General features: G+C 42.0%; 2 protein-coding genes and 1 long non-coding RNA gene across 3 annotated transcripts; 2 read left to right on the plus strand and 1 right to left on the minus strand.

The window, feature by feature from the left end:
* Positions 1–41,877: 41,877 nt before the first annotated feature.
* Positions 41,878–42,750, minus strand: LOC134288729 (uncharacterized). Its single transcript, XM_062854483.1, has one exon. The coding sequence runs from the start codon at positions 42,748–42,750 to the stop codon at positions 41,878–41,880; it is 873 nt and encodes a 290-aa protein (XP_062710467.1).
* A 4,705-nt stretch (positions 42,751–47,455) lies between these two features.
* LOC134288732 (uncharacterized protein K02A2.6-like) lies at positions 47,456–49,456 on the plus strand. The gene has a single exon (XM_062854490.1). It carries the CDS (start codon positions 47,456–47,458, stop codon positions 49,454–49,456), a length of 2,001 nt encoding a protein of 666 aa, XP_062710474.1.
* An 8,932-nt stretch (positions 49,457–58,388) lies between these two features.
* Positions 58,389–59,659, plus strand: LOC134285267 (uncharacterized). The gene is made up of 3 exons (XR_009996255.1): positions 58,389–58,666; positions 58,733–58,795; positions 58,848–59,659. It is a non-coding gene; the product is annotated as an uncharacterized LOC134285267 (long non-coding RNA).
* Positions 59,660–72,089: the final 12,430 nt, after the last annotated feature.

Consider the following 72,089-nt stretch of genomic DNA (forward strand, 5'->3'; position numbering starts at 1 on the left):
GGCACTTCTCGCTCGACGCGTTTTTTTCTGGATCATTCCGTGCGAGAGGTGAAAAATTAGATAACATCCAAAACGGACGTGCCAACAACACGGAATGTGCGAGCGAGCACCTTCTTCGGAAGGCTTCTGCTCCTGGACCAGACAACTTCATCGTTACGCGAGCTTGGCCGGGATGAAATGAGGCGCTCGCGTGGTTGAGAGCGTGTTTGCATGCTCGCACCTAAATGTGCCAGAAAATTATCAAATTTTTGCAGTTTAGGCAGGCAGCCGACTCCAGGCCGAACGGGTGAAGTTTAATGGGATCGAATTAGAGCCGAGCACGAAAGTGAGTTTTTTCACCCGGTCATTGCTAAATGGGATGACTGTCAAGATTAATGACCTTTGCATACTTAATCACGAGGTGATGGTTTCGATGAGCCGACAAAGCTCGCTGGTTAGCCGTAAATAGGTTTTCAAATTTTTAAATTAAATTGAATGGGAGGTTATTGATTAGGTACTAGGTGTTCTGATCTTATGGTTAAAACACAGACAAACAGACGTCTCACTCTTCTCACTTCCCATCGTTTCCCTTTTTAACGGATTATTCAAATATTCCGTTGTTCGCAAATCGCTCGCTCATGGCGCTCGCATCGTTTTTGTTCCTGTTTGACGTTTGCTCACTACCGCCATCTACTCAGTGGATTTGCGTACCACAGCAAAATTAACATTGGGCGATTATGTATGCGTAACGATGATTTTTATCGCATTTTGTTCCAAGTGATCTCTCTCTCTTCTTGGCGTAACGTCCTCATTGGGACAAAGCCTGCTTCTCAGCTTAGTGTTCTATGAGCACTTCCACAGTTATTAACTGAGAGCTTCCTCTGCCAATGACCATTTTGCATGCGTATATCGTGTGGCAGGCACGAAGATACTCTATGCCCAAGGAAGTCAAGGAAATTTCCTTTACGAAAAGATCCTGGACCGACCGGGAATCGAACCCGTCACCCTCAGCATGGTCATGCTGAATACCCGTGCGTTTACCGCCTCGACTATATGGGCCCTGTGTTCCAAGTGATACGTCTGTTTGTTTGTGGTAAAAATGTAAACGGGTTAGAAGAACAAACGCTTTACGATAGAAGTTAAGCAACTTTCACGTGATATTATTTAATAGAGAACTTGGTTCCACTTCTCAAATACATTCACCATAAAGCTTCTTAGGAGCTCCGTTTGTAATCTCTTTGTATTTTTTTACAATTTATTGAAATTTATTTGGAAGTTCCTTTGTACATCTCTAAGGGGTCGTCCATAAATGACGTAGCTTTTTTAAAGCGAATTTTGATACCCCCCTCCCCCCTCGTAGCATTTCGTCACATATTCAGATACCCCCCTCTATAAATGACGTAGCTTCTTAAACACCCTCCCCCCCCCCCCCCCAAAAAATGTCATGTCAAAAAAAACAAAAAAAAAAATTAAATTAAGCTCTTTTTTTTTTACATAGAATATTATGAAAAAACAGTAGAAAAAAAAACATTGCCGACTGCCAGGATCAGATCGCCGACATCAGGACCAGTGGAGATTATCACCAAAGCTAATGACTAAATAAACCACCCATCGTTCTGGTTGATGCCGGAGAACAGGACATTGATGCTCCCAATATAGTTAAATACCATATTAGCCTGATCTCTTCCGAAGATATTAGTTTGCTCACTAATAAATCTCTTCAGAATATCAAATTGGTTTCATTTGAATAAAATTCACCACGACATTTGAAGGACCCTGCAGGAGATTCTTCTAAAATTCTTACAACAGTTCATTTTGGAATTCCTCAAGAATTTTCTTTTGCGATTCCCGTTTTTGAGAATTTCTCCCTTTTAATTTCCTCCAGGACTTCCTTCTGGGATATCTCCAAGAACTTCCTTTGGGATTCCATTTGAAAATTCCTCCTTATTGTATTCCTTCAGGGGTTTCTTCAGAGATCCCTCCAATTTTTCCTTCCGGAGTTCCTTCTTAGATTTCTCCAAAAGATCCTTCTGAGATTTCTCCAGAAGTTTGTTTTCTGATGTTTTTCTAAAAATTTATCCATGGTTTCCTACAAGAGCTCTTCCAAGGTTTTCTTCTCCTCTCTTCTACCAGCAGTTTCTTCAGGTGTCTCTTCAGGGATTTTAACCGGAATTTCTTTTGAGATTCCATCAGAACTTCTTTCTGTGTTTCGCAAAGAAGTTTCTTGCGGGATTCCTTCAGGAGTTCCTTCTTGATTTCCTTCTGGAATTCACTCAGATCTTCATTCAGAGATCTTGTCAGGAAACCCCACCGGCATTCTTTAAAAGCCCTCCCAGAAATTGCTTCTGGGATTCCTCCAGGAGTTCTTTTTCGGATTCCTTTCTGGATTCTTCTGGTATTCCTCGAGGACTTCATTCTATGATTTATCCAGGATTTTTTTCACGGGACTGTTCCAGCAACTTTTTCCGGCATTCCTCTATTCTCTTAGAATTCCGCGAGAAATCCCTTTATGGGTTCTTTCCATTGTTCCTTCTTCTTAGATTTCACCTGGAGTTATATCCCGATAATCTTCCGGGATTCCCCAAAAGTTACATTCGGGATTCCTTCAGAGATTCCTTCCGGGACTCTTTCAAAAATTTCTTCCGTGTTTTCTTCAGAAGTTGAACCAGGAGTTCCATCTGAGAATCTACAAATATCTGCTTCTGAGACTCTTCAAGGAGTTTATTCGAAATTTCTCCAAATGCTCCATCTAAAATTGATCAAGGAACTCTTCACGGAGTTTCTTTTGAAATTTCTCTATGATATCCTATCCCAATTCCTCCAGGAGTTCCTTCTGAAATTCTTCTGAAAGTACCTTCTAAGATTTCTTCAGATCCTTATGTAATGTTTTCAGAAGTTTTTATTTCTGGGCTTCCCAGTAGGATTTTCTGGGGAAATGTTATCCTTCTCCTGTTGGGGAAACCTATAAAGAACACCTTGAGAAATTCCTTACAAAGCTGCTAGAAGAGCTTCTTATGAAATTATTGGAGGAATTCTTCGAGGAAGTCCTGTAGAAAGGAGCTGGAATAATGCCAAAGCTTAGAAAAAAATCCTTTGCAACCTTAGCTTCGTGCGGTGCTCTATAGCAAGCAACAAGCATCGTCGTGGGAAGCATTTGAGTGAAATTGATTTTTGTCTGCAAACATAATACATTATTCTTTACGCAGGATTTCAAAACCATTTTCTCAGATACAGTTGTTGCGTCCGATAGCTGCATGTCTTATGAAATGAGGCTGCCTTTAATCTCCATTATTGGTTATTTACATTGATGTGAAAGAAAAAATAAATAATTATTGCAATATTTTTTTTTTATTTTGATTTACTGGATAATGATACCTATTGCCAGTATAAATTTTATCATAATAATTGGGTTGCACGGTGATTACTCAAGTTTATTATAAATTTTATCAATTACGAAATACTTTTTTCAATAGGCTTAGTAGAAAGCTACGTAGCATATCATAAACCCCTACCCCCCTATCGTCACACTTCGTCACAAAATCACAAACACCCCCCTCCCCCCTAAAAAGCTACGTCATTTATGGACGCCCCCTAAGCAGAGAGTAAAAAAATCGAAGATTGAAAGTGGAAATTGACATTTTCATTTTTTCATTCGTGTTTGGCCACATTCATTGTCAACTGAATACCTCTCTTTTTTCATTCAATTCTCTATTACGAATATTTTTTCGCGCGTCGTATAATGTCCAATTTCTGTTAACAGACGCATAATCCGACTTTATGGATAAATACAGCACGGTGTGTCTGGTAGAAGAAATTTATTACAAAAAAATAAGCATCGCTAATTTTTACGTTAAGTGAAAGTTGACGCTTCTAGCTTTTATTCAAGCCCAACATCGAAATATTCCATCGGGGGAACTTTTTCATACAAAAATTGGGTATGTTTGTTAAGTAGAAATAGGGATTAATTTGGAACCGTTCATTTTGTATGTGGAACAACATTATTCTGAAAAAGTTGTTCGAGATCCCTCGGTGGATTTTTTTGAAGGACCGTGCAAATGAAAGCTGAAAGCCTCTATTTTTGAATAGCGAAAAATTTGACGATGCCTATTTTTTTGTTATAAATCTTTCCCATACACACGCCGTGACAGCAGATAATTAGCATTCTATTTAACTACTATTAACAAGTTTTGACGTGATTGGAAGTATAATCGGGAGTAACGGTCTAGTTATATTCCTCAGTGAAAATTCTCAGTGACAGAAACATGAATGAATAAGTGAGAAAATTCATTCACCAAAATGAATTTTATTTTGATCCCTCAGTTAAGAATTTTCAAAATTCACGTTGAATTTCACTCATTGAAAATGAAAATTTTAAACTCTGTCTCTAAGGCATTTTTCCATTAATTTCAGCGGTAATTCCTTTGAGAGTTTTTCGGCCTTTTCTTCGGGGATTCACAATTTTCCGAAGGGAATTACTGAAAGTGTCGACAATGAGGTTGCAGAAGAATTCTCCAAGTGGTTTACATAAACGGCATAAACGGCGGCTCAACCCCATTTGACATAATACCATTTGGCATAACGTCGTTTGGCATAAAGGTATTTGGCATAATGGTCATTTGGCATAATGCCGTTTGGCATAATACAAAGAACAGCCTTCTTGGTAAGAATGTGCATAATCCTTGTTATGCCAAATGGCCATTATGCCAAATGGCCGTTATACCAAATGGCTTTTATGCCAAATGGCATTATGCCAAACGGCATTATGGAAAATTGCATTATGCCAAATGGCGTAGAGCCCTTGGAATTTGCAAAGGAATTCCTCATGGGATTCCTTTTTGAATTCCTCCAGGTTTTCCTTCAGAAATTCCTCCAGGGATTCACCCGAGAAATTCTTCTGTGTTTCTTTCAGGAACAACTCCAGGGATTTTTTTAAAAGAATTCCTTCAAGATTTCCTCCAGGAACACTTTTTAGAATTCCTTCAGGAGTTCCTCTTGGAATTCTATCAGGATCTCCTCCAAAAATTAATCCAGTACTTCCTCCAGGGACTGCTTAGGGATCTCCTTAGGAATACCTCTAGGAACTGCTTCAGGGATTCCTCAAAGAGTTGCTTCACGAACTCTTCCTAGAATTCTTTCAGAATTTCTCCAAGCATTCCATCTGCAATTTCTTTAGAAATTATTCCCGGGATTCTTCCAGAAATTTCTCAAGGGATTTCTTCAGAAATTGCTCCAGGAATTAGTCCAGGGATTCCTTCAGAAATTTCTCTAGAGAATCTTTCAGATATTCCTCCAGGGATTCCTCCATAGATTTCTTCAAGAATTTCTGCAGAGCATAACTCGGGAATTCTTTCTGTGTTTCTAACTGGAACAACTTATTTTAAAAATTCCTCCAAAGAGCCTCACAGGAACTCTTCTTTGGAGTTCTTTAAGAATTTCTCCATGTATTCTTTGAGGAATTTCTTCTGGAATTAACTCAGTACTTCCTTCAGGGACTGTTTAGGGATTAGTTTAGGAATTCTTCTTGAAATTGTTTCCGGGATTCCTTCTGGAGTTTCTTCAGGAATTCTTCTAAGGAGTCCTCTAGAATTTCTCAAAGAATTCCATCTGCGATTTCTTCAGGAATTATTCCTTGGTATTCTCAAATTTTTACTGTAAGTTCATCAACTAGTTGTGTATCAGTGGGCAAAATTTGGAAAAGATCGAACAATTGTTCACGAAGTTATAAAGATTTTTGAAAAAGGTAAAATTATCCGACAGTCAACTTTGAGCTGTTATATCTCCGGATTCAATGAACCGAATGCAATGAAATTTTGACCATTTATGACTTATATAATGAGCTATGTAAAACCATTACCTTAACTTAATATTCCTAACACGGAAGAAAATTATAACGATAAGATTATTTTTCTAATAAAACACCATATTACCCAAAACATCAACATCGTTTCAAAATTCAATATGCAAATTATAGTTCATTTAGTTTCCCTCTAATTGACTTATATATAAATGCGTTTTGAAGGAAAGTAACAACATAGCCGCCAATATGTTGAAAAAGTAATGGGATGCATATTAAAAATAGACCAATTTACTAAAAAATCGTGATAAAAATAAAATCGCTATAACTTTTTCGCTTGTTAATAATTTCAAGTAAAGTCAAATGTTTTCCAGAGTTCATTATATAAGTCTTGAATTGTCAAAATTTCATTGCAATCGGTTCATTGAATCCGGAGATATAACAGCTCAAATTTGGCTATCGGATAATTTTATCTTTTTCAAAAATCTTTATAACTTCGTGAAGAATTGTCCGATCTTCTCCAAATTTTGTCCACTAATACACGACTAGTCGAAGAACTTACAGTAAAAAATTTAGAATATTTGATGCACTTTTCGAAAAGTTACAGCTAGTTGAACATTTTTTGGAAAGTGAAAATTTTGCCTGTCCCGATCATTTTGTCTATCCCCTGTATATTTACCCTGTAACTGTGAGCAGTTTAATAGCATCTGTGTGCAACTGGAAAGCAACTATGTGCCAAAATAATAGTCTTGCACGTTGTACTTGAAATTCTGTGCAACTGGAAGACAAAAGAGTGCCGATTGAATGTAATTTGAACTTGCAACTGTGCAACTGATTAAATGAAAATATATACCATATGGATGATCGTGTATTTTAAATTTGCAAGTGTGTGCAATTGTGAAAAAAAATAAAAAATAAATAGATAAATATGTATTTTGGATTAGTAACTGCTAATAATATGAAAAACAAATCTTTGCTTAATGATTTATCAGATATTATGGATTAACAACTGTGTACAAATGAAAAAAAATGTGTGTCAAATGAAATGAAATTTAAAATGTTAAACGAAAACATGATCAAAGAGTCTAGGTTCGATTCACAGGTACTTTTTGTGGAGGAGGTTGGTTTGATTTACTTGCGAGAAGGGTGCCTTTTGCGGCTGTTACAGTCAGTGTGTACGAAAGGCAAAGTGGATTCTTGGGCAAGGAGAGCCCTTGATTTTCTCCGTATCTATTATGGAAATGTTCATGCAGCAGTGGGATGAAAGGCAGGCTCAATCTCGGTAGGGACGTTGCGCCGATATTAGAGAAAGTAGGTTTAGCAACGGGGTTTTATAAAAAAAGCTACAATTGAAGTAGAATTATAATTATTTGTATATGCAAATACAATTAATCTACATCGATTACAATGGTGATTCAAGTGTATGTAACTATGACAGCAGGTTTTGTGTCATATACTGTATAGAGATATAAAAATAAATTTACCACATCATGGAGCGAATTAAAAAAAAAGAAATAGTGTTGTTCATGCATGTTTCCCAACCATATATTAGATGTAATAATATATTAGTATATCTTAATTTGAAGGATTGAATATAAAACATGATGCATAAAAAACTGTTTGAAAAGAAGGTGAAAATACAAATAAATAATACATGTGGAAAAGTTAAGTTTAAAACCAATCTTTATTTTATTGTTAATACATATGCAGAAAATTTGGTTCACCTGGAGAAAATGTTAACTTGAACTAAAAAAAAATGAGTTAATCAATATTCATGAATATTAAAATATATAAAAACAAAAAAAGAATTATTAAATAATATATAATAAAGGGTTACTTTAAATATAGAATTAGTTTAAAAGAAACACCACATTGTAATAGGGTACACTACACGTGTAGATTATTTGGTTCACGTTAGAATATCAGCTACAATTGAATACAGAATATCTAAAACATGTATGAACAATTATGTTACTGATAATAAGAAGAACAAATTTGAAATAAAGCGCCAAAAGCTTTATATTGAGCAAAGAATCATTCATGAAATCACACTCTCAAGAAATAGTTAAAGGTTTTAAAGAAAAAAAACAGGCGGTGGTTCATTGGTTAGAGTACTTTGTGACGGAAAAGTTGAATTTAATTTATTTTAATGCAGGCTTCACATTGTCATGTCATGAGAGTAAAAAAAACACACACACATCAGGAATAATACAGGACAATTAAACAACACTCCAATTGTTTATATCCTTCTTCTATGTGTGAATCGATGGCGAGCAAGAGTAAATGTGTAATTCTATACAGATGTTAGAATACCACGTTTAAATGTCCTGCGAACTTACAAGCGAACGATTAAGCGTGTGTAGTGAATCAGCGTTGATTCACATAATGTTGAGTATTGATTATGTCAGGTGATAAAATTGAAGTGGGTTCTAATCAATTTGAACAGCGGAAGCTGTTAAAGCACATAGTCTATAAACCATTATCACATTCGTCAATAGGTCTGAATGTGTTTATGAAGCTGAGGTTCATGAAGTTCCAGTCCGATTGAAACAAAACGAAGGAAGAAGGAAGAAGAGATGACTGTATATGAGAGTGCTGAAATAATAAGTCTGACTCAATTACACAATAGATATTCTAGTATACACACATAACTTTCTGTACTTTATTTCAGATGAAAGGAGCTTTATGAACAGAGACTGAAGCGGTATGAACGTCAAATAACGAACAATAGAACGAATAAAAACGATGAAATGAGCAGAATGAAGCCTAGAAACAAAATTAAATTATATAAACAAATCTGTGAGAAAAGGAGGAATGTAGGAGGAAGGGAGGTAATCCAAAGTGCCAGATTAAGCAATCCGCCATATTGAAATACAAGACGACAGCTGGCAAGTTTGTTTTGGTTCAGGGTGTACCATAAATAGCAGTAAGCCATGCGTCAGTGTTGCACAATTTGTTTTCCCAACGCCAATTTTTCGCAATGGATTTGTGATGTTCATGTTTTTTCCATGCTACATAAAATATGTTTTTTTTTTTTGCATTTAAATTTAATTTACGGTAGACATTGCTACTTTAACGCTCAGAATGATCGTCGAGCCACCAGTATTTCGGCCTTTTCGTTCAGCCCTTGCCGACGTCTGCATCAAGGACAACGCCGCTCATTTTAGAACACTTGAGTATGCATTCCCTCGCTTTTCCTGGACATGCCATTTTCACATCGATAGCTTTTATAAACAGCTTTTCTAACTTTTAATCTACGAAACAATTTGCACTGTCCTTATAAGCACTTAAAATTGAAAAGTTCATTTCATTTCATTTCATTTCATTTCATTTCATTTCATTTATTTATTTGTCAACAGGTAAAAATACAGACCCAAATGACACAGCTATTCTAACATAACTTAATTAACTAACATAAAATTTGCTTAAATCTATGCTTAATCACTACACGAGAAACATTGAAATCAAAAACAGCAAAACAACTATTAAAAACACGGCACATACTTTGAATCGGCTCATTTATAATGTAATTGGCTCTGGCATGGCGAATGGATAGAAAAGAATAGGAACGAAGAGACCGACTTGGAATGTGGATTCCAATCTGACCAAGCAACGAAGAGCAGTCGATCTGATTTTGAAAAAGGTCGGATATGAAGCAGGCTTTAGCAACGTTCCTTCTATCATGCAGAAGCTCCAAGTTTATGAGTTTGCAACGACTTGGATAACTTGGCAGATTCAAGGGGTTTTCCCAAGCGAGAAAACGCAAAGCAAAGCGAATAAACTTTCGTTGCACCGCCTCGATACGCTGTATTTCGTTTTGATAAAACGGAGCCCAAACTACAGAGCAATACTCGAGCAACGGTCTAACAAGTGCGTCTAACAAGTCTAAGTCTAACAAAGCAAACTTCTAAGATTTTCTGTTGCCACTGGCAAGGGGAAAATTTTTCACCTATGAAAACAAACAACCCGTGGTAACCCCATAGAAACCATTGAAGCAGACAAACCAGCCTGCAAAACAAACTCGCCAGCTGTCACCGCTACCTCCCCGCAGTGTACCTCACCCCGCTCCCATTGACTGCTCATATCGTTACACCTTCTATTAAAAACATCTTGGTAGAGTCGGTGTCCATTATATGCATGTATCTGAATCCTATTTGAATATTTGTAATCATAGTAGTCATGGAATATATCGGCATCTTGTTTCGGTTACGTGTCAAATGAAAAGACTTGTTTTATTACAAGATCCGACATTACAATTCCTACAGGCATTCCTCTAGTATATCTTCCAGGGATCCCTCCAAGAATTCCTACAATAATTTTTTTAGAGATTCCTCCAATCTTCCTCACTGTTTTTCTTCAGGACTTCCTCCAGGCATTCCTCCAGAGATTCCTCCAGATATTCCTCCAGTAATTTATCCAGGAAATCTTCAAGGGATTTTTTCCAAAGACTCCTACAGGAATTCCTCCAAAGAGTTCTCCAGAAATTACTTCAGGGAATCCTGCAAAAATTCCCCCAGGAATTCTCACAGGCATTCTTCCAGGAAAATTTCCATGCATTCTTCCAGGGATTCTTCCTTGGATTCTTGCAGAGATTCCTCCAGGAATTGCTCCAGGGACTCCTCCAGGAGTTTTTCCTGGGATTGATTCAGCAATTCTTCCTGGGATACCTCCGGAAATTCATGCAGGCATTCCTCCAGGATTTCTTACAGTAATTTCTCCATTGTCTCCTCGAGGTATTTCTCCAGGAATTTCTTTAGAGATTTCTCCAGAAAATTCGCCAGAAATTTATCAAGGAATTTCATCATAAATTATGTCAGCAATTCATCCAGGAAATTCTTCAAAAGTTTTTCCAGGATTATCTCTAGGAATACCTTCTAGAATTTTTTCAGGAATTCCTCCAAGAATTTTTCCAGATATTCGTCCAGGAATTGCTGAAGGAGTTCCTCTAGAAATTCCGCTGAAAATTCCTCCTGGAATTTCTCATGAGATTTTTTTTCAGAAATTTCTCCAGCAATTCCTTCAGGAATTTTTCCAGGGATTGCTCCAAAAATTCATCCAAGAAACTTCTCCAGGAATTCACCCAGCATCCAAGAATTCTTCCAGGAATAACGTCAGAAATATTTTCAAAAGTTTCTCTAGGTATTCCTCCAGGATTCTCTCTAAATATTTTCCCAGGATTTTAAGGATTTCTCCAAGAATTCCTCCAAGGATTCCTTCTGAAATTTCTTTAAAATTTCCTCTAGAAATTCCTCAAGAGATTTCTTTAGACTCTTTTCTAGGGATTCTTCTCAGAATCCTGCAGAAATTTATCTAGGATTTCTTCAGGTATTTCTCTAGGTATTCCTCAGATAACTTATACAAGAGTTCCTCCAGGTAGACTTTCAGAAATTCTTCCTAGGATGCCTCCATGCATTCCGGTAGGAATTGCTCCCGGGATTGATCCAGGTGTTACTTTAGGGATTTATCCAGAAAATCATCCAGGGTTTGCTCCGGGAACTCTTCCAGGAATTCCTCAAATGATTTCTTCAAAAATCCCTCTCAGGTTCTCTTCAGAAATTCATTCAGCCGTTCTTTCGAAAATTTCATTAATCTTTCAATCTTCTTTTTGGGGATGTACCTAAGAACTTCTTCAGGATTACCTGATGATTTTTAAATTATTTCAAGAATTTCTGGAGGAATACCTCCAGCGACTAGTATAATCCCCAAAGAAATTTGAAAAAGTTCTGGATAATTTCCCAAAAAAATGACGACTTTTTTTATTCAAAATAACTGCTGAATTGATTCCTAAAGATGCTACCACACGATTGTGAAAGGAGTTTTCGAAATAAATTTCCATAGAAATTATCTGAGAACCCAAGTAATACACTTGTCACCGAAGAGTCACGGTGACGCAGGTTTTTGTTACACAGAAGTTACTATGACTTACTTCTAACAAAAAATACTACACTGTTGAAAATGCTTTGACATCCATGTGCACAACAGAACATGTGCTCGATGAACAAATTGAGATTTGAAATTATGAAAAGAAATCCACGTACTCCGGTGAGACTCGAACTCACGACTCCCAATTCGCTAGACGGGCGCTTCTATTCCTTCAAGCTACGGAGTCACTCGACTATCTCCGTCGCCAGCAGGCCTAACTAACTTGCTAAAAGTAAGTCGCAGTGACTTCAGCGCAACAAAAACCTGCGCCGCCGTGACTCTTCGGTGACAAGTGTGTTACTTGGGAAGTTCCCAAAGAAATTTCATAAGGGACTACCCAAGAGATTAAAAAAATGCAGTAAGAATTCCCAAAGGATTTGGCGGGAGCTTCATGTATCCTACATCCTCAATTTCCAAAGTGTTTCATGGATCTCTTTAAAAATGGCTTACTTTTTGGCACTCAATATCTCACAACGGCACAAGTCGATTTTCAGTCTCTTGGTCCAATTCAAAAGATCGTTTTCTCAACTCATCACCAGGAACGAATAACCCTCATAGAAATGTTTAACACCACTGCTTGCCTAGAAAACGTGGACACATTGTCTGAAAAAGGTAAGGCATTTCTGTTTAATTGAGATTACTTGTAAAGTAGTAAAAGGACTTCAAAAAAAAATCTGCGAAAAGATTGCTAAAAATGTGCCTAAGAAAAGTTGTATAGAAATCAGTTGGTACCTTTTAAAAATTAGAATAATAAAGGATCCTTTGATAATGAATTTAACTAAACATTCCCCCCCAACTGTGAAGCTGAAAACCTCTTTAATAAAGATAATAATAATAATAATAATAATAAACATTCCCCCAAGAATTCCTCCAGTCGGATGGTTCCGCAATTCTTCTTAAGGACTTAGAAACAAGTCTAAATTTGCTCCTCGTCTCCCTCTGTGAATATTAGTCTGAAATTTCCCTTTTATCTGTCGACGATTCTGTCTGATTCATCAGATCCTAATCAGATTTTGCATCGTGCATTCTACACGCAACCCAGGCCCTTAATTACATGGATGCAGTTGTGCAAACAAATCCAGCCCCATTCATTGGGAGCTCAGCCCCCGTGTGGTAGTTAGCCACATTCAACACGTCTGATGATACTTTTGGTACATTTTCTAAAACAAACATATAATTTGACCGCAATCCGACCAAACCCTATCATTGAGGACGCTGAATATTTGGTTAGAGACTATCACGCTCGCATCTCGCCTCCGAGTGGCACACATTCAAATTACATACATTTGATCTCCCGAGTAGGATGATCTACACCAGAAGCCCCGGAGGCCTTTATAAGCGCGGCTCCCAAGAGATTGCAATCAAATCCCCAAATCGAGTTTCTGCATTTCGACTTCGCGCGCCGGCCGGCCGCCTGCCGCCTTGCAGATAAGCTCTGTGCACTTGGCGCGCTGTGCGTGATCCTTGCTACGAGCTTGATCGCACGCTTTGATCCTTGCCCCGGCTAGGTCGACCGACAGACACAACAACATTCAGCACACACAGGAGAGAAGCGGCTAATCGGCATCCTATGATGTATGGTGTTTGCCGTGTTCCTCCAGGTTGCCTTTTGTTAACCGCCAAAATCTAATATTTGCCTGGCGGCAGACGCGTCTCCTGCGGTGCAAGTTTTACGACCGGCTCTCCTTCCGAACCAACACGCCGCGACAACAACGGGACGGATGGGCTGGTCGCGAGGATGGCGAGCAGAGGTTCTCGACTGGCTATTGGGTTCTATTAGCGAGGGATAAATAGTCATAGTTATGCAGATTGCTAACATAAAAAGTCAGTAAAAAGAGATTGGAACCAAGAGTCAAGATTAAGTGATAGTAAGACAGAGCAGAAGCAGAAGCAGAAGCAGAAGCAGAAGCAGAAGCAGAAGCAAAAGCAGAAGCAAAAGCAGAAGCAAAAGCAGAAGCAGAAGCAGAAGCAGAAGCAGAGCAGAAGCAGAAGCAGAACAGAAGCAGAGCAGAAGCAGAGCAGAAGCAGAGCAGAAGCAGAGCAGAAGCAGAGCAGAAGCAGAGCAGAAGCAGAGCAGAAGCAGAGCAGAAGCAGAGCAGAAGCAGAGCAGAAACAGAGCAGAAGCAGAGCAGAAACAGAGCAGAACAGAGCAGTAGCAGAGCAGAAGCAGAGCACTGTAAAGCAGAACAGAGCAGTAGCAGAGCACAAGCAGAGCAGAGGTAGAGTAGAAGCAGAGCAGAAGCAGAATCAGAAGCAGAGCAGAAGCAGAGCAGAAGCAGAGATGAAGCAGAGCAGAAGCAGAGCAGAAGCAGAGCAGAAGTCGAGCAGAATTCGAGCAGAAGCAGAAGCAAAAGCAGAAGCAAAAGCAGAAGCAGAAGCAGAAGCAGAAGCAGAGCAGAAGCAGAAGCAGAGCAGAAGCAGAGCAGAAGCAAAGCAGAAGCAGAGCAGAAGCAGAGCAGAAACAGAGCAGAAGCAGAGCAGAAGCAGAGCAGAAACAGAGCAGAAACAGAGCAGAACAGAGCAGTAGCAGAGCAGAAGCAGAGCACTGTAAAGCAGAACAGAGCAGTAGCAGAGCACAACCAGAGCAGAGGTAGAGTAGAAGCAGAGCAGAAGCAGAATCAGAAGCAGAGCAGAAGCAGAGCAGAAGCAGAGATGAAGCAGAGCAGTAGCAGAGCAGAAGCAGAGCAGAAGTCGAGCAGAATTCGAGCAGAAGCAGAGCAGAAGCAGAAGCAGAGCAGAAGCAGAAGCAGATCAGAAGCAGATCAGAAGCAGAGCAGCAGCAGAGCAGAAGCAGAGCAGAAGCAGAAGCAGAAGCAGAGCAGAAGCAGAGCAGAAGCAGAGCAGAAGCAGAGCAGAAGCAGAGCAGAAGCAGAGCAGAAGCAGAGCAGAAGCAGAGCAGAAGCAGAAGCAGAAACAGAGCAAGGTTGGGAATCCCTGGCGCAGAGTGTGCCCGGGAAACCGCGCCGCCACACCAATCTCATTTGTTTTGCCCAGATCCTGCCGTTTAATCAAACACCTTATCGCTGGACGCCGCCGCCATCCTAAGAAGTCCGCCTTTCAGAAGAAACCCCAGGGCTGTCGATAGGTACTCTCCGAGTAGGTATCAGAAATTAGATTTCACGACCAGATTACAATAACGTGCTGCTGATCGCTTCGCGGCTACAGCGATGCCTCATTCGTCGTCCACAAGGTAGGTATCATTTCGTGTAGGTATGAATCAGAAACAGGATAAGTGAGATCGGAAATGGGATTTTGGTTGCTGCCGGGCACACGACCGATGACGATGGCTGCAACGGCGGCGGCGGCAGCAACGTGATCCTTATCGGTGTATAAATATCTTATTGGCGAGCAGGCGAACGAGCGTTCGTGGAATTTGCATCCGAAATGGGTTCTTTTCGACAGGTTGTTTGCATAAAATTTAATATCGGACACTGCAGCGAGCTGGACTGGTCGCACTTGGCAGTTGGAATGCATGGGAAGATGGTTTGCCAATGGCTGTTCTGGCAGGTTTGTAAGAGGCTCGTAAAATTGAATGTTGATTCAGTGAGAACATTTTGAAACCCATACAAATTTACTTTTTGTATTTCCAGAGGATCTCAAGGGCATTTCAGGTGCCATAGTCAGATCTCAGAGGCGGTTCAAAGGAATTCCCAAGGGGTTCCAGGGGTACTATGGTATTTCGGTGGTCTCATGGTCGTTTTAGACGGTTTCAGGAGGTTCCAAAGGCTCTAGGGTGTTCGAGGGGTCTTCAGGAGGTCCCAGAGTCGTATGAATGAGTCTCAGTGTACCCTCAGAGGGTCTCAGGGGGCTTCAGGGGCGCTTGAGGAGGTCTCAGAGGCATTTAAGGGGATCTCAGAGGGTCTCGAGGGGGTCCAACTAATTTCCAAAGGGTCTCAGGAACGTTTTAGGGAGTACCAAGTGATCTCAGGGGTGTTTCAAGGAGTACCATGTAATTCCAATGGCGTTCAAGGGAGTTCCAGCGTAATCTTAGGGGCGTTTCAGGGAATTTTACATGGTACCAAGAGATCTCAGGGGCGTTTCACATGCCTTTCACGTCTCTGAAACCTTCGGAACCCACTGTAATTTACCTAGAACCCCGTAAGACCTTTAGAAACGTCCATTAGGACCCGTGAAATCCTCCTAAGACTCCCTGAAACACCTCTAAACTCCCCTCAGAGAATCCTAAGACCCCCTGAAACACTCCTGAAACCTCATGGTACCTCCTGCAACCCCCTTGAAACGCTCCTGAGATCTTCTGGTAGCCCCAGAATCCCCCTAAACAATCCCCACAACAAAAAGAACAGCAAATCTTGTTCTTATAAAATAAGTGTAACAGACTTAAAGGACAAGTCAAGTAGCATGCCATTTCTAAACGTTTGCTCACCAATTTTCATTCTGGTAACATTTTCAAATGGCAATAAGACCTTACAATGGTCCCAAAAAAACTCAAATAAACTCCCTTCATGAGCTCCACCAGGCCATTCATTCACAGCGCCTTCATTGTCCTAACGCCGTTGGCCCTCCGGTGCAATCTGTCATTTTCATCCGGCCATCCACCGGACAACCGATGACACTTCTATGACGTCGGCTTTGTTTGGAGCCCCTTTCGGCGCGGCGGCGCGTCCAACTGGCAGTTGACGCGCTCTCGAAGGGACGGGACTTCTTTCTAACAAAACCGCCGCGCCGCGTCGTCTAAGCCTGGTTGGGAGCAAGACAGACATCCGCGACGGACGCAAGCCTTGCTGTCGCTCTAGGGTCATAACTCATTTTTTATAGCTTTTTATCACCGAAAGGGCATCATCTACCTGCCTGCCTACTGTTCGAAGACTGACCACCGCTTCAGTCCAAGCCAGCTCTCCTTCAAACGAGAGAAAGAACTTCTTTGCTGCTAAGCGACATCGCTTCGCAAGGTTATGAAAAGAAATCTCCCGAGCGTGTATTGTTCCCGCTTCCAGCCGAAAATCAAAACATACATTTGAAGGTACACACATCGAGTGACATCCATTGACTGGACTGGACACGGGAAGCGAGAAGGTGAACGAAGATGATGACCGTTTTTCCAAAAATCTGTCCCCCGAAGAACCAAAGAGCGAACTTTCGAAGGATAATTTATTTTATTGAGCAAGTTGTCATTAATAATGGAAGTGGCGAAGCGCTGCTGGCATTGTGGGCTAGAAGTTGATGCTGTGGGACTTAAATGAGAAGATTCGAGAAACTAATTGGGAAATTGGTTCAATAAACCCTTCACGAATTCTTCCAGAAATTTCTCCACAAATTCCTCCAGAAATTCATCCTTGAATTCCTCCTGGAATTCATCCTAGATTTCATCCTGGAATTCTTCCTCAAATTTCTCCTGCAATTCCTTCTGGAATTTCTTCTGGAATTCATTTTGAAATTCCTTCTGGAATTCCTCCAGGAATTCCTCTTGGAATCCCTCCTGGGATGCCTGTTGAAATCTTTCCTGGAATTCTCCCTGGAATTTCTCCTCGAATTTCTCCACAAATTCCTTCAGAAATTTCTTCACAAATTCCTTCATAAATTTATCCACCAATTCTCCAGGAATTCTTCCTGAAATTCATCCTGGAATTCCTCCTGGAATTCCTCCTGGAATTCCTCCAGGAATTCCTCCTGGAATTCCTCCAGGAATTCCTCCTGGAATTCCTCCAGGAATTCCTCCTGAGATGCCTGTTGAAATCTTTCCTGGAATTCTCCCTGCAATTTCTCCTCGAATTTCTCCACAAATTCCTTCAGAAATCTCTCCACAAATTCCTTCATAAATTTACCACCAATTCTTCCAGGAATTCTTCCTGAAATTCATCCTGGCATTCCTCCTGGAATTCCTTCTGGAATTCCTCCTGGAATTCCTTCTGGAATTCCTCCTGGAATTCCTTCTGGAATTCCTCCTGGAATTCCTTCTGGAATTCCTCCTGGAATTCCTTCTGGAATTCCTCCTGGAATTCCTTCTGGAATTCCTCCTGGAATTCCTTCTGGAATTCCTCCTGGAATTCCTTCTGGAATTCCTCCTGGAATTCCTTCTGGAATTCCTCCTGGAATTCCTTCTGGAATTCCTCCTGGAATTCCTTCTGGAATTCCTCCTGGAATTCCTTCTGGAATTCCTCCTGGAATTCCTTCTGGAATTCCTCCTGGAATTCCTTCTGGAATTCCTCCTGGAATTCTTACTGGAATTCCTCCTGGAATTCCTACTGGAATTCCTCCTGGAATTCCTACTGGAATTCCTCCTGGAATTCCTACTGGAATTCCTCCTGGAATTCCTACTGGAATTCCTCCTGGAATTCCTACTGGAATTCCTCCTGGAATTCCTACTGGAATTCCTCCTGGAATTCCTACTGGAATTCCTCCTGGAATTCCTACTGGAATTCCTCCTGGAATTCCTACTGGAATTCCTCCTGGAATTCCTACTGGAATTCCTCCTGGAATTCCTACTGGAATTCCTCCTGGAATTCCTACTGGAATTCCTCCTGGAATTCCTACTGGAATTCCTCCTGGAATTCCTCCTGGAATTCCTCCTGGAATTCCTACTGGAATTCCTCCTGGAATTCCTACTGGAATTCCTACTGGAATTCCTACTGGAATTCCTCCTGGAATTCCTCCTGGAATTCCTCCTGGAATTCCTCCTGGAATTCCTCCTGGAATTCCTCCTGGAATTCCTCCTAGAATTCCTCCTGGAATTCCTCCTAGAATTCCTCCTAGAATTCCTCCTGGAATTCCTCCTAGAATTCCTCCTAGAATTCCTCCTAGAATTCCTCCTGGAATTCCTCCTGGAATCCCTCCTGGAATTCCTACTGGTATTCTTCCTGGATTTTCTCCTGGAATTAAGTTCTCAGAGAGCTCAAAAAGGGGGGTTCTAAGGAGCTTCAGGAGCGTTTCAGGGGGTTGTTTCAGGGGATTTGAGGAGCCTTCTTAGGGCATTCTGCCAGGATTTGTTGGCGTTTTAATGGGATAACAGGGAATCCAGGGGTATTTCAATAGTATTTGAAGGGTTTCAGGGATGTTTCAAGGGGCTTTGAGGGAAATTCCGGGTATCTCAGAAGCCTTTAAAGGGCGTAACAAGAGGTTTGAGGGGCGTTTCAAGGCTTTTCCGAGTAATTTCAAAGAGTTTCAGGGGGTTTCAGGAAAATGTTGAGTCCGTTCCCAGAGGTTTGGAGAGGGCTGGTGCATGCATTTCAGGGGCGTTTCAAGGGGTTTTCAGGAGCGTTTTGTAACCTGTCGATTACATCCTTAGATTTTTATTATTTGTATGAGCCGAATGTTGGCGGAAATTTCATGTTTTTTTTTTTTGTCTTGTTAATGTCAGAAGGCCCCACACGACTAAAAGGATTACTCTGCTACCAAATTATTATAACTTGGCGTTACTGAAGGGGTAGAGCATGGCCATCGTTATTTTCATGTTTATGGGTGTCATGGCCGTGGATTTTGTCCCATGGACGCTGCCTTCTTCAAATTGAAGATTTTTTGGCAGTAGTGTTCAGGCGTCCGTGTGAGCCATATCGATCTTCGTGATCGTTGAAAAGTAGTGTCCGCGGTGGTTTTTCTACCAGACCCCCCCCCCCCTGACGGAAGGATATCGGGATTGCGGCCTACTCCCGTTCAGGTAATTTGGTCCCTATCAAAAATCTCCGACCATCCTGACGGAACAATGTATTTCCTCTAGGACCTCTTCCCGTATTATAAAATACGGCCTCACACGGGTCGACTCGGAAGTCAAAATGGCTTCCGAGTCTAACAGCCAAAGACGACCTTACGTCCGATTCCGGACGAATCCCTCGGGCCCCAGGCCCTAATCATCAAGGAGGGTCCTCTCTCGGCACGGTCACTCCGGTATCTTCCTGGGCTGTACCGATATCGACAATGAGAGAAGATGCCTATTAGCACCAACGACCCCAGCAAAGCCACTGGACAGATTCTAAGATTTAAAGGTGTTCTAAGAACACCTTTAAATCAAAGGACATTTCAGAGGCGTTTCAAAAGATATTGTGGTGGGATCTCTGAAAATCCTCTAAAATTTCTTGAAGTGCCTGCGAAATTCCCTTAAATCCAATATAAACCCCATCTACGTACCTGAGACACTCCGTAACGCCTCTGAATCTGACACTTCCTGAAATGCCTCCAAAATTCACTTCAAACCCCCTCGCATCCCATGTATTGCACATAAGAACCTCCGAAATCCCCGAAAACGCCTGCGTTACGCTTCTGAATCCCGCCAGAAACACTGTGGAACTTCCTGAAATACATCAAAGATCTTCTAAAACCCCCTTGGACCCCATGTAATGCCCATGACACGCTCCGAAACCCCCGAAAACTTATCCATAACGCTTCCGTAACACCTCTGAATCTCACCAAAAAAGTTCTGAAACTTCCTGAATGACTCCAAATCCTCCTTAAATCCCCTCGGACTCCATGTAACACATCTGAGACCCTCCGAAACTCTAAAAAAAGCCTGTGTAACGCATCTGCCGGAAATGCTTTGAAACTTCCTGAAATGTTTTTAAAACCCCCGTTAAACCTCCTCCGACTCCATGTAACGCACCTTTAAACGCACCCTCTGAAACCCTCGAAAACGCCTGCGTAACGTCTCTGAATCCCGCCAAAAATACTCTGGAACACTCGAACCCCATGTAACGCATCTGAGACGCTCCGAAACTCCCGGCAAATTTTCCTCATATAACCCCCTCCGACCCTATGTAACTCACCTAAGACCCTCCGAAACCCCCAAAAATGCTTCCGCCACGCCTCTTAAACCAGCCTGAAATGCGCTGATACTTCCTGAAATGCCTCTGAAACCCACTTAAGACCCACTCGGACCCCATGTAACGCACATGAGACTCTCGGAAACCCCCGAAAACTGTAACGCCCCCAAAACCTATCGAAAATCCTCTGAAACTCTCTGCAATGCCTTCGAAAACTCCCTCAGACCCCCGAAAATCCCCTGAGATCTCCTGGTACCTTGCTGAAACCCCTTGGGACCCCCTGAAATGCCTCTGTAGCCTCCCTTTACTCTCCCCTTTAAACGTAATATTGGTTCTGAGTAGCTTTCCCTCATTTTATGCAGAGCATAAAAAATGTACACAAATAGAAAGTGCATAAAAATAACATTCATAAAACGAAGTTTAGTGTATATCGAGTATAATACCTGAAGGAACCCCTGGAGAAGTTCCAGAGAAATTTTCGAATTTCTAAAGGAAAACGCTAGAAGAGTTTCTAAAAAAAAATCTCTGAAAGAATCTTCGAATCTCTGTTCAATAATTTCCTCAAAAAATGCATATTTTGGATAAATGCTGGAGAAATTCCTTGACAAATTTTCTTGAGAAACTTCCAAAATAAACTTTAAAAGAAATCCCAGAGAAAAACTCCCGGAAGAATTTCTTTAGAAGTTTTAGAAGAAATACATTATGGAACACATAGACGTTTGGGAGTACAACAAGAAATATGCATTCCAAAAAGAAGGTTTCATCTCCAAATTTCAACATCTAGCCCACAGTGCAGTGGTCAGGGGTCGAAGGACGACGTCCCAGGCGCAGTACAATTGCTCAGCAGTTTCTTACGTTTTCGGCCAGTAATAAATAATCTTCAACTTTTCTTCGATTGAGCGCTGCTAGCCAGAACGGCTGTCTTTCTAACTGGCGGACTGGACACCGAGAGGTGGGGAACAAGAAATTCAATTGATCTCTCGTGCAAGTTCTCATCGACGACAACCAACGGACTGTGTTGGCTGCCGAGCGCTCGAGGTTGACTGAAAAGAAAAGGACGTGTCATCGGGGACAAAGCGAAAACAAATTTTATATAAAAATTTTCTGAAAGACATCATAAAAGCGAATGTTAGAGATAAGTTATGACTCTTGTTGGTTTAGGTTCGTTCATGATTATGGCTGGTTGGCAGTTGACGAAAAAAAAACTGCCTCGATTTGGCAAATATTGATTTTTTAGCTTGGGAATTTCTGCGACAACAATAGCATTGCCAGTAGCTTACGGTGGGCTTGAGCAGGTCCGATTCTGCCTCGGGCCATGATTAATGACGTCAGACATAATAAAAAATCATTTGGCTCTGACCAACCGACTTGAATGGTTTCGTGCGAAAAACAAACATTAGAACGCCTAAAGAACGCTTGCATCCGAACCCGGAGGCTATATTTCGAGCCCCAGAGTGAGAATGTTGCAGCGCCTTGTCTAACAACCCAAGAACATCCACACTTAGGAGCAGCAACACCAGCACTGACTGAAACCTGCCACTTAATTCATAAACAAATGCACACGGGACCTAACCCGGCTATCAACACGCAGCGGACTCGCAAGTCTAAGCCCAGAAGACACGGAAGCATGAAGCGCAAAAAATTGGGCCACCACCATGTCCGTGTCCTCGCCAGTTGAGCCGCGGCAACAGCAAGTCGTTAGCATGTTGCCATGGCCTGGCTTCACAGATGACCCAAGATTAGAGGGTTCATTCCGGACTGGCGCGCGCAACCCGTCATCAAGGGCCAGACGGCGTTGCTAATGTTTACTACTGTTTTTGTTTTCGTTAGGTTTGTTCTCAAATTTCCGAAATTGAATGAACTTTAGTGGCGTTGTGAAAATTAGAGCAGTTCTGAAGGAAACAACTCTCTTCGGAAGAGTATCCGATAGAAAAAACTCGATTCTGTCTGGCAAAGTCAAGTTGAAAACTGCATTTAGAAAAAAAAAAAAAAAATGAAAAAATGTATAACTTATAATTAGTGTTCATAAAATGGCTTATTTTTTCAGGATTAGTGCTCTAAATATGAATGATACCAGTCATAAAAAATACCAAACAAAAACTTGCCATTTGAGAACCTTGTGCAAACAAAATGGATCACTAAAATAACTAAAACGGCCGCTGTGGTTGAGAAAGCTCTTAGGTAAATACTGTGGAAGTGCACATAGATCCTTGTAGAGAACATTAAGCTGAGAAGCTGGCATCGTCCAGGTGGGGACGTTACGCTAAGAAGAAGAAATAGGGAAGCTTTGAAAGGTCTCTGGAGACCTCGAGGGTACTTCAAGGGGTCTCAAGGAGTTTCAGGGATGTGCCAGGGCAACTTGGAAGCGTTTCAGGGGGTCTCAGGGGCGATTTAGATAGTTTGAGGGGCTACCAGACGATCTCAGGGGCATTTCAAGGGAGTTTCAGCATTGTCTCAGTGGGTTTCAGGGGTCTTTTAGGGAATCTCACGGGAATTTCAGGAAGTTCCAGAGGCTGAAAGGCACACGAAACCACTATGGGGAAAGTGGTGGCCAAAAATCGAAAAATTTACTTGCTTTGAATGACATGCCTATACACCATTTGAGAGCCAGATAGTTCAAACCTAGATTCCCAAAATTTCGGCCCTCTGTGATGAAAACTCATTGGGCCACAGATATCAGACTTAGAAAAATAGTGAAAATTGTAGAAAAAATGCATTTTAAACAAATGCAATTTTCTCAGTGAAAAAACGATTTAATTTTAGAATTTAATCCACCGTTGGAAATGTTATGGACTGAACTTTATAATGGGTGTGTTGTTGGGGTTACACAGTTAATTGAAAATAGTAAAAAATGGGTAATTATTGACAAAATCAACATTTTTTGCCTAAGTTGGTCTATATCTAACAAGCAGGGTCGAGCAGTCTCAAGGGACCGCCTCCACAGTTTAGTTTGGGGTCTAAACTATCCGTGGAACGCGAATCCAGCTGCGGATAGCTGCGGATGAGCGTCATTTTGACACACGCCCGAAAATTTGATTTTTTTTAAATATTTTTTTTGTTAATTACGATTATTGATTATGCGACCACATACAAAAAAAATCGTACAATTTTAACAGTGTTTCAAAGATGGAACTGTTAATTGTCAAATTAAGTCTTAAAAATCTTACACACTTAATTATTTTTATGTTAAAAATGGATAGAAACTGACCGAAAATTATCGTTCCATTCATAAACTGTATCATCTCATCTGGACTGAGATGCTTCTTTTGTTCACGGAAATTTTGTTTATATTATCAATACATATTTACCATCAGGGAAAGAAACACTACATCTTGTATATTAATTTTACAAAAACTACCTACTTGTATTTAAAAGACGAGGACAATATTTTCAATTCATAAGTTTGTTTTCAACGTGAAATATCGCACAGTAGTTAATTTAACGAAAACAAATCTGAAAATAATTGTTTGTGGTAATATGGGACATAGGAGCATCAAGTTACCACAGACAAACAGACTTACCACTTGGAACAAAATGCGATAAAAATCATCGTTAAATATGGTGAATTTGATTGGCCATGTTCTTAAAAATCGTAAAAGTGAATCTAATATACTGACGATTCCCAAAAATTTATATGGAATACAGTCAGGTCTTTTTTTACGCGGTTTTCATTTACGCGGCCGCGTAAATGAAAACTCCATACAAAAAAAAAAATCATCGCCTTATTTTTGCATGATTCGTCGAGAAATGGTGAGACTTTTTTTACGCGGTTTTTCGAATTTTGAACTGAGTTTTTTTTACGCGGTACGTATCCCCCGCGTAAAAAAAACCTGACTGTAATGTTACCTGAACAGAAAAATGAGTAGGTATTGCTTGTGAAATTTAAGTTTCAAGAGACACTTAATTAATAAAATTTATGATGGAAATTTATCTATGAAAATTATGTTCTTTTTAGCAGTATATATTCATTCCAGCAGTATAAAAAATGGAGACTAACCATCAACTTGGGTAATGATGTTGATATGTGTTCAGTAAAATAATAGAAGCATAATTAAAAATTATCCTTTTGACGAGTTTGAACAAATATTATAGCAAGGGGGGGGGGGGGGTGTTGGCAGATAAGTTGGAGGGGGTGGGCTCTTGATAGATAAACAATGCTTTACCAAAATACTTGATTGATCAGGGATGTTTTCGATCACTTGCCAATCGTTTGACTCATTTGTCTATAACTCAGTTCAGAAACCTAATATTGCAATGTGGTGTTCGTCAAAGTTGTAGATTAGGGTTTTTTTCTACAATTATCACCAAAGACGCTATATTATAACTTTTTATATATGGCGCTAGAGCGCTAGTACCACCTACTCATACTAAACGATCGAAAAATCCGATCGTTTAGTATGATTAGGTGGTACTAACACTTTTACGACGCAAATATTAGAGTTAGAATATGGCGTCCTTGGTGAAAATTATAGGAAAAACACTAATCTACAACTTTGCCGAACACAACATTTCAATATTAGGTTTCTGAACTGAGTTATGGACAAATGAATCAAACGATTGCCAGGTGATCGAAAACATCCTTGCATAAAACAACACTCTTATATAACATAAAAAATGGGGGGAGGGGGGTCAGATTTGCCTAAAAGGGGGGGGGGGCTTCCACTTCCACCTCTCCTATTTTATCTTATGCATGGCAACCTTATTCTAGTTTTAATTTACATTTGAACTGCCTCAAAAATTAAAAACAAATTAAAAATCAACTTATTGTTCAGGAATAAGTAGTTTCTAACTGGGTTAAAGACTAGTTACACCTTACAGATGTGATGAAAATACATAAATTGGACTAATGTTATGCTAATCTTACTAGAATGCTTAAAAAAAAAGCGGAAAAACCAAACAAATATTTTTGGCCACCATTTTGTATGGAGCCGCCCCATAGTGGAAACGCCCCTGAAATCTTCTGGTACCCCGTGAAGCTCCCTGAAACTCTGAGATGAACCTTAGACCCCCTGTCCCTTAAACACCTCTGTAACCTCATGGTACTCACATGAGCCGCTCTTGGAACCCCCTTGAAGCCCACTGAAAGACCTCTGAGGCCCTCGGTAGTTCCCTGGGCAGAGAAGAAAAATGTCAGATAAAATAGGCACAAATCAAGCAACAAAGAAGACTCAGTGATTACTCTTTAGTCTTTATTCCAATTGTTAACAGATATTGACATGATCTCGAAAATTTTTGTTGGAGACAAAACGGAAGCTGAATTTGTTGCATACATTTCAACTTGTGAATAATCGATTATTACTACCATACTAGCCCAAAACCACAGACAAACAGACGTAACTCTTGAAAGATATTCATCATAAACGTTTGCCCAGTGTCTTTTTCATGAGCACACTGCCACCTGTTGGTAGAACCGCCCGAGACACTGTCGGCCATGATGGATTTGGATTTCACGTTTGTCTAACACGCACACTACTACACAAATCGCCTGTAACTTTTTATTTGGATCATTCAGAAACATGTACATTGGCAAACGTCAAAGCAATCAAATACCAGCGCCTCTGGTGGAAGGATCGCGGAAATCAAATAAAATTTAAATTGATCATTCAATGCATGTGACAAGCCGTTTTGAAGAGGGTTACGTATGTTTGTCTAGTCTAGTCTAGTCTAGTCTAGTCTAGTCTACACATACACAGCCATTCATTGAAAGAATCCTGGAAAATGATAGAATCGACCAATTCCATCATTTTTCTTGTCATTATTAATTCTTGCAGTACATTGCAGATGTAGTGCAAGAGTTAAAGCGGCCAGGCCTACTGTGCAGCGTTGTTATTGTTCATTAAATCAAAGAACGGGGACATCTCGTACCAACCGTTCCGTATACGTATCGTGAATATGAAATATTAACGGTGGGAGTGACGTTGCTAAGAAGGTTAATCTCACTCCTTGGTCCTTGGTTTCTTGGGATAGGACACAGGTATTTCCCCCTAGTGTCCTGGCCCTTATGCCTAGGCTTAAGCGCCTTTACTCGCTCTCTGGAACGAAAAGAAAAAAAAACTAACGCCTCCTACTATTACAGGAATCTAAATTGTCAATAATTACCACATTAACACCTACGTGCCTGAGGCTTTTTTGCCCTCAATTTCAAAACTAAAATGATATCTTCCCCGAATGAACAAATAACATCAACAAAGCATAACAAAATAGTTAATTGATACATTTATGTCACTCCATTATAGAAATTTGAAATTATAATTTTATAAAGTAATATAATGATGTCAGTCCTCCATAAAATATAAAGCAAAAAATACAATATAATGAAAATCAGATTGATCTCATCAAATTTCATCCGCAAATTGACTCCAATATCCTTGAATGCTTCCTTCAACCATCACCATCAACACCATACATGCACGAAACACTGTAATTTTCTTCAATGATTGATTATGTTTTTCAAAATTTATACTTAGCCGTGAACGAAATTCATCCAAGTAGCACTGTGGTTACTATGTCACCCAACAACTAATTTTTCTTGCCTTTCTGCCTTTGCGCACTGTATCACTGGTCATCTTTTGACAACACGTCAGATGCATATACACTGTATTTTCTAAATATAGAGCTTGCTGACGTTTATTCACCTCTCTCTTTCAAGCATGCAGGCGGGATAGGATTTGTTTTCATCGGGAAACCTTTCCTGATGACAACAAATCCTATTCCGCCTGCATGTTTGAAAGAGAAAGGTGAACAAACGTCAGCAATCTCTATATTAGCTAGGCTCGTAATCTAATCTTTTTTTTTTCACTCGCACATGTTTTTTCTTGCAATAAAACGTGGCCTTTATTCTTCGCATTTGCACGTGCCACTACCTCTCAGACGACTTAGTTTTAGCAGATTATCGAAATAGAAAGATGCATCGCACACAAATTGGTTCCGAAATTCGCGAAATTCAATAATATGTAGTCCTGGTGGCATAGCTACAGCAGTCCATCAATTCGCAATTGGAACTACGACGCTCTGACGATCCGGCAATGCCGCCAGCTGCAGTTGGCTGGAGGGGGTGGGGTTGTGAAACATTTTTTTTTTTATAATTCACCGTTTGGTCTCTTCCAATTTGTTCTTTTGTTGTCCCGATTTGCACTTTTATATGGGCACTTCATTTTAAAAGTATTTTGAATTAACAGTTCACTTTAACCACAAGCGAAAAAAGTCATCGGCCGAATCGAAACTCTGAGAATAGCAGCAAAACCACGACCGAAAAAATTCGAAGAGGGTTACGTATGTTTGTCTGTGCCTTAACTAAAACTGTTTAGATCTTTAACAGCACAGCAGTGCTCACCGACTCGAAGTTACCGCTCGAAAATCGCAATGCAAGGCCTGAAAATCTATAAACTCGTGGTGTAGTGTACGATATTTATTCTATTCAGTACAAGTTGCGACAAACTTATGTAGCATTGGGTGGATTGTCACAACAAATGCGACATTGTCATTACTGTTGAGCGATTGTTGAATTTTTATTGTGCCCAGTGTCCCTGAAACGTCCTGAGATCCTTTAAAGCGTTTCCGAGGCCTCCTGGAGCTCCATCAGATCCCTTGAAACGCCCCTGCGCCTGTTGAGAGGTCCTTAAAAAACCTCTGAGACGTCCTCGTAACCTCTCAAACAGTGAACCGTATAGTACATTTTTTTCATTATCGTCGCAACGCCTTTACCGTCATGACTAATGTTGCATACTATTGGGTTTCTCATTAATGTTTAGACTACTGTGATAATTTGAGAATCCACTGAATCATCATTTCCCAGCGAAATTTCACACTAATCAAACTTATTTTGTTTACCTGTTGTGCATCCGACGCCCCTGTCTTGAACTCAACCGAACTTGTGCATGCCAGCCGCTGCGAAGTCGTGTGCGAAATTCGACTGTGATGATAATGAATTTCGGCCGAGTCTAAATGGGTGCAAATGTCGCAATACCGTCACACACTACATTCATGCTGCCGTCGATGCATCAATGTCGTCTACCATGAATGTAGCATTTGGCACCATGATTGTAACACAAATCAAGATGAAGGGAGTACGAAATGACAGTTTTGAAATGTAGAGTTGGAGTTCCAGTGGTTCCGAAAACTGCGAAAGAAAAATGCGGATAACTCGTGCTAGAGGGTGTCAAGGGCGATACTTGGGGTCTGAGGGGGTTTAAGGGGGATTTCAGAGGCATTCCAAGAAGCTTCAGAGCATTCTCAGCGGATTTCAGAAACGTTACAGAGGCGTTACATGGCGTTTTCTGGGGTTTCGGAGGGTCTGAGATGCGTTACATGGGGTTTCTGGGGCTATTAGGGGGATTTTGAAGGCATTCAAAAGAGCTTCAGAGCATTTTCGGCGGATTTCAGAAACGTTACGGAGGCGTTACATGGCGTTTTCTGGGGTTTCGGAGGGTCTGAGGTGCGTTACATGGGGTTTCTGGGGGTTTAAGGGGGATTTTGGAGGCATTCCAAAGAGCTTCAGAGCATTTTCGGCGGATTTCAGAAACGTTACGGAGGCGTTACATGGCGTTTTCTGGGGTTTCGGAGGGTCTGAGGTGCGTTACATGGGGTTTCTGGGGGTATTAGGGGGATTTTGGAGGCATTCCAAAGAGCTTCAGAGCAATTTCGGTGGATTTCAGAAACGTTACGGAGGCGTTACATGGCGTTTTCTGGGGTTTCGGAGGGTCTGAGGTGCTTTACATGGGGTTTCTGGGGGTTTTAGGGGGATTTTGGAGGCATTCCAAAGAGCTTCAGAGCATTTTCGGCGGATTTCAGAAACGTTACGGAGGCGTTACATGGCGTTTTCTGGGGTTTCGGAGGGTCTGAGGTGCGTTACATGGGGTTTCTGGGGGTATTAGGGGGATTTTGGAGGCATTCCAAAGAGCTTCAGAGCACTTTCGGCGGATTTTAGAAACGTTACGGAGGCGTTACATGGCGTTTTCTGGGGCTTCGGAGGGTCTGAGGTGCGTTACATGGGGTTTCTGGGGGTTTAAGGGGGATTTTGGAGACATTCCAAAGAGCTTCAGAGCATTTCCGGCGGATTTCAGAAACGTTACCGAGGCGTTACATGGCGTTTTCTGGGGTTTTGGAGGGTCTGAGGTGCGTTACATGGGGTTTCTGGGGGTATTAGGGGGATCTTGGAGGCATTCCAAAGAGCTTCAGAGCACTTTCGGTGGATTTCAGAAACGTTACGGAGGCGTTACATGGCGTTTTCTGGGGTTTCGGAGGGTCTGAGGTGCGTTACATGGGGTTTCTGGGGGTTTAAGGGGGATTTTGGAGGCATTCCAAAGAGCTTCAGAGCATTTTCGGCGGATTTCAGAAACGTTACGGAGGCGTTACATGGCGTTTTCTGGGGTTTCGGAGGGTCTGAGGTGCGTTACATGGGGTTTCTGGGGGTATTAGGGGGATTTTGGAGGCATTCCAAAGAGCTTCAGAGCAATTTCGGTGGATTTCAGAAACGTTACGGAGGCGTTACATGGCGTTTTCTAGGGTTTCGGAGGGTCTGAGGTGCGTTACATGGGGTTTCTGGGGGTATTAGGGGGATTTTGGAGGCATTCCAAAGAGCTTCAGAGCATTTTCGGCGGATTTCAGAAACGTTACGGAGGCGTTACATGGCGTTTTCTGGGGTTTCGGAGGGTCTGAGGTGCGTTACATGGGGTTTCTGGGGGTATTAGGGGGATTTTGGAGGCATTCCAAAGAGCTTCAGAGCACTTTCGGCGGATTTCAGAAACGTTACGGAGGCGTTACATGGCGTTTTCTGGGGCTTCGGAGGGTCTGAGGTGCGTTACATGGGGTTTCTGGGGGTATTAGGGGGATTTTGGAGACATTCCAAAGAGCTTCAGAGCATTTTCGGCGGATTTCAGAAACGTTACGGAGGCGTTACATGGCGTTTTCTGGGGTCTCGGAGGGTCTGAGGTGCGTTACATGGGGTTTCTGGGGATTTTAGGGGGATTTTGGAGACATTCCAAGAAGCTTCAGAGCATTTTCAGCGGATTTGATTTCAAAGTCGTTACAAATGCGTTTTTGACGATGGCGGAAACCCTCAGTAGTGTCCCTGTATTGTCCCAGAAACCCCAAGCGCCATATTTAATTCCAAAATGGCCTAGGATATCGGGTTTCAACATCAGCTCAATTAGCCAGGTCTGAAAATATCCGTATGGCATGAGACTTTTTGATTTGTTAGACGTGGGCCGTAACTATTCAGTTGGGAGCCACTGACTTTTGTTCCCCTGCTCCATTGGTGGTTATGACCCTCGGAACGCACAATCCGAAAATCTTTGTCTCCGCTTCTTCACACTTCCGGTTCCTAAATTATACGCATGTCCCGTTCGCAGTTTTCGGAACCACTGGTATTTCATTAGTTCACTCAATTTGAAAACCCACTACATTTTTTGCCGTGATTAAAAAAATGTCACAGTCACCCATGAATATTTCATCTGGTCATACGTGAATGTTTTTGTTGCATGATAGTCAAGACCATACATCCACGATTATCATGCAAACTACAGTTTTTGATAGTACATTTTGGATCACTGCTCTCAAATACCCGGGGTGCCCCTTGAAACGCCACTGAGATCTTCTGGACCTTGTAGTTCCTAAACCTTCTCCTGAGATCTACTGATATCTTCCTGAAACCCTTTTAATCATTCTTGGAACGGTCTTGAGATCTCATGGTACTCCCTAAAACTACCTGCAACGTCCCTGAGATGCTCCTGAGACTCCCAGATGGCTTTGAGAACTCATGGTACCCCTTGAAACGTCTCTGCGATCCTCTGAAACTTCTCTGAAACCCTATGAGACCCTTTGAAGCATCTCTTAGGCCTCCTGCAGCCCCCTCTGGGACCCCTTTAGCAAACGTACAATGATGCATATAGCGCTTTACTGGCATATTACCAGATTTGCTGGAAACATACTGGAAAAACTTGTAATTGGAGCGTACGACCGTGCCGAGCCCTCGATGCATACTGATTAGACACCAGCAAAACAAACTGCTTGGTGGCTAGGTATGCGTAGTGCGAGAGTAAGTATCGGCTTCATAAAATCAATTCGCATTTACTTGTAGTTAGTGGGCACAAATACGAGTATGTTGTGAAATAGGAGTGTTCACGGTGTGGCTTCGGAGTCTGGTGGAACCTGTGTGGCACCCTCCTCATAGACCCCCCCACCCCCACCACAACCCTGGAGCCCATGGAACTCCCTGAAACCGTCTGATACGACCCGGAGACCACTTTAAATGTCCCTGAGATCTTATCGCACCCCTGGAACCACCTGCACACTAAGATCAGCTCGGTATTTTTCCCATCTTTTTACTGAGTTCTCAACAGCAGCTTTAACTCGGTACGCTCGGTTGTTTATTTCGCGGATATTCTGTAAATCAGTTACCGAGCTCAGCTAATAAACTGTCAAAAGTTACTGATGCACGGTAAATACCGTTACTGGTGAACGATAAATACGATTACCGAGTGTACCAAGATAAATCTGCTGTTGAAAACTCAGTAAAAAGATGGAAAAAAGTACTGAATTCAGTGAAAAAATTACCGAGCTGAAACATCTGAGTCTTAGTGTGTGGGAATCTCTTAGAAACGCGCCTGAGATCTCACTGTACCTTTTTTGGAACGCCCCTGAGACCTGCAGAAACTCCCAAGCAACCCGCTGAGGCCATCTGTGACCCTCCTGCGACCTCCAGAAAACGCTCCTGAAACCCCACCTCCTTTAAAGTCTCTGAATCTCGCTGAGTTCATCTGAAACCCTCTGAGATCTCCTGGTACCCCCTGAAACTCCTTGGTGTTGTGACCGGAGGAATCCTAATTGCTTCTGTACTTCTTAACGTTCGTTGAAAGACTGATTTGATATCTCTGAAGACTTGTCATACTGTCATTTTCAAAGCCTACTATTCTTTTCTAACGACTCATGACTATATTCTATCCTTCTCAACATTGCTTCCCATCTCTACTCCTAAAAGTTCAGCAAGCACATGTTTTTGTTATTAATGGTTCCCAAGAAAATGTGAGTTTTCTTTTCTTTTCATTGAATGCCATACTAAAACAAATTATCAAATTGGCATCTGTGCAATAGCTCAACTTGCAGATGTACAATCAATTAATTTATTGAAAACAATTATACAAGTGGACTGTTGTTTCGCTTGCTTTCTAAATAATTTTGTTGATAGTACTTAAGTACAAAAGTTCCACACATTATTAGTTAATCATCAACATTTTAGGATATTAATACTTCGTTAACAGTTTTAAATCAGTTAGGGGATTAATTAAACAAATCGAATAACTGCGTAATGAGATGACTGTCTAATTTTTAAAATGTTTCATGAAAGTACGAATGAAATACTCCAAGATTGCCTTGGCGATCGCAAAGTTTAATCAGAATAATAATTAATCGACAGTTCACGCTGGTAAGTGAATCCCCTAGTATCTTTTGTAAATAATAAGGCAATCATGTATAATTTCCATCACTTATTGTTTTACATCGGTCGATCTTGTATGTATATATTACAATAATTTAGTACAGCAATCCTCAGGCCAATTTTTTTAACTGATCGTATAGCAGCACCTGGATCGATTTGTGAATCATTCAACACGTTATTCTTGATTATTTCTGGAGTACAACAACTTCCATAAGAAAAATTGCAAGGAATTCTGCGGCAACACAGAGAACTAGACATCACGTGCGGCCCGCGGGCCGCACTTTGGTAACCACGGATTTAGTAGTACTCTTCACCTTATAGTGCTACAAAGTATTTGTGCTGGCAAATTGCGATAAGTTATAGTGAAATAGTGAAATGCTTCGTGCGCCGTTTGCTTTATTGTAAAACAAACATAATACTTTAGGCATTACAAATCCAAACTACCATTTTGAATTGTGTACTATGTTCAATCTTTTCTCAGTCAGATCAGCATCACGATCAGAAATGAGTTAAAATACTGTTTGTATCTACGTAAATGACAAGCAATGATTTGATATTACAGGGTCAATCTTGAGTTCAATGTTCAAACTAAAAACAGATCGCAGTCATATAACAACCATCAGAATACTTGATCAGACTATTAAAATAATTTTGACGTATGTTTTCGTTAACATAAAATGAACATGAGAACAAGCAGTCAACGCATTACTCACTTGCCGAAAGTTTTCTTAAGTATCATCCAATCTTATTTCCAATTCAACGGTCTCAGTGGTAGGGGGTGGAAGCTCAGGTAAAATATTATCTCCTGGGCGCCCATTAAAAACACCACCCCCGGCGAAGACTGGCGCTCGAGCCTAGCTATTTAGCACTGTAGTTGGAGGAAATGCCAATGCAGAACCCGTAGCTTCCGGGAAGGTAAGCCCAGCTCCCTGGGTTAGTGGGTTGGTGTCAGGCCCTGCGAGCCAGCCGTAAAAAAGACTAGCACCGGAAAATCAACAAGAGAAGAATGCGAACCGATACCAATGGCGACGACCACAGCGACGAAAAGGGACTTGCGATTGGAAGCTCGGTACGTGGAACTGCAGATCTCTCAACTTCATCGGGAGCACCCGTATACTCGCCGATATACTGAAGGACCGCGGGTTCGGAATCGTAGCGCTGCAGGAGGTGTGTTGGACAGGATCTATGGTGCGAACGTTTAGAGGTAATCATACCATCTACCAGAGTTGCGGCAACACACGTGAGCTGGGAACAGCTTTTATAGTGATGGGCGACATGCAGAGGCGCGTGATCGGTTGGTGGCCGATCGACGAAAGAATGTGCAGGTTGAGGATCAAGGGCCGATTCTTCAACATTAGCATAATAAACGTGCACAGCCCTCACTCCGGAAGCACTGATGATGACAAAGACGCATTTTACGCGCAGCTCGAACGCGAGTACGACCGCTGCCCAAACCACGACGTCAAGATCATCATAGGGGATCTAAACGCTCAGGTAGGCCAGGAGGAGGAATTCAGACCGACGATTGGAAAGTTCAGCGCCCACCAGCTGACGAACGAAAATGGCCTACGCCTCATCGATTTCGCCGCCTCCAAGAACATGGCCATTCGTAGCACCTTCTTCCAGCACAGCCTCCCGTATCGTTACACCTGGAGATCACCACAACAAACGGAATCGCAAATCGACCACGTTCTGATTGATGGACGGCACTTCTCCGACATTATCGACGTCAGGACCTATCGTGGCGCTAATATCGACTCCGATCACTACCTGGTGATGGTTAAACTGCGCCCAAAACTCTCCGTTATTAACAACGTACATTACCGGCGGCCGCCCCGGTACGATCTAGAGCGACTGAAGCAACCGGATGTCGCCACCGCATACGCGCAGAATCTCGAGGTAGCGTTGCCGGACGAGGGTGTGCTCGATGTGGCCCCTCTAGAGGACTGCTGGAGTACAATGAAAGCAGCCATCAACAACGCAGCCGAGAGCACTATCGGGTACGTAGAACGGAGTCGACGAAACGATTGGTTCGACGAGGAGTGCAGAGCGGTTCTGGAGGAGAAGGATGCAGCGCGGGCGGTAATGCTGCAGCATGGAACCCGACAGAATGTGGAGCGATACAGACAGAAGCGGAAGCAGCAGACCCGTCTCTTCCGGGAGAAAAAGCGCCGCCTGGAAGAAGCGGAGTGCGAGGAAATGGAACTGCTGTGCCGTTCACAGGAAACACGCAAGTTCTACCAGAAGCTCAACGCATCCCGCAAAGGCTACGTGCCGCAAGCCGAAATATGCAGGGATAAGGAAGGGAGCCTCCTGACGGACAAACGTGAGGTGATCGAAAGGTGGAAGCAGCACTTCGACGAGCACCTGAATGGCGAAGAAAATGTAGGCACGGAGGACCAAGGCAGTGGAGGAAATGACTATGTTGGTGCAGCAGAGGACGGGAACGAACCAACTCCCACGCTGAGGGAAGTTAAGGATGCCATCCACCAGCTCAAAAACAACAAAGCGGCTGGTAAGGACGGTATCGCAGCAGAACTCATCAAGATGGGCCCGGAAAAGTTGGCCACCTGTCTGCACCAGTTAGTAGTCAAGATCTGGGAAACCGAACAGCTACCGGAGGAGTGGAAGGAAGGGATAATCTGTCCCATCCACAAGAAAGGCGACAAGTTAATGTGTGAGAACTTTCGAGCGATCACCGTTTTGAATGCCGCCTACAAAGTGCTATCCCAGATCATCTTCCGTCGTCTTTCACCTAAAGTAAATGAGTTCGTGGGAAGTTACCAAGCCGGTTTCATCGACGGCCGGTCGACAACGGACCAGATCTTCACCGTACGGCAAATCCTCCAGAAATGCCGTGAATACCAGGTCCCAACGCATCACCTGTTCATCGACTTCAAAGCGGCATACGACAGTATCGACCGCACAGAGCTATGGAAAATTATGGACGAGAACAGCTTTCCCGGGAAGCTGACTAGACTGATAAGAGCAACGATGGACGGTGTGCAGAACAGCGTAAGGATTTCGGGTGAGCTATCCAGTTCATTTGAATCTCGACGGGGACTACGACAAGGTGATGGATTTTCCTGCCTACTATTCAACATCGCCCTGGAAGGTGTTATGCGACGAGCCGGGCTCAACAGCCGGGGTACGATCTTCACGAAATCCAGCCAATTTGTCTGTTTTGCGGATGACATGGATATTATTGCCAGAACATTTGGAACGGTGGCAGAACAGTACACCCGCCTGAAACGTGAAGCAGCAAAGGTCGGACTGGTGGTGAATGCGGCTAAGACAAAGTACATGCTGGTAGGTGGGACTGAGCGAGACAGGACAAGCCTTGGCAGCAATGTTACGATAGACGGGGATACTTTCGAGGTGGTAGAAGAATTCGTCTACCTCGGTTCCTTGCTAACGGCTGACAACAACGTGAGCCGTGAAATACGAAGGCGCATCATCAGTGGAACGATCTGCGGACCCTACGCAGAGTGCGGAACTGGAGACATACAGCCATGGACCGAGTGGAATGGAGGCGGCTACTATGTACAGCAGAGGCCACCCCGGCCTTAGCCTGACCGGTAAGGTAAGTATCATCAGTGGAAGTCGTGCCTACTATGGGCTCCAGAAGAAACTGCGGTCAAAAAAGATTCACCCCCGCACCAAATGTACCATGTACAAGACGTTACTAAGACCGGTGGTCCTCTACGGACACGAGACATGGACGATGCTCGAGGAGGACCTGCAAGCACTCGGAGTTTTCGAGCGACGGGTGCTAAGGACGATCTTCGGCGGTGTGCAGGAGAACGGTGTGTGGCGGAGAAGGATGAACCACGAGCTCGCTGCACTTTACGGCGATCACAGAATCCAGAAAGTGGCCAAAGCTGGAAGGATACGGTGGGCAGGGCATGTTGTAAGAATGCCGGACAACAACCCTGCAAAGTTGGTGTTTGCTAACCATCCGGTTGGTACAAGAAGGCGTGGAGCGCAGAGAGCACGATGGGCGAACCAGGTGGAGCGTGATCTGGCGAGTGTTGGGCGTGACCGAGGATGGAGAGCTGCAGCTGCAAATCGAGTATTATGGCGGCAAATTGTTGATTCAGTATTATCATGAATTTGATGTGAACTAAATAAATGAATGGTCTCAGTGGTACTCGTGGACTGTATTGTATGCATTTTTTTCATCCCATTCCTTGCTCCATTCTCTGACAATCGTATGGTCGTAGCGTGCATCATTTTCCAAAAGTAGTTAAAAATTCATCGAGGTAAGCCATGAAAACAAAACATATCAGCTGTCAACACTTTTACTGTAGTCTCAGAATCTTTAGTCCATTTCCACATCATTCAAATGACCATTTTCAAAATTTTAGCCGGATATTTCTAAGTCTACAAATCTGTGCTGCGGTTCAGACAGCTTCAGACTAAGTTTGTCTTCAATCATCCAAGTGCTAATCCATCCATCCCATAATTTGAAACGACCCAAATATAACTGACGTGCAAAGGCCAGTTTACTAAATATGGACTTGGCTTCTTGGCTATTCAAGCTGAAGAAGTTTACCACCGGGAGCCGTTCCAATCAAGCTTTGTACTTCTGCTGTATAATTTTCGTCAAACTAGCGCTCAATGTTCATATTTGGATGATGAATCCTTGAACGACAAAAATACTGCCAATAAGCATCTGGCTACTTTCTTTGGACAATTTTTACCACTTCATTTATCCGTGCATTTCCATGACAGTGGCGTGTAATGCAACCTTATACGGTCAAAACCGAGTCTAGTTTCTACTTCAAGAACTTAGTGAAATTTTGGTTTTCCGCCTTCTCTGTCGGGAACCAACTAATGGGAACTCTGCCTTCTCTATCAGAGCCCAAGCTGTTTATTTTTTTTGTGATACTCTGCCTTCTCTATCGGAGACCAACTTATGGAAACTCTGCCTTCTCTATCAGAGCCCATTTTCTTTGAAGTATGTACCATATGTAATGTATGTACCGCGATAATAGCCCAATATGTATACCATGTAGAACTTCGATATCATGACTCAGTAAAGAAAAAAAAATAAAGCATACCATTGCATTTTGACCTAGTTTAAAGATTCAGACTTGGGTTTAGCTTCCAACATTTCGAATAACGTTTCATTTTTGTCAATTTAAGAAATTTTGAAGGATTCACTTCCGCTTGTGGGAGACTCGACTGCACCATTGTTGTGACCGGAGGAATCCTAATTGCTTCTGTACTTCTTAACGTTCGTTGAAAGACTGATTTGATATCTCTGAAGACTTGTCATACTGTCATTTTCAAAGCCTACTATTCTTTTCTAACGACTCATGACTATATTCTATCCTTCTCAACACTTGGGACCCCCTGAAACGCTCTTGAAACCTCCATTTGGTCTCCTCTACAAACGTCCCCTGCTCGCCGATGTCATAGTTACCGTCGTTACATTTGCTTATGGCTTATGAACAGTATTAGTTCTGGATAGCTGTCTTTCTTATAATGCATAGTGCCAAAAAAAAGGTGCATAAATTAAAAGTGTATAAAAATAAACTGCATAAAAAGACATTCTACACGCTCAGAAAACCGTTCTGATAAACGTGAACAAACAAACGTAAATATGAGAACCAGCAAATATACACCGTGAACTGGAACTAGTTCCAGCTGTCAGTATGGGCGTTCTAGAAAACGTGAAATCAGTAACAAATTTTGAAAACGACGTATAATCAATGGTGTAGCATTGATTATACGTCGTTTTCAAAATTTGTTACTGAAATCTAGTTCACGGTGTACATTTCTTATTGTTGTTATCGTTGCTACACGGTAAAAACTCTGCACGCTCGATGTAAGGGAAAAATCCCTTAACTATTCAACATCCCAATCAACATGATCAGAAATGCTATTCCTTTGGAATCGCAATGCTGTCAATGTTGATTTCAGAACCAAAACAAACCCACCGGAGAAATCAACTGAAAATCACTTTGATTTGCACTACTGTATAAAGCAGTACGATCCAAAGTGAAAAGCTATTGATTTGGTGATGATTGTTTTGGGCATGAAAGTAAATATAGATGACAGGTGGTAGAAAGTGCTTAGCTTCGGTACGCACCTATCTAACAGATGTGAAATAGTCTAGTGGGAACACAGAAGATCGTGAATCTCAAGGTTCTGGTATCGAATCTGGGTGTGGTGAACATTATTTTTTTAATTCTAGTTTTGAAATCAAAACATTGTCAATAATGAATTGAAGTGAAGTTTCATTGAAATTGAAGAGGCATTGAATGTTCTTTTTCGAATGATATTGAATTGATATCAAACAGATTAGACAGTAGTGCGAATTCAAGTGCTAATCAGTTTATATCACAGTGCAGATTTTGTACATATATGCATAGTTCTCGTTTGTTCCCGTTGCCGTGACTGGGAGTTCACGTACACGGAGAAACTCAAGTACCTAAATTTGAGTATTTTTAAACTCACTTTTGAGTTCTTTTTTGTCTTCTCTCTCATCCACTCTCTTTGTTGTTGTCAGAGAGAGCGAAGAGCAAAACAACTGAACTATGCCAGTTCGGTGCGGGAAGCCAAAATTGAGTAAACAGCATAGAACTCAAATTTGAGTATTTTGAACTAGCAGTTGTGTGAAAAAACTTAGCCGGTAGGTACTTTGCCGCACGGGGTCAAATGTAAAAAACCCACTTCAACATCGCTTCCACGAACTCAAATATGGGTTCCCGCATGCAACCCCGAAGTTGGGTGAAAAAAAACTTATATTTGGGTACTTTGTTTTCTCCGTGTATATCGGAACGGATTTTTTTGCGTGTAGTGTACTTTTTTGCAATACTCTTCACCTAACTTTTGACAAGGTCGTACATAAAAATTAATTTTCTTTTTTAAAAAGAACTGTAATTCCAAAACGGTTTGTGGAAATGATGTCTTCGAAGATGTTTGAGGATACTTAAATGACCTTTAGAAAAAAAAACTACACTGAGGTAAAACACATTGTCATCTAACATAGACAATGGTTGCTTTTGTCTTTATTAAAGTGACTTTCAGCCCTTGGCTGGGTCGTCTTCAATGATTGCGATTTAGAGTGCGAGTCAGTATCAAGTAGTTGCCTGTCATTGTCGTGTAGATCATAGGTTCCCAAACTGTGGGTCGCGACCTCCCAGGGGGGTCGTCGGCCTTCGGAAGGGGGGTTATGAGAGACAGTTTCACTTTATTGATATTGGTATAAGTGTTGATTATATGTTTATGTTATAATATTTTTTAGATGATGATGGTTACAATAACTTTAAAGTACATATCAGTAACACATATTGAAAACGACGTATAATCAATGGTGTAGCATTGATTATACGTCGTTTTCAAAATTTGTTACTGATATAGTCATTGTTTAAGAGTATAATAAAATTGCGGTTTTTTTCGGTTTCATGAAAAAGTTCAATTTCTTTTTAGTATTTAAGTTTACATTTTCCCTGGTGGGTCGCGATAAATCAGCCCAGTAGCGAGGGGGGTCGCCAACCAAAAAAGTTTGGAAACCTATGGTGTAGATATTGACCAGGCTCTACAGTGATAGTGACGGTGGTGCAAAATCAGTAGTCAACTGACATGACTGATGATCAAACAGCTCTAGCTTTGGGATGGACTGGAAATACTCCAATAGAGAACCATAAATATGATTACTGGTACACTTAGCCTACTAATCTATATTGAGTCAAGCAATACGATCATCTCGTGTAGCAGTTTAACAAAAGCAACTGGAATTTATTTTTTGCAATTTCTCATCGTAATAGGCTGTTTTACCTCACGCAAATCTGACAGGAAAAGGCCTACTTTCCCACACCAAATTAACAGTGCTGTAATGGTTCATTACAGCACTGATTTGCGTTGCGTAATGAACTATTACAGCACTATTTTCAGTTTAGGTCAACTTCTTGATGCTTTCCCGACGCAGTTTTGAAAAATTGTGACAACTGCACAGTTTAACCTATTATGATCAGATTTTCTTAAGCATTGGCTATGAACATCAGTGTGCAGTTTGATGAACAAGTTTTGTTGAAAACTATCCTTAAGGGTAATTTATGAAATTGCAAAAAACGTTGTACGCAACTGTCGTGTTTTCACGAATAAGATTTTAAAATAAAATTAATTTCCAAATTTTCGGAGCGAAACCAAAATCGAACCGCTGCTCACAAAATTCGTTCACAGAATGACGAGTTTATTTTCCTTCTCTTTCATCTAGCCAAATGACTTCCGGCTCGGACTTTGCGTTTCGACTTGCGTTTTTCTCTTTCTTCTATCCTGAAACCTTCTATCTACCCCCTTCAGAAGTTTCTGTCAAAGCACCATCGATAAAACAGTCCTGCAGTGCATGATGCACGGTAATATTTTTTCTCTTAGAAGTAATGAATATCAGCCGCGTATATAAAAGAATCATTCTTTTTTTTTTATTTATTTATTTATTTATTTATAATCAATTTTAAATAACATAAAAGGCAGCACAGCTACGAATGTATTTATTTATTATTTAGAATTGTCAGAAAGTTAAGGGGTTATATATTATCCATTTCACTACATCCTTCTCCTTCTGTACTCTTTTATTAAAATATGCATTCAAGACGATCAGTAAACTACCATAGATAGAAAAATAATATTGAAAATCATGATCAAGTAAAAGCTTAAAGCCTCTTTAAGGAAATTCATGATAATTCTCTACAAAGGTTAGTTTTGTTCGCAGTCTACAAACATTGCTGAAAGACAACCAACAACCCCTCTAAAACAAAAATCCAGAATACCCCTCCCTCATGTTACGCACCAAAATAATGTTTCTGCCACTTCTTTCACCCTCAATAAAAAAATACTATGGAATTGCTTACTTACCATGCCTTAACTATATTCCACCCACCAGGACTCATACTACCAATTAAAAAAACAAAGCAAGTCAGTTATTTTACCCTTTTATTACCAATCAAAGTTTGCTTTGGTTTCCATGGCACTTGCAAAACTGCTTTTCATCCTTTGCATTGCTTCACGAACATCATTTCGCAGATTGGAAGCTAGTGGAACACACGGTACACGAAATTGTCATCCAGCCGGGCAGGACGTTTTATCAAATCTCTCTTGCGAAGCGATCGTGACTCCTTGACTGGCTGATCCAAAACTGAATCGTTCCCTGACTCTCCAGCGGCATTCTCAAGTATTGAAGTTCCGTTGAGATTTCCTTGGGATTCCATCACCTCCACTGAAACTCCATTCGACCCGCAATCAGGTGCTTTTTTGATTTCCCGAATATTTCTTGCATATTGCACACCTGCTTTACTCATGATAACAACTTTTGACCCCTCTTTAGCCACAACTCTGAAGCGTTCCGCTGAAAATGTCGGATCCGTTTTCGACCGTTTTTGTTGGGCAAGCAAAACCACGTCACCGATTTTGATGTCGGAGTCTTTGGCACCACGCACCGAATCCGCATATACTTTACTCGCAAGTTTTGCTTCCGCGTCTCGATCACGAACCTCCGTACGATCAAGCTCCTCGTTCGATGAACCATCCCACAAGCTTGGGAACGTGCCCCGATGTTTCCACCCTACCATTAATTCGAAAGGGGTTACCAACAGCCGTGAGTGTGGGACCAGCGTATTGTGTCGGTGGACGTACTCTTGAAGCGCAACCCGCCAATTTCTACCATCAAGTCGGGAGGCAGACAGAGCTTTTAGGATTCCCTGGTTCTGCCTTTCGACGGCTCCGTTGGACTGCGGACTTAGAGGTATAGCTTTGCGTATTTCAATCCCTTTGTCCTTCCAGAAATCGACGAAAGCTGTGCTTTGGAACGGCGGCCCGTTGTCGCTCTGCATAACGATTGGCAGTCCCCAGATCTGAAACACTTCACTCAATGCAGAGTTCGTGCTATCCGCATCCATAGACTTCATCTCGACTACATGGAGGTATCGAGAATATGTGTCGATCACGACCAAAAACTCCCCCGATCCAAAATTGGGTACAGACAAGAAATCAATTTGGAGTACTTCCCATGGACCCTCCGGAAGTTCTCTTGACACGAGCGGAACCGGAGGGTTGCGTTTAGACAGGAGTGCACAAGTTTCACAACTCTTAACAAACCGGGAAACCTCAGCAGACATTTTCGGCCACCAGAAAAATTGGCGCATTATGCGCTTCATGGCCACCTCACCTACATGCCCTCCATGAGCTGATTCAAGGGCCCTGACCCGAAGAGATTGAGGGAGAATGGTACGCTCATCCTTGAAAACTAAAGGTCCGAGACAGTGTATCCTTTTCCTTTGAGCCTCGTAGATCCTTATTTCATTCGACCATTTCTTCTTTTCCAGCGCTTCCCGTACCAGTCGTAGTTCAGCATCATCTTCCGACGCACTTTCAATTTCTGACCACGTGAGCTCCATACATCCTACGTCCAAGGCACGCAAAAAGTGTTTTTCCTCATCGTCATCGAAACATTCAGTTTCCTGCGTCACAGGAATTAGCCTTGACAGGGCATCTGCTACATTCTCGTCTCCAGGAATTCGCTTAACAGTGAAATCAAAGGACTGCAACCTCAATGCCCATCCTTCAGCACGCGTTACTGCTCTCCTACCCAATCGGTGGCTGGCGTTGTAGATATACTCGTTGGCCTCCGCATCCGTCCGGACGACGAACGTCGTCGTTAACAAGTAACAGCTGAATCGCTCCACTCCCCAGACAACCGCGAGGGCTTCTTTCTGCGTTTGTGGATAACGCTGCTCCGTAGATGATAGAACTTTTGAAGCACAAGCAATGATACGAGGCTGGTTGATTACGGTATGTAATTAATGTTTCTTCACCTTGTATCGTTACAAACGATCGGATGTGGGTACGAAGTGTCATACGTGCTACACGTACGCCAGAAGAAATATGTTGATATGGGAATGAGGGACCCCAACTCAATTCCTTCACATCATGCACATCGCCGAAATGACGCAAAAAAACCGTCACATCTTCATTGCTCACACTCTCGGAGAGGTCATGAACTTTGACCTCAGTGCAACCGTTGTCAATCACCAACCGTATTCGATGCTTGCTGCCTTGCACCTCCAGCTCATGGCGCCCGTCGTGTTCTTCAACTATTTTTTCAGCCATTGCTTGGTCCACACATTTCACATGCACACACTTCGAAGCATGATTAATCTGCAGGCGCTTCACTTGATTAGGATGTATATTTACCTAGTGTCCGATTAACGAAACCATGAATTTGTTCATAAGTAGGCCGTCGCAGAAAATTTGATAAATCTACTTTAAACGTGTTCTCTCGCGAATTGAGAGCCACTCGTGGGATTCAAAATGAGCCAAATCAATAAATATAAAAAAATCTAGCGGTGTCGGTAACGCAAGAAGTGGGTTGGCTAGATCTCCGTTACGTTGAGCACATAGTGGGTAAGGTGCGATGCAAAGAGAAAAGAGATCGGATAAGCGTCGAAGCACACTCTGTGGAAACTATATGCAGAACGCATAAACCGCACATAGTAGATGAGTTGCGATGAGTGCGGAGATGCGATGGAGCTGCTTCGACGCATGTGAACGCAAGAGAACGCTTGTCGGTGTCGTGTTTTCACGAATAAGATTTTAAAATAAAATTAATTTCCAAATTTTCGGAGCGAAACCAAAATCGAACCGCTGCTCACAAAATTCGTTCACAGAATGACGAGTTTATTTTCCTTCTCTTTCATCTAGCCAAATGACTTCCGGCTCGGACTTTGCGTTTCGACTTGCGTTTTTCTCTTTCTTCTATCCTGAAACCTTCTATCTACCCCCTTCAGAAGTTTCTGTCAAAGCACCATCGATAAAACAGTCCTGCAGTGCATGATGCACGGTAATATTTTTTCTCTTAGAAGTAATGAATATCAGCCGCGTATATAAAAGAATCATTCTTTTTTTTTTATTTATTTATTTATTTATTTATAATCAATTTTAAATAACATAAAAGGCAGCACAGCTACGAATGTATTTATTTATTATTTAGAATTGTCAGAAAGTTAAGGGGTTATATATTATCCATTTCACTACAGCAACTCGGTGCAGAACTCGATTTTTCCAGCACTCGTCGTAATTATCCAACTCGGCAAGCCTCGTTGGATAAATGTACGACTCGTGCTGTAAAAATCGTCATTCTGCACCTTGTTGCGTAAACTACTATTTCAGTAACAAATTTTGAAAACGACGTATAATCAATGGTGTAGCATTGATTATACGTCGTTTTCAAAATTTGTTACTGATTTCCTGTTGTAAGGTTGGACAACACCGAGAAAAAATTCTACTCAATTACTGAGTTGGTGTTACTCAGAAATCGAAAAATCCTTTGTTTTCTTGCTCAGTTTCGGCTAAAAGTGGGACAACCCATTCGCCCCCAAAACGACGATTCGACCGCTTGGGAGTGTTGTCGTCGTCGTGATGATGCTTCCCGAAAGCAATGTCAAATTCGTTCGGGGTTTCAAAACATTGGAAAGAAATTCATTATTTTTACAGTCAGATTGAGATTTACGAGTAAATGAGTGTGATCCGAAGGTATAACTGTTTATTCTGAGCACAACAGTATTTTTTACGGCAGTGAAAACTAATTAGAAGTACGATATTTCTGGGTCTGAAAATCGTTCAGGCGAAGTGGATAGCAAATCTAACCTAGAATATCCTACAATTCTAACCTCAACTCCTCACTTGCACAAGCCGGATCTCATTTTTCACGGAAATGGTGGAACAAAATGCAAAACTAATATACGTGTGACCGAGGGAATTGAAAGTTCTACCATTCCCACTTAAAAAAACTGTCGGATGTGGGTTGTAAGTAGGAAAAATAAAATAATTCCCCCAACAGATTATGTTGATAGGTATGTAAAAAAAGGTAAACATCATCAGTTCGGTAGTTGCGCTACCGAAACAAAGATGGGTAAAAGTATGTTTTGTTTTGCCCTTGAAAGCCAATTGGCAATGGGTTGTCCCACTTTTAACGGAAACTGAATAAGAAAACGAAGGATTTTTCGATTTCTGAGTGAGGCCAACTCAGTCATTGAGTAGAATTTTTTCCCTGTGAAGAAACATGTCAGAGAGAACTTTTATAATTACATTGCACCTGATCGATACTAAACGCAAAGAATGCAAAATCACAATGTTCCACAAGATTTTTTTTCTTACGCACGTACTTCACACATGTCGAAACCCTCCAGGTACCCCGGGTTGATCCCAGTTGGAATTTCTTACTTCCAATTAGAACGCTCAAAACATGTTAGCTAGAATTCTCGATTAATGTTCATAATTTTCACAATAAGCAAGTGAAACATTTTTTCAACCTTTCACAACCACGTTTAAAAGAGTGGATGGAAAAGACAAACAATTACTAATTTTTGAGTCAAACCAAACCAAAGCTGCTAAGCGAAGGTATACTTCTTAGAGTGTACAGGAACATACGGAAATGGAAATTGAGAACTACATTCCCCTACTCACCTAAAGATGGCGCCATCGTTTTCATGCTGCACGCTTATGTGGTGCAATATTTCACTCAAGTTATCTTTCATTCAAGTTACTGCTTCTCGTAAATCGGAACATCCGTTGTGCTGTATTTATTTCATTATTTATTTACATGTTCTTTTGTTTGCATGTTTCCATTGGAAGAGAGCACTATGGAAATGACATTTTAGTGAATAATCCGTTGCTTTCCGGCGATTATAAAGAAGTCGAATTTATGACAAAAATAACCAGCAAGGACACAGTCAACACAGACTATAGTATATGTATACATATGAATTTACGCGTTTTGTATTCCCTCGCATAATTACGTTGGACAATGTCAAAAAAATTCTCAGTTCGGAAGTGAGCGACTACTGTGAAACAAAATACAGGTACTTTTTCTCAATTTCAGAATACATACCCAACTGGCCACAAAAGAAAGCGAAAGACAAAATCGTTCACTGTTAAAACGACTGCAAATTATTTCATTGGCAAAAGGATCTAAATGAGTTCCTTATCATGTACTACTCCACTCCACACTCTGTAACTGGAAAAACTCCAACTCAGCTGTTGATGGGCCGTATTATTCGAACTAAAATTCCTTTTCTAAGGGATGTAGAGAAAACTCCTTTAACTGAAGAATTCCAGAATCGTGACTGGAGTATGGGTATGCAGTATGGGCTGGTTTACATCGGACAACATCATTACAAACGAGGTAGTGTTGTCGCAGTCCCCGTCGAGATTCTAATGAACTGGGTATGATATGATATTTGTTAACATGAATTTAACTTGTATGGATTTAACGTGTAATAAATACTGGCAGCACTTGCGTTACTGACTCCAATCAGGAATCACATCATGGTGTCAGAAGTGAAAACTTTTATCGCTATTTTTGCGTAAGAAAACCGCGAAAAGTAGTGAAACGAGGTGTATAACGCGTAGAAGTGATAATCACGACAGAAGGCGTCGAGGAAAGTGCTGATTTCGTGAATTAAGAAAGCATTCGTGAGCGAAAAAGTTCGGCGTCAGTTTCGGCGTAATTGACGGCGCGAACGGAGTGAGAAAATCGCAAGAAGAAGATAAGTGCAGCAACGAAGCAGGGCACGTCCCGTATCGCAAAGGAACAGTGAAAAGACAAACGTCAACATGAGTGTTATTGGTGTGCATCCACCGCAGTTTCTGAACCTGTCAAGTGAAAATCTCGCAGAGGCTTTTCGCGATTTCCGACAGTCATGGGACATTTTTGTGTTAGCTTCCGAGATCGAAGCAAAGCCGGATAACATTAAGGTTGCGCTGCTGAAGAATTTCTTGGGGTTGGATGCCGTCAAGGTGTTGGACACGCTGCTCCCAGTGGCGTATCAAGTGAATCCTGGAGTGATCCTAAACGCGTTGGGGGGATACTGTTTGCCCCAGACTAACAAGACATACGAACGTTTTGTCTTCAATACGGCTGTGCAACGGGAAAGCGAAGAAGTGATCGAGTTCGTCAGTCGGCTGAGAAAGTTGTCTGTGTCGTGCAATTTTGGAAATCTTAAGGACTCCATGATTCGTGACCGCATAGTGGTCGGAATCAGGTCTGACGATACGCGGAAAGCATTGCTGAAAACAGTGAACCTAACATTGGCTGGTGCGATTGATATTTGTCGGGCACAGAAGCTAGTTGACGATCGTCTGACGGCGATGAAAGTGAAGCAAGAGCCACGCGAACCGGAAGGGGAACCGGAAACTATCGCGAAGTGCAAAGTGGAAAAATCGAAGTACAGAGAGCGAGTGAAGTGCAAATATTGCGGGCGCGATGACCATAAGATTGGTAACCGTGAAGAGTGCCCAGCAAATGGAGTCACGTGTCGCAGCTGTGGGAAGCAAAATCATTATGCGAGGGTTTGCCGCATGAAGCCAGAGAAGAAAGAAGAATCAAGATCTGAAGAATCACGCAATCCGAAGAAAAGGCACACGAAGAAAGTAGACAACATCGAAGAAAGTGATAGTGATTCGTCCGACTATGTGGCCAATGTGGAAGAGGTCAATGTTGTAGATAAGAAAATCACTACCGAGATCAGTTTTTCAGTGGGAAAGAGCGATGAGGCAAAGAAGACTCGGTGTCAAGTCGATACTGGCGCGTCATGCAATGTAATCACATTGCATGCACTGAAGTACATTACCGGTGGTCAAACGGAGCTTGAACCTAGTGATACGAAGTTGAAGGGATTTGGTGGTCAAATGGTTCCGGCGGTCGGTAAATCCGTACTGCGGCACCGTGGGGAATCGAAGCGGTTCAGAGTGGCTTTCCAAGTAGTTGACTTGCCTTCGAAAATCTTGCCCATGCCTCTTCTTGGCTACAAAACATGCATTGCGCTGGGAATCGTGAGCATAAAGAGTGTGAAAGTGTGCGATGAAGAAGCGAAGCGGGAAAGTGTGATAAAGGAAGAAGCAGACGAAGTCGTGGAGCGGTTCAGTGATGTATTTGTGGGGGACGGAAAACTGAAAGGAAAAGTAAACATTGAACTGAATGACGAGCTACCGAGAGTACAAGAGCCGAGAAGAGTACCGGTGCAGGTAAGAGGAAAGTTGATCAGTGAACTGGAGAATCTTGAGAAAAGAGGACTGATAGAAAAAGTGAATGAACCTACAGAGTGGACGAGTAATATCGTCATAGTGATGCGGAAGGACAAAATTCGAATTTGCCTGGATCCTACGGATTTGAATCGTGCCATCAGGCGTCCGAGGTATCAGATGGCAACCTTGGAGGAGATACTTCCAGATCTGAAGGATGCCAAGGTGTTTTCGACACTAGACGTCCGAAACGGATTTTGGCACGTAGAGTTGACCGACAGTAGCAGCAGATTGACAGCTTTCTGGACACCCGAGGGTAGGTACGTCTGGAAGAGGCTGCCCTTCGGTCTGTCATGTGCGCCAGGAATTTTTCAGCTCAAATTCCAAGAAGCACTACATGGGCTGGATGGTATCGAGGTGCTCGTTGATGATATCCTCTGTGTTGGGCGAGGAAAAACACAGCAGGAAGCCACGGAGGATCATAACAAAAATCTAGCCGCCCTTTTGCAACGTTGTCAAGAGAAGGGAATAAAGCTGAACCGGAACAAGATGAAGCTGAATCAGACGGAGGTGCGGTTTTTAAGACATATATAGTCAAAAGAAGGCCTGAAACCGGATCCTCTGAAAACATCGGCAATACAAGAGATGCCTGAGCCGAAGAACATGGCCGAGCTACATCGGTTCATGGGACTGGCGACGTACATGGCGAAGTTCATCCCTCGTCTATCGGAGGTAAGTGTGCCCCTGAGAAACTTATTGAAAGGAGATCGGTGGACTTGGGGAAAACCGGAGCAGGTATCTTTCAACCTGTTGAAGGAGAAGATTACCAACATTTCGTCACTGAAGTATTTCGACCCTGAACTGCAAACAACTATACAATGCGATGCGAGCGGATATGCGTTGGGTGCGGTGTTGCTCCAAGAAGGCCGGCCGATAATGTTCGCGTCCAGAATGTTGTCGGTTACAGAGCAGCGATACGCGCAAATCGAGAAGGAGACGCTGGCGATCCTGTTTGCGTGTAAACGTTTTGACCAATACATATTCGGAGGGAAGAAGGTGATTGTGGAGTCGGACCATCAGCCGTTACAAACCATCTTTAAGAAACCATTGGCCGCGGCACCCAATCGAATCAAGCAAATGTTGCTGAGTCTGCAGAGATACAGCTTGGAGATCAGGTATGTAAAGGGTTCCAAAATGGTCTTGGCGGATACACTATCGAGAAATATTGACGTGAAGAAGGGAAGGGAAGATGACGAATGGAGTAAGCTGTGGTACGGGATCGAAAGCGTGAACGCTTTGGACGAGGTGGATATGCAGGATGCAGTGTTGGATCAAATCCGGCGAGAGACTCAACAGGATGAAGTTCTGCAGAATCTCAAGACTGTCATTATGAACGGTTGGCCCGAAGACAAATCAACGATGGCTGATTGCATCAAACCCTATCACGGATTTCGACAAGAACTGGTGATCCAGGACGGTATCATCCTACGAAACGATCGTGTAGTTGTCCCAACGGCTTACCGGAAGAAAGTGTCCGAGTTGTTACACTACAACCACCAAGGAGAGCAGGCGATTCTGCGAAAGGCTCGCGGAATAGTCTTTTGGCCGAACATGAACGATCATCTACGGAACTTCGTGAAGACCTGCGAAATCTGTAACCGGTTCAAGGGGTACCAGCAGAGTGAACCGATGCAAACCTGTCAAACAGCAACGTTCCCGTTCGAGATCGTGTCCTTGGACATCGGAGAGGTATCCTGCGGCGACAAAAAGTTGTTGATACTTGTAACGGTAGACCACTTCTCCAACTTTTTCGAGGTCAACATTCTCAATAGCCAGGCAACCCACAATTTGGTCGAATGTACAAAGCAGATATTCAGTAGATTTGGCATCCCACGTAAAGCAATTACGGACTCAGCGAAGCAATTCGTCAGCGTTGAATGGCAAACGTTCATGAAGAAATACGGAATCGCTCATTCAACTAGCGCACCCTATCACCATACTGCGAACGGAAAGGCTGAGTCGGCTATCAAAATAGTCAAAAATATCATCAAGAAGGCGCTACACGACGGCAAAGACTATTGGTTGGCGATTTTGGAATGGCGAAACACACCTCAAGCAGATGGTTATTCGCCTGCCCAGAAAGTAATGGGACGAAACATCCGGGGGCTATGGCCTGTTCCCCTCGACCAATTGAAGGTGCTAGGTGTAACTCGACCAAAATCAGTGATCAAATAGAGATGAGACAATTCAAATCCAAGTTCTATCACGACCGCAAGTCTCAGCCACTACCGGCTCTGGTGAGAGGACAGGATGTGTACGTCCAGTTGAGGCCTGAAGCAACTCATCAGTGGACCAGAGGGCGAGTAGCTGAAGTTTTGAGTGACCGGGACTACAGCATCGAAGTTAATGGGAGCAACTATCGTCGTAACCGTGTACACATCAGAGATGGAACAGGAATGGTATTGCCAGAACGAGAAGCTGAAGATACTGATGACCGTTACCTCAGTTTCGAAGATCCGCTGGCAGTGACCAGTACGCCGAACACCAATCAATCAATCAAAGCGGAGCCCCTGGCAGAATCCGGAAGCACATCCAGAAGCAGCTGTACCAATCAAACAAGCAGGGGAGCTTACTCAACATCAACATCTGAGACAACGCAAGCTGATGATCGTCCTCAACGTCAAGTTCGTAGACCGCTGAAGTTTAAGGATTTTGTTCTTGATTAATCAGAGTAAATATGTGAGCTATAAAGAGAGGAGGGTGATATGATATTTGTTATCATGAATTTAACTTGTATGGATTTAACGTGTAATAAATACTGGCAGCACTTGCGTTACTGACTCCAATCAGGAATCACATCAGGGTAGTTCATCCAAAATCCTTACGTGTTCTGCACACCGTCCATCGTTTCTTTTATCAGTTTGGTAAGCTTCACGGGAAAGTTGTTCTCGTCCATGATTTTCCATAGCTCTGTGCGGTCGATACTGTCGTATGCCACCTCAAAGTCGATGAATTGGTGGTACGTTGGGACCTGGTATTCACGGCATTTCTTGAGGGTTTGCCATACGTTGAAGATCTGGTCCGTTGTCGATCGGCCGTCGATGAAACCGGCTTGGTAACTTCCCACTATCTCATTTACTTTAGGTGAAAGACGACGGAAGATGATCTAGGATAGTACTTTGTAGACTCCAACTTGTCATCTTGCTTGAAGATGGAGAAAATGACGCCTTACTTCCACTCCTCCGTTAGCTATTCGGTCTCCCATATCCGGACTGTTAACCGGTACAGGCAGGTGGTCAACTTTTTCATCAAGATTGTTCAGCTCCGATGCCTCCTTACCAGATGACTTATTGTTCTTGAGCTGCCGGATAACTATCTTAACTTCCTTCATCGTGAGTGTTGGCTCGTTGTTGCTCTCTGCTGTACTGACGTGGTCATTTCTTTCGTTGGCTTGATCCTCCATGTCTACCCCCTCCGCATTATTCAGGATTTCATCGTAAGGTTGCTTCCACCTTTTGATCACCTCACGTCGGTCAATCAAGAAGCTCCCGTCCTTATCCCTGCACATTTCGGCTCGCGGCACGAAGCCTTCGCGGGATGCGTTGAGCTTCTGGTAGAACTTCTGTGTTTCTTATGAACGTCACAGCAATTCCATTTGTTCGCACTCCGGTTCTTCCAGGCGGCGCTTTTTCTCCCGGTTGTGGTTGGTCTGCTGTGTTCGCGTTCGTTTAAATCGTTCCAGGTTCTGCCGAGCCCCGTGCTACAGCATGGCCACCCCCGAAGTGTTCTTCTCTTCCAAAATCTCAGTACACTCATCGTTGAACCAATCGTTCCACATTCCCAACGTTGGACTATCATACTCCAGCAGTTCTCTAGAGGGGCTTCATTGAGTTTGCCCTCGTCCAGCAACGCTGCGTCGAGGTTCCAGTTGCTCTATATTGAACCGAGGCGGCGGCCATCGGTACCATATGTATTTAATCACCGAGAGTTTTTGGCACATTTTCACTATCACCAGGTAAAGGTCAGAGTCGATGTTAGCGCCACTATAAGTTCTGACGTCGATAATGTCACAGAAGTGCCGTCCGTCAATCAGGACGTGATCGATTTGGGACTTCTTTTCTGTGGTGATCTCCAGGTGTAGAAGTAAGGTGTAGCTAGAAGTAAGTACTATGAATGGCCATGTTCTTGAAGGCGGCGACATCTATCAGTCGTAGGCCATTTTCGTTCGTCAACTGGTGAGCACGAATCTTTCCAATCCTTGGTCAGTAGTTGCCGAAGAAAACCACCGTCCCTGTCGGAATACGACCAAAGTTCCCACCTGGGTTACCCGATCTTCCCTAAGGTTGTTCAAGTCCCGGTTGGCTCCAACTAGGAGGTACACTGCAAATTTTGTTTGCTGGTATTCAGTAAATTTTGCTGATTTTTTTTTGTGCTGATTGCATTCAGCAATACGAATTTACTGAGTATCAGCAAATATTTATCAACTTGCTGAACCATCCAGCAATTTTGACAGTTGATCAGCAACGTTGTGCTGAAACTCAGCAAAAATTTTGCTGAAATTCAGCAATTTATTTTGCTGATTTTTTTTGTGCTGAAAGCATTTCCAAAAAATTGGTGTGTAGGGATCGGAGTTGCATAGCAGGGAGCTACAGGACCTAACAAGAGGGCTGAATCGCTGTGTCAGCGAAGAAAAACGCCTAACTACGCCAATGTTGTGGGCAAAAGACTCCTAAATCAATTGGGAGCCCCCGTGCACCGTCCCCTTCATTGGTAGGTAGATATCAATACCGCGGAAAGTAAAACAGACATAAATTTTCGCGATAAGTGTCGTTGGTTGGTTATGGACAAACTGCGTCAGCTATGAAAACACTGCAACGTCTGCAACGAGACCATTAGAGATCGTAATCGCAGACGCATTCATTGAATGGCTTAGTTAGTCTATCGAGTCGGGAATTTCCGTACACTACTCTGCTGTGTACGTACAATTGATATGTTACGTCGTCGATGGAATATTAGGGCTTATCTATCGATTGAATGGTGCGCAAATCTTCGACTCTAACGCAAGTTCGTCTATTGAATATGAAAACTGATTGTAGACCAGTAGGTAAAGCGGTTGTGGCGGCGGGCGCTCGATCGGCCTTGATGGTGTTGCTTCGCTGCGCTGTGGTTTTCGCGCTCTTGTGCATGGCTTTCTTTCGCAGCGTTGTTTACACCGATCGGAAGGTGGCACATGGCGTTGGCGGTTTGCACATCATTGCTGCTGCTGACAGTGCACTAATGCAGCTATAGGCAAATCGACGTTCATTAACTGCTGCGTGTTTGTTTGTACTGCCCAGTGAACTAGTTTTAACGCTGGATATGTTGTTGGTGGTGGCGAAGAAGTCGAGTACCTTGCGGCCTACCTGTACGTATTCACGAAAGAAGACAGAAGGAGTAAAAAATCTGGTCTCGTCGTCGTGGCGTGTGGTGCAGAACCTTAATTGCACTGCGAAATGGTAGCTGGTAGCTTAGCGCGACGCGGTTGACGACGGGAGGAACGTTGACACGTGATTAATCTGCCGGACGAGATTGTAATCGATTGGCACAGAAGGAGTGAATTATGTAATTGATGTAACGGCGGGTGATCGCTTGCTATTCATAGCAGGTGATTGACTGGATGAGCATTTGATTTATGGTATTTTTCAGGCATAATTTATCGCGACCTAATGTCTCAATCTGCTAGAAATTGATTTGGCAAGATTTATAAAGGTTTTGTTTAATGGAAAGCGATCACTTGAGGAACGATACATATTCAACCAAGTTTTAATCGCGTGCTTAGCAGTTAGTACCCATTGCTCGATAATTTAAAGTAACTACAAGTTTCCAGAGTATACCCCAGGTCTCAAGACCGAAGAGGATGACAAGTCTTAGAAGACCATTTACACCCTCGGTGTGCCTCAACAGTCTGTTAAGGATGATCTTCGAGTACCTTCCACATCGTGTCGAGCAAGTATATTTGTTTATATGCCGACGGGTCTCCTGGTGGTTTCCCCGCCTTTGGCAATAGTACCAGGCTCTGATGCTTCCAAACATCTGGGAAAACTCCCTTGTCCAGGCAATTCTGCATAGCAGACCCGAACATCCCGGGAGCCTCTGTGATAGCTACTTTCAAGGACAAGGTATTTGGAGTACCGTCAAGGCACCATTCACCGTGGATCTAAGAAGATTTGGGGCGAATAAGGGCTGTCATTTGACACCAATCCTATAAACATTGTTGGTGCCGCTGTTAATTGCTTTCATTAGAGGTTAATATTCACAAAAGTAGAAAAAATGTCATTAAATTTGGTGATATAGTACAATTAGTAGAGGGTAGTAAGGTCGCCTGATTCCGTGGTAGGTCACCATTCATTTATTTATTTATTTATTTATTCGTCGTCAATCATATGTAGACCATTTGTTACAACTATGTTTTCTTAACCTAACATTATTTTTTTAATAACGAATTACATTCAATTGTCTCTTAAGCTTAGCTTTCGACATACCGAAGTCAATGGACTCACATTGTTCATTATATAACCTCATCATTCGATTTATAGGTCCAAACATGGCATAATTTGTACGATAGTGATTAGTAGAAAAAATACTGCGATTCCGTAATTGACGAGTAGGTGCATAAAAATTCAATTTTGATAAAATTTCCTGTGAATCAACTCGGTTGGATACGACGTCATTTATAAATGAAATCATGGCGAATTTTCGACGTTCTTTTAATGTTTGGATATCCAACAGCTTGCACCGTGCTTCATAAGGTGGCAGAGGCTGCCCACATCTCCAACCTAGTTTGCGAAGAGCGAATAATAAAAACTGTTTTTGAACAGATTCTATTCGGCTGACGTGATTATCTGAAAATGGCGACCATACTATACAACAATATTCTAGTATTGAACGAACATAGGAAATATATAATGTTTTTATTGTGTATGGGTCGTGGAAATTGTAACTAAAACGTTTTATGAACCCAAGCATCTTATTGGCCTTGTTAATGATTGTATTATAATGATCTATAAATGTCACTTTAGAATCTACTAGTACACCAAGGTCTCTTATTCTTTCACATTTTTGTACTGGTTGACCTCCCAACAAAACTGTTGTGTTTGGCGTGTTTAACTTCCTGCTAATGGAAATGGAGTTACATTTTTTTATATTAAGTTTCAATAGGCTTTTCTGACACCATGTGTAAAATACATTTATTTCATTTTGGAATAACCTAAAATCTTCATTGTTTCTTATTTCGAAGTACAGTTTCATGTCGTCAGCATATATGAGAATATTAGTCTTACTAAGTATAAAAGAAACATCATTGACATACAAGATAAACAAAAGTGGGCCTAAATGAGATCCTTGAGGAACTCCTGAAGTTACATGTATTGGACTTGATTTAGCACTTTTGAATTTAACTATTTGTTGACGATTCGTGAGGTATGATTCAACCCATTTAAGAAGACCTGGTTCGAACCCTATTTTTTCCAATTTAAAGAGTAGCATGGGTATATCGATACGGTCAAAAGCTTTACTGAAATCTGTATAGATAGCCTCTACGTAGTTCCCATTATCCATGGCATTCAATGAGTAGTTAATGAATTCCACCAGATTTGTACTGGTAGAACGCCCTTTGAAGAAGCCATGTTGATTATGAGTTATCCTGTTTTTGATTTGCTGAAATAAATTTCCATTAATTATTGCTTCGAACAATTTGGGAATGCATGAAATAATAGCGATACCTCGGTAGTTACGCACGTCAGATTTCTTGCCGCTTTTGAATATGGGTATTAAGAAAGACTTTTTCCATGTTGATGGAAAATTACCTGTTTTAAGTGAAGTGTTGAAAAGCCAAAATAATGGCGCCGTCAATTCCATTGACAAAGACTTCAAAAATAAAGGTGGGATCCCGTCAGGTCCAGGTCCTTTAGAGGCATCTAAATTGTTGAGAGCGTCTGTAACTTCATGTACTTTAACATGATCAACGCGAATGTCTCTTGAATATTCTGGAATGAATGAAAAGTATTCACGCTCTCGATCTTCTTCCGAAAAAGTGGTATAAACTTCTTGGAAAAAGGTTGCAAAAAGTTTGCAGATTTTTTCTGCGTTGTCACCTGTTTTTTCGTCAAGTTGCATTTCCGAAGGAAAGTTGTCTGATTTTAGTTTGCTATTCACGAGATGATAAAAATTTTTTGGGCATGACTTTATTTCGAGCTCCGTTTTTGTATTGTATTCTTCGAACGCAAAATTAATGGCCAGATTTAATTGATCGCAAATATTTAAATAGTTTTATAAATTTTCATTGTTGCTATTTTTCTTATAAATTTTGTGAGCTTTCTGCTTACGATTTTTTAAATTTTTTATTTCTTTAATGAACCATACAGGATGTTTTGAGTTGCCATGACGTCTTTTCTTTTTTAATGGTACTTCAGTCTGTATTATCTCAAACATTTTCTCGTAGAATATGTCAACTGCAACATCGATATTGTCTTCATTTCTCAATAGTGTTTGCCAGTCAATATCACTAAGTTTTTTCCTCAAACTTTCATAGTTAGCAGAACGATAGTCAAAAACTTCTTCAAATTCACAATCATCAGGTCTGTTGTTGGCATATACGAATATAGAAAACTCAAGAGCTGTGTGAAAAACTTCATTTTTCCATAATGGGGTCAGGGATTCTGCCACACAAAAATCTTCATCAATATTTGTCATTAATAAATCTAAAAAACAATCTTGCTGATTTCTCACATGATTAATATGATTAAGCCCAAGGCTTGCTGATTTATCACAAATGAACTGAAGCGTTTCGTTTTCACCAACAATTGGGAGCAAAATGCTCTAGTAGGGACCCATTCACCGTGTGTCAGAAATTTTATTCTATTTTGTTTAAAAAAGATCAAAACAACCCAACCTAGTGAATTTTCTACGTTTTTATTCATTTCAAGTAATAACTTGCCAGATTTAATTAGAAAAACGAGTGTTCAAATTTTCAATTTTTTCTAGGTATATGGGACAATATGGGGCACGGTGAATGGAGACCATTGATTTTTAGGGTACCCATTTACCGTGCCTTTTTGTTTCAATTAAAAAGTACGAGTAATCGTACTTTCTTGTTAAATTTTCTTCGGTAATGCAAAATACATACCTGATATGTGAACTTAATTGCTTCTTGGTTGAATAAAAACGTTACTACATTTAGTTTATCGCTTAAATCACCTTAGCGAAGTTTTGTTTTCTTCACTATGAATGCAGTGAACGAGCAGAAAACCGCTTCATGTAAACACACTTTATTGTGTTACAAAATGGTAATGGTACTTTACCATTTTTTTGTAATGAGCTTTTTGACATAATGTAGCAGTCAGGAAATTTGTAAATAGTTTTTGTGTTTATTCTGACGTGAAGTTTGTAAATATCGTCTTAAAGTATGTTAGGAACAAGATTGTAAATAACCAAGTGGAATTCGATAGTACACTTGTAAATTTGAAATAAATCCCTTAGCATAGGCAATCGCAGGTTGCGAACATTTTGCTGAATCTCTCCTGAGGAGGGCTCACGATTATCTTCGAAAGGTTGGAAAGGGACAGCGGCACGACCATCGTATCGAGTTATCCTTCGTGACTTGCGATCACGAAAGTGTACGGTGAGTTTCGGGAAATGACGAATTTCCGGTTCGTCCGAGAATTCACTTGTCTTAATCTGAGGATCACAGACTCGATCATTTCGTTCGTGACTACCCAGCCAATAAGAAGTGTGCGCGTTTGTAACTTGTTCGTTGTCCATAGCAAAGTATGGATTTTTGAAGTGACGTTAGTGCATGTTTAATTAATTAAATATATTTGGTTCGTTCTCTAGTTGTACGAAGTGTGCGTCGTGTAGGAATTGTGTGCGAAGTAGCTTAGCAACAATTAAGAACAGGTAATTGTGCTCATTTGTGCCATATTGTGCTTGTGCTGAGTGTTCGGTTTAGCCGTAAGGCTGTTTCATTCGCAGCGAAACTACCCGCACCCAACCGCGCAGACTCCCCCAACGAACGGAAACCTTCCCGGCCAACCGTCAACCGGCCGGAAGTCGGACGATCCGTCAACACATCGTCCGAGTGAGGCGCAGGGGACCTCATTGCCAGCTTTCGCAGAGCGATCGGCCCGTCAAACAGACTGCGACGGCCGCGGCCGTCTCAACCGCCATTGCATCACCAACCTTTTGGCGACAATGCGCGATTCGCCATTCAGCGTAGTGGCCATTGCAGATCGCCGTTGAACACGCTCGTCTTGGACGGGGCACTGACCTGGGCCACAGGTCAACGACATCGGTCAAGTAAGCCAGCGAAGTCGGTGAGTCCAATCAATACATTTTTTGTGGAGGGGGGCGTCCGCTGAGGGCGCCTCGGAGTGTTTTTTGCCAGTCACAGACTGAAGACGATGTGCCGCTAAGGCCTCGTAGCGAAGTTGAGATCGTCGTGCGTGCGTGAAGAATTGCCGCCGCCGCGGATCCGGTTGTTACACCAGGAGCGCAGACTAGCCCGCAGATGCGCCGCCAAGGGTCGTGACGTCACACACATAGAACGCGTAGAGCACATGAGCACGTTAGACAGATAAGAAGAGAGAACTAGGGAGAGAAATCGCACACAAGATAGGAAGTTAGAGAGAACGAACACAGACACACAACATTATGAATAAATGCTAGCAATAAATATTGTAATATAAACCGCCCAATATATTCGTTTGAACCCCACTATGTAGTGTTAAGTTGAATAAACGTCCCATTATGTGTTCTAGTAAGCCCGAGTGTTTGATTAGTTCCAAATCCGTGCGTCGGACCTAACTTCGGAAGTGGTGCGCTGTGTAGCGGACCAGGTTTACTATACAGCGCACTACTTCCGAAGTTAGGTCCGACGCATGGATTTGGAGAAAAATCCAACTTCGCTAGTCGAAAACTCCGATTTTCAACTAAATTGAGAATATTACCCGTCACTACGCGTTTGATGTCGTTCCCGTCCTCCGTCCACGGAGTTTGATTGATGGGGTTCTCAGTCCGTTTCCTCTTTGCTGTTGCGTATCGCGGCGAGTGTCTTGTCTGCCAGTGATGAGAATTGGTGAGCAACCGCGAATGTTGTCTCACTTTGAGCATGCGTGATTCTCTCACCGAACTCTCTGAGTGCCTTCGCGATTAATGGTCATGTTGCGATAATAGGGTGAACCCGTTCGGTCGTTTGGTTCGTAAGCCAGCTGGAACGATCCGTAAAATTCCTTTCGGAAATATTAAATAGACTCGCCCTCAGGAGAGTCTCATCCGGGCAAATTGAAATTGGGCATGTGGTCTCCCTTGTGGAGTGGCGCTTAAGCCACGTGTTTTAAGACGGATCGCCCGGGCTGGCTACAATGGTAACAATTCATTGGCGTTGTATTGGTGAAATTAAAGGGAAATTGTCATACCATTCAATCGTAATAAGGAAATAATGAAAAAATATTCGCAGACACACGGTGAATGGAGCCCCCACGGTGAATGGCGCCTTGACGGTACATAGCTCAAATTTTCTGGAGCACCGTTTTTAGAACCGTTAAACGGATTTGGATGAAAATGCATCACGATGTTGACAATCACTTAACGGTTCTCAAAAACGATGCTCTAGAAAATTTGTAATATGTACTCCAAATATCTTGCCCTTAAAGCCAGGTTCCGAACTCCTTCCGGACCTGGGGCTCTCCCTACGCTAGTTCCTCATCGGCGACCCTCTGCTCGTCACCAGCCCCAGTACCCAGATGTTTGGCTAAGGACTAGGATAACGACACGAAAAGAGCCCCTTCCTTCATGATTCGCTGCACAATCTCTGGAGACTGCTCTGCAGCAGTTGTTACACCTCTTGTTTTGACCATCACGATATTGAAGCCACCACCTCAAGGATTCGCACTGGTACACTGTCAGAGATCCACTAAGCAGACCTCTATGCTTGACATTTGTGCTGGACAGTGAAGAGAATTGTCAGACAAAAGAGGCACAAAACAAGCAACAAAGAAGGCGCGATTATTACTCTATATCCCTACTGGTAACAGATAATGACATGATCTCGATTTTTTTTGTTTCAGACAAAACGGAAGCTGAATTTGTTGCGTACTTTTCAACTCGTGAATAATCAATTATTACTAACCCAAAGTCGCAGCTGTTTGGGTTTGGGACTTGAAGTTACCGTTCGAAAATCGCAATATAATCTCTTAACTCGTGGTGCACGATGTTTATCCCAGAGAAGTTGTTATAGAGAAGCGCGAAGAGGATTTAGGTTATGTTTATTTACATCACGCCCAATAACAATCAATTTTTGCGGTGTACAAAATTATATTTTTGCGTGCGTGTTAGTTTGATCTGCCCATAAGATGTCAAGCATACAAGTGACGTCATGCTTTGCACTAACACACTTTCATGTGCTTTCATGTTGTGCTTTGTTTCCATGTTTTTCTATTTCCTTGAATTTGCTCGATTGGGACCGCGTTTGACGGTTCAATTGGAACCTTTGGTTTCAGTCTTCGCCCATCTCTATAACAACTTCTCTGGTTTATCCTATTATTTTCAAGTTGAGACAAACATAATGTCACATTGGATGGATTGTCGCAATAAATACTGGTTGCGACATTGTCATTATTGTTGCGCGATGTTTGAATTTTGATTTACTGGTGGTGGATAAGATATGTACAATAAGAATTTGGAATTGCAGTCTAGTTTCTATTGTTGCAGCATATAGATGCCAGAATTTCGATGTTCGCGTGTGGAATTCAGAATCAAGATTTCAGTTACCACACCCAGACAACCAGTAATCGTATAAGATGTTGCATAAGATATTAAAGTGGAGGCCATATGCGTTCATGTCTCCATTTAGGCGCATGAAAAATGTACGCATATCGCCTCCACTTTCCACATCTTATTCAACATCTTATACGACCACTACTGGTTGACTGGGCACTCTTATATCGGTCTTCAGCGTGAGTTTGGCAGCGGCGAATATCACCCGTCGCTCATTTTGCTCCTAATCAGTACGTGCTCGCTGCAATCGCCTTCTGGCTCATAGGCAGGCGTGGCGCAGGTTCGCAATTACTTGATACCTCTAGTATGCCGGTGGTCTCGAATTCCTTGCGAGCCTACTGGAAGCCTTATCGTGGCGATCTGCGTACCTGTCGAGCCTTTTCGCGGGCGGATCGATGCACATGGTGTATCTACATTACGCTGTTGCTAGAGGCCGGCGGCGAGCAAAGCTGTGAGCTCCTTTACATCGGTGTTCTCCTCCAAGTTTTTACACTCGAGAGTCGCCTCCGCCGTAAGGGCTTGTCAGAAATGTCCTTAGCGATCTCCTTCTTCATCACTATGAGGTATGATGCTCTCCAGGTTTGGCGCGTCAGATGCTTTTTACATCTGCGCTCAGCGATGATAGACGATGTTCGCCCCGCATGACCCTCAAAACCTCGGCATATGTATGTAGCCGTCTCGGTTTTGAGGACCAGTGCGCCACTTCTTTTGCGCTTGCATGTTTGCTGAGCCCTCTTTTTTTTCAGTACTTTCTTTTCCGAACCGTGATGCACCTTTTCTTGTGGCGGTTGGCCCCTAGTTTTCTTGTGGTTGGCTTATTGGGACATGGTTTCCGTGTCCCTTGTACGTTTTGCAATCGGCTTGAGAGCTTGGTTGCTCGTTCTGGCAGTCCCCTTCCTCTTTGAAGGTCCACTTACCTCTGCCGGGCGATTCTTGCTCTCCTGCAGTCACGTCTCTTCAACAGACCATGTAGCTCGAGCCGTGGGACAGTTTTTCCTCTAAAGTACAGCTCCAGTGCACAGCATAGTTTCGTCCGCTATCATCGCGCTGCCTGCAACGAAGAAGCTGTCCATTTGAGTGGACCGCTCTTCTTTGCTCGTGTCGTCTGCGAAGCGAAGCTCTTCGGCCAGAAGGTTGTACTCCTTCCTGGCCAGGGCCACTGACTAACAAAGTTTGAGATCTCGGCTGATGTCCCAGACAATCAATTTGGACGTATAATGAAGTTTATGTTCATGTTTTACGTACTTTTATGCGGTAAAGTTACATCACATAAGATGCAGTAAAAGTTCCTTATGCGTATAAAAGTGGAGGCGCAACGACGGAAAAATAATAACGCTATATAACTTGAAGCGATATCTTAACGATGCACGATTGCGACGTAATCTAGCATCTTATGCGACTTTATAATATTCGAAAAGAAAATAATTCTTCTCACCTCAGTATCGAACTAATAACCTTTGGATAATCGAGCCACACTTCACACTTAACACCAAACACTACTTATGAAGCACACTGGCTAATTGTCATGACATTCTAACTCACCTTAGTGTTTGTTGGAATGCACTTGGTTTCCCTGCGCTGTACGTGTTCGGCAAGCTATCTGGAGCTCGAAATGACGAAGCGTGATTTTCCGCACAGTTATCATTACCCCTCTCTTGCTAGCATAACCCATTGTTAATTATTTGGTCAACAAAACTAAAATGATGACTTGTTTTGTCACCATAATGATGAATGTTCACCAGGCCCGTGCACAGGAGGGGTTTATCCCAATTTCGGTAAAAGGCGGAGGGGCGCCTAGTGTATGAAGCGTAGATAATGGAGGGGGTTTAACACTCACACCACCCCATCCCCCCCTTGTGCACGGGCTTGATGCTCACTTTCTTGTATCTTTTTGGCACTCCAAGAGCATCTTTTTCATTGTTATCACGTATCCCTTCGCAATATTCCAACGTTAACGATTCTAACTTATGCGAGTTTGTATGCACATTTTAACGAATTTATTTTTTACTTTTTGCGATTCAGTTTATACACCAATGCGAGATAAACTGACATAATAAGAAAAGTACTAAGCAAAGTCGTATAACCATCGCAGTACGCAATTATGCGAATTCAATTGACACTTTGGAGTTCGGAAGATCTCATCTCATTTCTCAAATGCAGGACCGGGAGGGGCTCAACTGCAATGAGAGGAATGGAGACTTCCTTGAGGCTTATGGCAAGTGTGCGTCCCGGTGTCCGGTTCCGCGAGGTTATCCGAGGACCACTTGTAGGGAATTGGCTGGAAGGGTTGCACGAACCTGGGTGCGAAGGGCATGAAAGAGTTGCGTAGTTGCCTGAGGTTGAAGGTCGGAAGAACTCGTCTCCCTTCTCAAATGCAGGACCGGGACGACTGCTGGTCGCTGGCTGGAGGGGCTCGACTGCATTGAGAGGGATAAAGACTTCCTGAAGGCCTGTGGAAGTTGTACGTCCCGGTATGCTGGTAACTATATTGCTTACTATTCCATTGCTACGACCTCGTCTGTCGGTATAATCAGCAGGTCGTCGGTTATATTGACAAGCTCTGGTCGCCAAAAATTTCATCCAGACCTATTGTCAGAGAACTCTCTGTAGAGAACTCCCCTCGACCATGTAAATGTTGAAAGGGCTTTGGTTTTCAATTCCACATTCATCCCAATTTTAAATGAAATGAACGACAGAGTGTTCACGTCTTTTCCTTTTGCGACAAGCCGAGTAACTTAGACATCATCTGAGCCTAAACGTTTCTGTGCTAGGGCACAAATTTGGTCAGCGGTAACATCCCTTGCGATCCGTGACAAATACAGCCAAAACTTTGGTTGCGCTGGAGGAATTGTAATAATATCCATTGATGGGGAGGGAGTACTGCCAGTCCCGAGTAACAGCGGTTTAGGTCGTTTCGGTGCTCCATCATCGGCAGCACTAAACAACAGTCGGCTTCGGGTTAACCGAGGATTGAATCCAACACGTTTGGAAGACTTCGGAGTAAATGAGCTAGAGTTGATCAACCTCGCAAAACTAGTTCTTATCTCTTCCTTAAGTTCCACCATGATCTCGGATGAGTCTTGCATAATACCGCTATGCGAATTTAATGCTTGGCTTTGACCAGTTTCATACGCATCACGGATGGTGTTACGCACACGCATGTCCTCCATCAGCGACGTACATAATGGGCAATACCAGAACACTTGGGGATTTTCCATCACCTCTTCTGAGACTTCGTCAGAAATACCACAGCATCCGGAACGAAATATCGCTTTGCAAAAACCGCGACATACGACTTTCACATCGTCGATATCACTGGCGCACGAATCGCACACTAGAGACATAATGCAATTTCACGATTCTAATCGTCAAATAACACAACCACGATGGAGTTAGTCTAAAATGTGAAACCGGTGGAGATGCTCTAACACGTGAAACTACGGTAGCCCGAAAAGTGCAGCAAGGTGACGACACTGAATGATTCCAGCGAAAAAGATTGCGTTATCCCGAAAAAGTGTTTGTTGATGAATTATTAACAACAAACAGGTAATATTTATAACACGATTCAAGCGAATTTACACGGGGAAAATTGAAAAAAAAATACACCGGCGAAAACGTAAACTAGTACTATATCCACAGACAACCAGACTCTTATATGATTTTATCAGATACATCGCAATAAGTTCGAAAAATAACATCATATGCGATGAAAATTGTCCCTCAGCCGTACATATATGGGATAGTGACTTAAAATAATACTTCATACGAAGTACAAAGTGCTTCCTTATGCGATTCCTGGTTGTCTGGGGTTACTTCGCCCGCACGTGTAACCGATCAGCTCGTTGAGCTGCTCTGCGGATTCTGTCACATTCGCCCGAATGACAAACACCCGAACGACAAACGCCCGAATTCCATTCGCCCGAATAGACCATTCGCCCGAAAGTCATACGCCAGAACGATTCCTTGCAATTTCTTAGAACAAGTTTTTTTTCTGGTTTGCCATGATGAAAGTTTGATTCTGTCACATTCGACCGAAAACCATTCGCCCGAATGACAAACGCCCGAATGACAAACGCCCGAATTCCAATCGCCCGAATAGATCATTCGCCCGAAAAGACCATTCGCCCGAAAAGACCATTCGCCCGAAAAGACCATTCGCCCGAATGGCCATTCACCCGAAAAGACCATTCGCCCGAAAGACCATTCGCCCGAAAGTCATCCGCCGATTTCATGCAATTTCTTTGACAAGTTTTTTTCTGGTTTGCCATGATGAAAGTTTAAGGACAGATGCATGGTGTACTTAGTATACGACCAATCGCAAGTACCAATAATAATCATATTAGCTTAGTTTGAAAGAACAGCCAATGTTTTGAAGAAGGCCTAATTGAATGTGAAAATATTACATAATAGGTCATTAATTGTTATAGCATGATTGATCGAAAGGATAAAGACAAAGCTTCAGAACAGATTAGTCAATACTTTTAAGTTAAAAGTGTTCACTACTGATCTACTCGGAGTAACTACGTTTCGTTAAAATGAATTATAATTGATGAAAATTCAAACGTTTGAGCTTACGAATGCAGAAAAAAAACACCAAAATCACGAGAATTCAGCATTCGCATTTGAACAAGTTGTTTTTTTGAAACCATATTTGAAATCCAGAAGTTGTAAAAATGTAAAACGTCATGGTTCCCCATAACAGAACAACTTGAAAGAACAGCCTATGATTGAAAGAAGGGCAAATTTTTGGCTAAAATGGCATCAAATTGAGTTCAATTTACTTGAAGGTGAAACTAGAAAGAAAAGCCGATTAACAAAAGAAGGGTCAATTCCAATAAATGTTTCTACAGCTATATTGCCAAAAATATTTGTAACAATATAAGTCTTATATCAGACTATGTTCAAAGAAAGCAAAAACCTCTGACGAAATGGTTTCAGTTACTTTTAGTCGATAATGGCCATACGCGTGGACGACGCCTAAATTGATTTCAGAAAAGTGTTGTCAAGATTATTATGGTTTTCGGGCAAATGGTCTTTCGGGCGAATGGTCTTTTCGGGCGAATGGAATTTCGGGCGAATGGTCTTTTCAGGCGAATGGTCTATTCGGGCGAATGACTTTCGGGCGTTTGTTACATTCGGGCGTTTGTCATTCGGGCATTTGAAATTCGGGCGAATGGTTTTCGGGCGAATGTGACAGAACCGAAAGTTTAGGGCACACGCATGGTGTATTCAGTATCCGACCAATCGCAAGAACAGCTGGACTAACGCCAATAATATTCATAGTAGCTTAGTTTGAAAGAACGGCCTATGTTTTGAAGAAGGCCTAATTGTTTGTGATGGGGAGGGACATTAACTGCTATAGCATTGTTGATCGAAAGGATAAAGACAAAACTTCAGCACAGAGTAGTCAACACTTTCAAGTTAATAGTGTTCACGCCTGATCTACTCGGAATAACTACGTTCCGTTAAACGAAAAATAATTGCTAACCAATGCAGGAAAAACACCAAAATCGCGAGAATTCATTATTCTTATTTGAACAAGCTGTTTTTTCGAAACCATGTTTGGAATCCAGAAGTTTTAAAGTTAAATAACGTCAAGGTTCCCCATAACAGAAAACTTTAAAAGAACAGCTCATGATTGAAAGAAGGGCAAATTTCTGGTGAAAAATGACATCAAATTGAATTTAATTTCCTTGGAGGTGAACCTTGAAAGAAAAGCCTATTAACAAAAGAAGTGACAATTCCAATCAATTGGAATCCACAGCTATATTGCCGAAAATGTATGTAACAGAATAAGTCTTAAATCAGACTGTGTTCAAAGAAAGCAAAACTCTCCGACGAAAATGGTTGTAGTTACTTTTAGTTGATAATAGTGTTCATCCATACTCGAGCACGACTGTGGGGACTTGTCGTCACAAGCGGATACTTTGGTGGTTCGGTTTTGAATGAATGTTTTATTTCAACCAATCTTACTTGCTAGGTTACATGAATTTCGGGATCGATCAAATATGTATCGATCCTCACTTACACGTTTAAAGTATATAGAAATATAGAGAGGGACAGATAGAGTTGCGCTGTGCTAGTCAGTTAGTTGTGTGTCGTTAATAGGAAACAGATGGGTTAAGTAAAATAGAATGCATACTGCTGACTGTTACATTGCAGTTCGTTCGCATTTGTGTTCTCACGCTGTGAAATGTAAATTGACCTGGGTATGGTTCGGGTCTGTCACCTCGAGTGGTTACGACGTGCTTTAGGTTTCGGTAAAAGATTTATGTTGCAGTTTTATGAACTGTATGAAGCAGGGTGGTCTGCTAAGGGTAAAGAATTTATATTGATGTAAAACAGATGTAGGCACAGCACACGACGCCTAAATTGATTTCAGAAAATTGTTTTCAAGATTATTATGGTTTTCGGGCGAATGGTCTTTCGGGTGAATGGTCTTTTCGGGCGAATGACTTTCGGGCATTTGTTACATTCGGGCGTTTGGAATTCGGGCGAATGGTTTTCGGGCGAATGTGACAAAACCGTTCTGCGACTGCCAACATTTGCGGCCTTTTGCGCATCCTCAGCCGGCGCTGTACCACCTCGTGTTGCTTCTACTACTTACTCGCTGGGGAGTACCTACTCCAGTTTTCACCTTCACTCGTCGTGGTAGCGATCTCGTCAGCCCACATCTCGCGAACGGATTAACTGTCTCTCCCTTTGTCACACTGATCTCGCTCTAGCTTTGGTTTCTTACTTGTCATGTCTTGAGCCCAATGAAGTAGGCACCAATGATCCTGCTGGTTATCAATTCAAGCGGGCGGTCACCCGAGGATTGGCAGAGGCTCTTGAGGGGGCTGTGTTCAGGGTCGGATCTGCGCTAATCAGGAGTTTTCATATGAACCTGCTATCACTAAATCAGTTGCCTATGCTGGGTACAGGTCTGGAACGTGCTCCCATTTAGGAGTCGGCAGCCGTCTAGTTAGATGACAGGTGACTACTGCGTACTTTTCCTCTATGATTAAATTTTAGAAGCGATCTTCGGTAGGACTAGCCTTGCTATGACCTGTGTGACCATGATAGACTGGCTCCAGCACGATCTTCCAGCACTTCGACGGCTAAACCGCGCATCTCTACGGATGCTTGAAAAGATAGGGTGCGTGAGACAGCCTGTTCGATATGAAACAAAAAAAAACCCAGATTAATCCACCTAGTGGTGATAGTGCCTTTCTCGTCGAACATGTACTCATGATCTTTCTTTGGTCAAGATACGACTGGGATAGTTTTGCTTCAGAATTTTGGCTTTGCAGTCTTTTGGAGAAATCGAAAACACTAGTTTATGATTTTTTCCGACGTTTCGGTCCGTATGGGGCTTCAATCGGTCAAGGTTTCCTTGTCGAGATGACTTTGCTAAACTCAAAAATTTCATACGGAAGTTTTGGTATATATTGAGTCCGTTCGGTTTGAAACCGTCATGACGCGGACAATCTACTACCTATGGGGTGGTCTAGAATTCGTTCCCTGTTTTTGGAATCTTCTAATATTGCTTTGTATAAAAAACTAGCTGTACCCGGCAAACTTTGTCTTGCCTACTGCGTTTTTTGACGTTTCAAGTTTCTATCCAAGACCAAGTCCTCAGTCACAAAATGTATGGAAGATCGATTTTCAAAAATTCTCAATTTTTCAATGTTTTTTTGCCTCACAAACCTTCCTTGGGTGAATACTAACAGAACAAAACTAAGACGATCAAAATCGGTCCTTCCGTTCGCAAGTTATGCGCGGTCCCACGTATGCCACTCCATTTATATATATATATATATAAATATATAAATATATATATATATATATATATATATATATATATATATATATATATATAGATTTCTGTGCATGGGCCATCATTCCGAAGCATGATCTTTCCGTCGACGTAATCCGAACTGTTCCTGAATGCTGAGAATATTTTATTGAGAAAAGCAATAATTTAAAAAAAAAATGGGATACTTATTAATGGAACATATTCCGACGTTATGTTAAACGTATAGACAGAGCGTATCATAGGTTACAAGATTCATGTAAAATTTGACAAAAAATGCAAGCAATACAGCCATAAAACAAATCCCAATAGTTTTAGACGCAAAAGAGGATAGATAAACCTTTGTCCGGGGTTGATGCGATAATTTTCATTTTCCCATATAGCGTTGATCCATCCTACTGTATATTTTTACACCTCAGGAATCTGAAATGGTGTGATTTGTTGAGATTGCTTTAGTACAGACAAACAGACATATCATTTGGAACATATTCATCATCAATATCGTCACGAAAACATAATCGCCAAATGCTAATCAGGTTGCATTTCACAACTCGCTGCTGGCTTGATAGCGGTAGTGAGTAAACGTCAAACGAACAAAAACGATTTCACGCGTAAATTTACCAAATACCGTATCTAACAAAATCCACGAACAGAGACAATCGAAGGGGAAGTTCGCTGTTCCCGTAGTAACTAATACATTGAGCATTTCAGAAACGTGGAAATCCGGGTTTTTTTTACAAACCATCCCTAAAGGTGAGTGATACAAGTAGTCCTTAACGAAATTCAGCGCCTCATGTGAAAATCTCTTTTTTGTTTACATAGAGTAATGCGGGACAAAAGTTCGCAGCGGGTCTTACTCTGCGCACGAGTTACAAACCCAGGCCAACTTGTATGGATTCGACACATTGTCAGGCCAGATACTCGTCAATAAAAACTGGAACGATTTCGTTATGTAGTGGCAGAGTTATGTAAACAAATGTGTTTCTAGCTGTTTTGATGTAATTTTTGGATCTTTTGTAATAAGAACTTGTAATGATCTAAAGAAGAAGAATTACAGAATCTCTTGATGTCGTAGAATCGTAATTCCATAGTAGTTTGAGAGGTGCACTCGAATAAACAAAAAGCTTCTAGGGTAAACAGGTATAATATGCCCCCCTTAAGCAGAAATGGCAATATATCTAAAACTGGGGCCTTATTCCATCTATTGTCAACTTCAAATCGTTGTTCTCAAAGTCAGTGAAGTGCTGCATGCAAACTTTGCCTTTGGAGGGGCGGCTATGGAAGCTTTGAAACGTTTTTCGAAAACGTTCCAAAATTTGCCTTATCAAAACAAACGGGGCAATACGCCCCATCAAAAGAAAAACGTCCAGCCCCGTGATAAAACTCTCCCAGGGATAATTCCACCACATGCTTATCCTAGGAGGGTCTTTTAACTAGTGTTTAACTGCATAAAAGTTGCAAAAAAACACAAGCGAACAAAACTAGCTTCGTTTACAATGAAGTCAGCTTACAAGAGGTAAAATATTAGGCCAAAAGCCTCGATTTCAGACATTTTGATATTTTTATTGCTTCTCTGTACCAATCAACTAACGGACCAGCTTGATGGCAATTATTCTTCAATATTTAAGATTTCTAATCGATCACGCATGCGAAAAGCGCTTGAATCGCTAGAAAATGAAGGGGGGCGTTTTGCCCCGGTGGGGCGTATTATACACTTTTACCCTAGTGCTTTTTGTAGGAAGGAACATTGTTAAAGCCTCGACAGTGGGGCAAAAGTTCACACTATATTTTTGAATCTAGAGCATCAATATAGTTACAACATATTTGAAGCAATGACGATTTCGTATAGAAACTAATATTATGATGTATGGGGAACGACTGTGATTGTGGTTATGTTACGGGTATTTTCGGCTTTCAGTCTTCGCGTAATCATAAACGGATTTATGCTCTACACCTGACGTTTCGGCTACATGTATTGAGCCTTTTTCGAAGGCACTTGTCGGTCACTTTCGCGCCAATTTCGGATTGGCGAGATTAGGAGGTAAAACAAAACCCAATATAAGTGAACCGGTAGATTTAAAAATTGCGCCAACGATCGAACTCAACCACTGAATGGATGACGTGCGACTATGTTCAACACATTATAACTCACGATTGAACGGAGTGATTATCTATCCTTCGAAAAAGGCTCAATACATGTAGCCGAAACGTCAGGTGTAGAGCATAAATCCGTTTATGATTACGCGAAGACTGAAAGCCGAAAATACCCGTAACATAACTAATATTATGTATAATATGTTTAGTAAGCATTTTTAAATATTTCTGAAAGAGGATTTGAACTTATTTTTGGAAGAAAATCGATTATAAGGCAATCATTGTGTTCGCCTTTAAAAATTAAAAATGGCTGAAAAAACATGTTGGAACATTTTTTCGCCATATTCGTGTCAACCTTTGAAAGTTTTTGGGAATATTATGTTGTTCTACTTTTTTGGGGTCTTTCATAGCTTAGTTTGTAAATTCATACTTATAATTCATCACCGTACTGACGAAGGTTATATATAAATTACGGTCCCGTTCAAAAGTTTTGCAGCATATTTGTTTTTTGCCTTTCTCGTACACCAA

This window comes from Aedes albopictus, chromosome 1, assembly GCF_035046485.1.
Source record: "Aedes albopictus strain Foshan chromosome 1, AalbF5, whole genome shotgun sequence".
NCBI lineage: Eukaryota > Metazoa > Arthropoda > Insecta > Diptera > Culicidae > Aedes > Aedes albopictus.

Coding starts and splice junctions, on each gene's coding strand:
- LOC134288729 (XM_062854483.1), bottom strand. CDS start 42,750: ATGAAGTCTATGGATGCGGATAGCACGAACTCTGCATTGAGTGAAGTG.
- LOC134288732 (XM_062854490.1), top strand. CDS start 47,456: ATGAGTGTTATTGGTGTGCATCCACCGCAGTTTCTGAACCTGTCAAGT.